The sequence below is a fragment of the Peromyscus leucopus genome, chromosome 5 (assembly GCF_004664715.2).
Source record: "Peromyscus leucopus breed LL Stock chromosome 5, UCI_PerLeu_2.1, whole genome shotgun sequence".
Classification (NCBI taxonomy): domain Eukaryota; kingdom Metazoa; phylum Chordata; class Mammalia; order Rodentia; family Cricetidae; genus Peromyscus; species Peromyscus leucopus.
This window is the reverse complement of record NC_051067.1, coordinates 120,710,127-120,782,215: the sequence shown is the minus strand read 5'-3', so window position 1 is coordinate 120,782,215 and position 72,089 is coordinate 120,710,127.

Below are 72,089 nucleotides of genomic sequence, written 5' to 3'. Positions count from 1 at the left end.
CCACCATCCCCTGCATCCCCCCCAGCCTCCACCCCCACCTCCAGATTCACTCCTCCTCCATTTACCTTTAGAAAAGAGCAGGGATATCAACCAAGCATGGCATAACAAGTTACTATAAGACTAGGCACAAATCCTCATCAAGGCTGGAAGAGGCAACCCTGTAGGAGAAAAAGAGTCCTAATAAAAATAGTGTGTGAGTGTGTGTGTGTGTGTGTGTGTGTGTGTGTGTGTGTGTGTGTAGCCTATGGAGGTCAGAAGAGGCCATCAGATGCCTTGGAGCTGGAGTTCCAGATGGTTGTAACCTGACCAATACGGGTACTGTTAACTGAACTTGGATCTTCTGTGAGAGCAAATACACTTATCCTCTAAGCCATCTGTCCAGCACAAGAACAAGGCTTTCAGTTTTAATGAAGTCCAAATTAATGTATCATTTCACAGATGTGTTTTTGGTGTTACATCTAAACATGTTCACCAAAACAAAGTCATAGAGATTATATAGTTTTTTTTCTACAAGTTTTATAGTTTTTCATCTTACATATATATTCTTTAATGTAAGTAGATTTCATCACATATAGTTTTTAGGCAAACTGATATTGGGCTCAGCACCATTTATTAAATTTCCTGTACCCTCATAATCACTCATCCAGTTACAATTTCTGGGCTCCCTGTTCCTTCTGTCAGTCTGTGTATACTCTTTTAAGTTGCTAACTGTCTCGATTACTATAGACATATAAGTTTTAGAATCAAGTCTTGAGTCCCCAGGTTTATTCTGCTGCTTGAGTGCTGATTTTTCTGGGTGTTGTTGTTTTTAGCCTTTCCACATAAACTTTAAATCACTTATCCCCAGTGCCTTGCTCATCCATCATCAGGGAAGCTTCCCTCATGCAGCAGATAGGAGGAGGTACAAACACCCGCAGCCAGACAATATTCAGGGACTGAGAGAACTTGGGACATTCAGCACTAAATAGGATGTAAATAGGAATACTCCATCAAATCCCTTACTGCAGGGATCAGGGGACCCTGTGGAAGAGGAAGTGGAAAGAGTGAGCCAGAGTGGCTGTGGACGGAGGACACAAAGGAAACAAGGCTCTCTAAATCAACATGGTCAAGGCACATATGAACTGACAGAGACTGAGGCAGCATGCACAGAGCCTGCCCAGGTCTGCACCAAATGGATCCTAGAGCTGAAAGGAGAAGTGGACACACACCCCCTTCCCTAACACAGAAGCTATCTCCAAATGATAACCACTTGAAAATGAGAATTTAGTTTTCTCCAAGAGGTTCTCACTGGGGAAACAAACTATTCTTATGGGCAGGCCACATGCCCAGCCCCTGGCCGATAGACAACAAAATCAATGGCATCTCTGGGAGTTCTTTGTCTCATAATGTAATGTGAGGACTTTTTTTCACTCTTTTAAAATATTTTCTCTCTTTCTCCCTCCCTTCCTGTCTTTCCCCCTTGCGTATATATTAGGACCTCTGCTTTTGTGTTTTTATGGGATTCCCAAGGGTGCAGAGGAGCGGGTCTTTGTCTATGTCTGTTTCCCTGGAATCCTTTCCTTACGTTGGTTTGTCCTATTTCACTGTGCTTATTTTTGTTTTAACTTATTATGCACTTTCATTTTATGATTATCTCCCAGAAGCCCATTTGTGTTCTAATGAGAGACAGAAAGGGGTGGATCTGGATGGGAGGGGAGGTAGGGAGAAACTGAGAGGAGTAGAGGGAGGGGAACCATGAGCAGAGTATATTATGGAAGTACCTATTTTCAATAAAAGAAAAGTCAAGTCACTATCACTATCCACAAAGCAGTCTGCTGAGATGTTGGCTGATACAGCACTTACTCTATAGATAGCTGTTCCTACCTGGATGTTCTAGCCCATGAATGTATGGTCTGATGGCTATTCACACCTGGGTATTCCAGTCCATGAATGTGTGGTCTGATGGCTACTCATACCTGGGTATTCCAGTCCATGAATGTATGGTCTGAATGCTACTCATACCTGGGTGTTCTAGCCCATTAATGTATGGTCTGATGGCTATTCATACCTGGGTATTACAGTCCATGAATGTATGGTCTGATGGCTACTCATACCTGGGTGTTCTAGCCCATTAATGTATGGTCTGATGGCTACTCATACCTGGGTGTTCTAGCCCATTAATGCATGGTCTGATGACTATTCATACCTGGGTATTCTAGCCCATTAATGTATGGTCTGATGACTGTTCATACCTGGGTATTCTAGCCCATGAATGTATGGTCGGATGGCTACTCATACATGCACCATCTGGCCCATAAGTGCATGATGTGTTTGCATCCACTTACAGCTCCTTTGGCATCTGTTGTTTTTGCATATGAAGCTTATACTTATCTTACCTACTTTAAGATAATCTGTAACCATTACTCATGGTCTGATATTCTGTTAACTAGCTATAGTCATTGAGGTCTGGCTATTCTTTTCTTGGCAGGTTCTTGGGATTTTTTTTTTATATAGAAGAAAATAATCTGTGAATAAAGTTTTACTTCATACTTTTTAATGTGTATACAGTCTGTTTCCTTTTCTTGTCTCATTGCAGTGGCCATGACTTAAAATAATGTTGAATAAGGATGTTAAGAAATGATATCCTAGCCGGGCGGTGGTGGCGCACGCCTTTAATCCCAGCACTCGGGAGGCAGAGCCAGGTGGATCTCTGTGAGTTCGAGGCCAGTCTGGGCTACCAAGTGAGTTCCAGGAAAGGCGCAAAGCTACACAGAGAAACCCTGTCTCGAAAAAAAAAAAAAAAGAAATGATATCCTTACTTTGTTCCTGATGTTTGGAGGATAGTGTCTGGTTTCTCGCAATCAAGCATACACTGCATTCTGTTTTTATTTCTGCTGTTGTGACAAAAATATCCTGACCAAAAGCCACTGTAATGGGGAGGAATTTGTCTTACAATTCCAAGTTAGTCCATTATCTGGGGAAATCAAGGTGGAAACTTAATCACATCCACAGTCAAGAGCAGAGAGAATAAATGCCTATGTACCAGCTTGTTTGCTCTCAGCTAGTAGTCTCCTCTTTTATACCGGTAGGGACACTATTCCTATAGAATGGTAACACCCAAAATAGGCTGGGTCATTTTACATTAATGAACAAGACAATCCCCCACAGACAGACATACAGCCCAACCTGACCTGGATAATTCTTCAATTGAGGCTCTTTTCCCAGGTGATTCTAGAGTGTGTCAAGTTGACAGTGTGTGTGTGTGTGTGTGTGTGTGTGTGTGTGTGTGTGTGGTGTGGTGTGGTGTGTGATGGATTTTGTGAAATGCTTTTCTACATGTCATTTAATTTTAGCAATTTTTCTTCTTTAGCTTACTTGTGTGATAGAACACAGTAATTTTTGCATGTTGAACCAGCCTTGCCTACTTAAAGTAAGTTTCATTTGGTTGTGGCATAAGCACATTATAGATAGTTGGATTCCATTTGTAAATCTTTTGCTGGAAATTTCAACATCTCTGTCCTTAAGAGATACTGAGGTTTGCAGAGTGTGGCAACATGACTCTGGTACTACTGTAATGCTGACACCATAGAATGTGCTAGAAGTATTCTGTCTGTTTCACTTTTCTAGAAGTTCTCAAGTGTTGAATTACCCAAACCCTACTGTAGGATCTACTTCTGAGAAATACAACCCCAAACTTGATTGCCTTATCTGTAAACTGGAAACAATAACAGCCTTCCTCACAGAGTTCTTCTAAAAGCACCAGGTTAAGGGGGCAGATGCTCGGGTACCCACCTGGACCCCCTTGTTAGCTGAACACACCCATTCCCTAACTTATATGAGTCTGGATACTGACGGCTTACTTAGCAGTTCCTGTATACAGCATCCTGCCCTTGGAGAAGAGGAACTGCCCCATCTGGGCACCCCCCAGGAGCCAATGTTAACAAACACATTGCCAACTCTGCTATCTACAGTGGAGGATGACCTCCTGGATACTTCATGTCTCACACCCATGGATCTGGCCAACACTAGATATCCCTGCTCAGTATCCCAAGCTTTTCTTAAGAGGAACAGCTCAATAAATCACATGCATTTATATCCCTAGGACCACTGGGAAGCCCACCCTAGGGCAGCTGGCAGCTTGCATAGCCCTGGCAGAGAACGAGATTCTGACATTGACTCCTGTACTGGATAATGATGGAGGACTCTCTTGAGAGCTAAGCAGCACCTGGAGGTCCCCACTGTGTGGAGGAATGCAACTTCAGAGACTTTACCTGGGGTGAGCAGAACCGCAGAAGGAAAGGTGCTTCTTCCTGCTTCCTGCAATGACTCTGTGTGAGAGGTGTGAGGTGAGGGAGCTAGGCACCTTTAGGACTGCAGATCTGAGTGCTTGTGTTGAAAACAAATTTGATTGATGTTCTGAAGAAAGACATGACAGAAAGAAAATGAAATTTTGAATTTTACGGGAAAAAATAACCTGAAATGTAAGAGCTGGCATGTTTGGGATTCCTATGCTATCCCATGGTGCTCTACGTAATTATGTCATTGAAAAATGTTTCCCCACATGACCTGGCCTATATGTATATGACATCAGAACTTTTGGCTATCAGACCTAACATATTACAGCAAGAAGATTGGCCACATTGGTTATTCAGCCTTGTATACATAAACAAAGAGGAGACTAAGGAATCTTTGGCTTGGTTGTTCTGTGGATTTTGTCAGAGATGGTTCCTCTGTCATGAAGTTTACAGCTTTTCCCAATTCAATTAATTGGAACTCAGAAATGTGAGCACTGTGAAATAAAAGCCTCAGACATCTGGGGCTCTATGCACCATCTAGTGTAAAGGCATACCCAGTAACTCACAGCTTGTGGATGGTAGCTTTTAAGAGCCTTTATGTCTAGAACTACTGCTCAGAGAGAGGGAGGCATTTTGTTGATAGCTAGAGGACAAGGCAGGTTTAAGGGATTTTTTTTTTCTTAAAATGCAATTTATTGAGGCATCTCCTGTGCATTCCATTCCATGAAATCCATTTATTGGCATTTACAGACAGCCCATACTTGAGGAACAGAGTATACACAGGTACTGTCTGTCTTCACAGCACAGGGTCTAACTCCAGAGTCAGACTGGAGACCAGGCAGAAGACTGTCACAAAGACAAGGCTGCCCCAATAGAACCTTATGTCAAGGCCAAGGCGCCCATGTACTCTTTCCTAGGACTCTCCATTAGTCATCCCAACCAGAGGGAGGACATCATGTTTGCAGCCACTTCGTTTGTGAGTGTGTGTGAACAGGCGCACAGGTGGGTGGAGACCGGGAAAATCTTTGGTTGTTCTCAGATACCATTTGTTTTGTTTTGTGAGACAGGGCCGCTTATGGGCCTGGAACTCATGTAGAAACCTAGGCTGGCTGGCCAGTGAATCCCAGGACTCCACCTGTCTCCTTCTCCTCCGAACTGGGATTACAAGCATGTACCACCATGCTCAGCATCTTTTTTTCTACGTTGATTCTGACGGTCAAATTTCAGTGCTTTCAAAAGAAGCACTTTTCTGACTGAGCCATCTACTTAGTCTGGAGCTACTTCCAAATGAAAATGCATGGGCATATTGAATAAAAGGCAATCTGAAAATGATGAATTTATGCCTGAGAGAAGATGGGATGTGATCAAGAGTAAGGCTATTAAGTGCTTTCTCAGTAGCACCAAGGACAAGAGCACCAGACAAAGCAGGCAGCAACACATCCTAACAGTGTGAAGGATGCTGATGATGCTAAGACCCCACAGGTATCAACAACAACATCAACACTGGTGTAAGTGCCTGACACCACAACCACCCTTGTTCATACTATTTGATTTAATTTCCTACTGATATGATGATTAGTGTATACACATTTAATATGCAAACTGACAAATGATAGAACGTTTAGTTCTATATATTTCATGTTACTCAGTACTTAAGTTGATGATATTTCAACCTTTTCACAAACATAATTTTGTATCACTTAATACTGAAATTAGCATAATTATTCAAGGACATCTATTAATATACCCATTTGTATACCTTTTATTTCACATATAGATACTCAAGTTTCTATTACCATTTCACCTTGGAATGTGAGGGCAGTATGGGTTGGCACCCAGAGGCACACACCCAGAAGCAGCAGAGCTGGGCTAAACACAGCCTCCCCATCTTTAACACAAAGTGTCCCCTCCATCTGCAGTAGCTGATGTGTAGAAGTCACTGTCGTGTGTCAAGGTCAAGGCCTACACTAATGTGTATACTTCTCATTTGATCTCAGAACGACCAGATGAGGTGGGTTCTATTTTCAATCTTCATTTAGCTGATTTCAAAAATGGCACCCAGGCAGATTATGGCAATTAGGAGAGACATCTGCTGAGAGTCGAGTTTGACTAAAAATACAGGGTCTGGGCCGTCACTACCATGAAATCCTCTCAGAGCCAATGATGCAAGGAGATGAGCCGTGACTGAGGACATGGTCTAGGCTCAGGAAGGAAAAGAGTTGGGGGAGACTGGCTAGAAGACGACCCTGGAGAAGCAGCTACTTTCCTTGGATTCTATTTTTTCAAGATTTATTCTACTAGCTGAGTATAGTGGTGCACACCTTTAATCCCACCCAGCACTAGGGATGCAGAGGCTGGGGGATTCCTGTGAGCCAAAGGCTAACCTGATCTATATATCCAGTTACATGGCTGGCTACATAGTGAGACGCTGTCTCAAAAAAATATTTATTTTATTTTCAGTGTTGTGGGAGGAGAGTTGCGTATACATGCGCAGGGACCTGCAAAGGTCAGAAGACACTGGATCCCTGGAGGCTGATGTGAGTTGTCTGACGTGGGTGCTAGGAACCAAACTCAGGTCCTCTGACAGAAGCAAATGCTCTGGAACCATCTCTCCAGCCCCCTTCCTGGTGCTTTTGAAGATTTTTTTTTTTTAGTTTATGTGTAGGTATATTTATTTGTGTGTGATACATGTATACCATGTGTACAGAGACCAGAAGTGGGCATCAGAGCCCAGGATGCTGGAGTTACAGGCAGATTGTGAGCTGTCTAAAGTGGGTTCCAGTTCCCTGGAAGAGCGGGAAGTGCTCTTGACTTCTGAGGCCATCTCTCCCGTCCCTTCCCTGGGTTCATCAATCATGAGAAATGAGACAGATGCACTGATAGGTGAACACCCACATTCTTAGCAATCAGGCATTTTTAAACATGATGTATCAGAGCTCTGGGGTTGTAAGTGATAGGAAGTGATTCCACCTCCTGCAGCAAACCAGCACAAAGATGTCCGGACTGGAGATGTCTGCTTCATGTGAGGAAAGAGGGCATGATGTTTCATAGGCTAAGCATTCAGACAGCCTACAAAGTCTAGAAGATTCTAAAGACTTAAAAGGTGAAATTACAAACTGCCCAAGCAAGAAAGGAAATAGGAGAAGCCAGCCATGTAGCCACGTAAAATCCCAGTCCCTTATCAAGTCTTTTATTTTTTTTTTAACTTCTATTGATTCTCTGTGGTTTTCACATCATGCATGCCGATCCCATCCATCTCCCTACCCCACCCCCCACATCTGCCCTTGCAACCTCACCCCAAAAGCCAAACAAAATTTAAAACAAAAAAACAAACAAACCACACAAAGCAGAACAAGAAAGAAGAGAGAAAAGAAGAAAAGAATCTCCTTGTGGAAGCTGTGGTGTGGCCCAGGGAGTCACAGGCACATTTAACCCTTCCGTCCTTTGTCTTCATTGCAAGTGTTGGCTGCTGGGAGTCATCAGTCTGGTTGGAGGCCTCTGTCTTCTGTCACATCATGGACAATGGCCTCTCACCGGGGCTCCCCTCTGGACTTCCCAACATTGTCCTGTGTCATGGAAATCCTGTTGTGCTCTCTGGTGCTCACATCCCACTCACTCACACCACCAGGGCCAGCTCCACTGTTTTGAGGGCCCCCCCTCTCTCTGGATTGCTGTAGGGGGTATATGGGGAGGGGAATCAAAGCTGTCCTATTCTCACACCCTCAGGGCTGGCTCACCTGCACCCCTGACAACAGGGTTAGCTCTAGTGTGGTGCCCTGATGGGTTGCAGAATTCACTCTCCTATGTGCTGCAGCTGGTGAGGGTCAGGGCTAATTGGAATTCTCCCAATTCAGCTGCAGTATCCTGGTAGGGGGCAGGGCCATCCATCCCAGTGCCAGGGAGGGGCATGGCCAGCTCATCCCAGCCCTCTGTTTACAACACTTGCGATTCCCATGATCCCTTGTGGTAACCCAGGCCACAAACATCAGCAAAAACCCCAGCTGCAGTAGGACCACAGACTCAGACACAGCCCTCAGCAGCAGCTTGGACCTGGACATTGCCATGGCCCTGGTGGCAGCACAGGCCATTCAGATCAGCTTGGCCCTGGTGGTGGCACAGCCCTCGGACATCCACATAGCCACAGGTTGTGCCCTAGCCCTCTGGCATCCCTGTGGCCTTTGGTGGCAACATGGGCCATGGACCCAAACATGGTCCTAATAAGCAGCCTAGGTTCCGATGTCACTATGACCCCAGGTGGCAGTGCAGGCCACCAAGTTTGCAATGGCCCTCACAGCAGTGTGTCCCTTGGACTCCAACATGTTCCCAAGTGGCAGCCTTGACCCCCAGTATCAGCATGACCCTCAATGGTATTAGGGGCCATGGACATCAATGCAGACCCACCCTGGCTATTGTAGGGCAGTGGACCAGACCCAGACATGGCCCACAGCAGTCCTAGCCCTGGTGACAACATGGTCCCAGGTGCTAGCCACTTAAGTTGGCATGGTCCTTTGGACACCTACATGGCCATAGGCTGTATCCTAGACCCTGGGCATCCATGTGGCTTTTGATAGTAACAAGGGCCACTTGACATCAACACAGCCCCCAGTTATGGTAGGACCAGCAGCAGCCCAGGCTTGGATGTCCCTATGGCACAGCTGGGAGCTCAGACCACTCAGACTAGCATGACCCAGAGGCACTGTGGCCCTCGGACACCAACATAGCTCCAGGTGGTAGCCCAGACTACAGGCCTCCTCCTGGCCTTTAGTGATGACAGGAGCCATAGATCTCTTCTTCGACCTCCTTATCTGCTTTAGGGCCCTGGACCAAGACTTAGCTCTTGACTCTAGTTCAGGCCCAGACATCACCTTGGACTGGGGTGGCAAGCAGCAGGTCATTCATGTCAGCCTGTTCCTTAACACCTTCACCTTTTCAGATCCACATCTCTCCCCAGCCCATGAACCTCTCCACCTCTCTCTCTTCCATCTCCCCACCCTATACTCTATTATTTACCATAATAGTGCCTAAACATCTGGTGCCTCTGGTGCCTGGTAGGCTCCTAGTTGGTGCAGAGCCATTTCTGGAATCCTCTCTTAGGCCAGGGCTAGAAACCCTGGGCTATGTTTGGGTGAATCCTGTCTGCCTTAGCCACTTGGCATGAGGCTGAGCTGTTCCTTTATCAGGGCTTAGAAGATCCAGTTACAAAGACAGAGAGCAGCATGTGACTAAAGGCCTGTGAGAACATTTCAGGGAAGAGCAAAGACCAAAAAAGATATAGGCAGCAGCCAAAGATAACCAAGACTTGGGAACATGTCCTGAGAAAAACTGAGCAGGAGATTGAAATGTTGCTGTTAAGTTTGGACACTGGAGTCTGATGGAACTTACAATTTTAGCTCTCCTGACCTCCCTCTTTCAAGCCTTCAGTCTGTCAGCATCTTTTGAATGTGTTCAGCCATGACCAAGACCTCTTCTCCATCACTCCAACTCCAGCCATTCCAATCACCCTTTCCCTGTTTTATTTTCCCCACAGTATTATCTTCTAATGGACACAATGTGTTTTTTCATATTGCATGTCTTATTTATCATCTGACCCAACCACCTATGAATACTAGGCAAATGGACACCTCTTTAAAGGAGACACACAAATACAAAAATAGCATGTGTTCAATATGTATTATATATGTGTTCAATATACAATATATATATACATGCACTTACATATGTTATGTGTGTGTGTTCAATATCATTAATTATCCAGGAAGTGAAGATTAAAATCAGCTTGAGTTCACACTTGTCAGCTGGAGAGATGCTCAGCAGTTAAGGCTTTATCCCAGAGATATAGGGATGGTTCAACACACAAAAATCTGTCAACATAATCTACCATATAAACAAACTGAAAAGAAAAAAAAAAACATGATCATCTCAATAGATGCTGAAAAAGCCTTTGACAAAATCCAACACCCCTTCATATAAAATTCTTTCAGAGATCAGGGATACAAAAGGAACATACTTAAACATGTAATAAAAGCAATACCGTAGGTGGAGTTTCCCTGCCCCGACAGCCTGCTCCCAAATAACTGGTAGCCACTTCCCAAGTAACTGACTCAGAGACTTAATATAAATTATAAATGTTACCTAATGACAGGGACATCAGGCTGCCTGGACAGCCACCCAAAGTTCCCCTGTAATGTTGGGGCATCCATCCCTGGCATACAGGCCTAGAATATCTGACAGACTTTTTTGAGAAGCAGGGAATTTTGAGGAACTGTCCTACCTTGTTTTAGCAAAGTTTGGTAGTTGCTTTTTTTTTTTCTTTTTGTTTGTTTGTTTGTTTTTTTCATCCTGCTGGTCCAGTTTGGACAGTAGCTGTCACCAATTGAGGCAAGGGAGTTTCTTTGCCTACAAGGCTAGTTTTTGCCATAAAGAAAACAAACTCCATATGGAGATTCTTTAATGCCCATCATCTTCTCTGAAGTAGATTGGTGCTACTGGAGCAGACATGTCTCACTGTCATGAAAAGCTTTAGGTTATTAAACATATTAAATGCCATATTCTGTAGGTTTTTAAAGTGTTTGAAGACCACCTATCTAAATATATCTGTTTATGACCTTGAAAACATATCTAACTTGACTGTAAGTTTGACTATTATAGATGACTATTAATCTGTATTTTTAATTATATATTACATTTTTAATGAGTTGCATAAGCATAATACCCCAAACAAGAGTAAAAACTTATATACAGTATAACAAAATTAACTTTAAATTTGTATCAATATACAAAAATCCATAGCAATGTAAAAATATTTAAGACTAGTAGTTTCTTTTTTGGTTTAAAAGTAAATTTAATAATCTATCCTTTTATCCTATCACTTCCACCTTTTTCCTTCAGAAAGAGATCTTTGAATTTAAATCCTGACTATGATGGATAACAATTTGTAACCAACCTCCCTTTAATGATAATAAACACCCATAACCCATTTTTTTGGAAATGTGGGCATAGTTCTCTAGATTACTTTCTGTTGATTGGGGGTGCTGGTAATCTTTAGATCCTAAGAAAATTTAAGACAATGGTCAAGTCTTGGCTGGAGTAGTCTGTGGGGCTGGAACATCTCAGCCAGCAGCCTTGAAGCTGTGTTGGATGTTGGATTACCTGAACCGTCCATTTTCATTGGTATGTGGTCCCTTTGGTCTGAAAATACATAAACTTTTAAAGGTAACATACACATCTGCATTAATACAAGTATAGACTGTGCATTGTATATGAGTCAGTCAAAGATAATTTTTGTTACGTGCTTGAGTAGGTAAAATGTACATCATGTGTCTTGTAGTTCTTTTAGGCTTATTTCTTTATGTTTGTATTCAGGATTTTCAGGGGGATCTTCCTTGATCAAACCCGATTTTCTTTAACCTACAGTGAATCCACAGCTTCTCAATTCCCGTGGATATAAAAGTATAACCTCTCCTCCACAGCAATATACATTTTGACTTAAATGTTTGAAGTCAAGATATTTTTAAAATGTATAGGTTGGCTTAATCTAACAGCTTTAATCCAGCATCTCTTAGCAGCCATTGCTTCTTCAGCAGCCAACAAATTCAAAGACAACACAATAATCCAACTCTCTGTGTATTTTCCATCTTTACACGGCTTTTTTTTTTTATGACTTTACTCCCTTTTTAAGAACTTTATTATTTTAAAACTATGTTTTAAATCTAGCATTGTATAGATGCTTTCTCTTCTCTCTCCTAAGCCTTTGTACAGTTTTAAACACACTGTCAGCCGTTTAGAGGTTCCTTCATCTGAATTTGTCTTTACTGCATATCTCTATGTTTTTCTGACCACAAGAGTCCTTAAGCTGCTAAATGGCATGGCTGGGACCAAAGAAGCGGCTGTGGCAGCTGGCTCCACCCCATTCCTGGGTTCCCTAAGAGCCCAGCTTCATAGTGGAGGCACCTGCAGGAGCCACATTTATGGCCCAAAATCTGGGGGGTTTTTGGATCCTTGCTGCCATCAAGTAGTGTGCCAACATAAACCCCATTTAAGTGTTTGGCAGCAGGGCTCTTGGAAGAGCTGCATGGTTTTTGCTGCTAATGCTGAGTCAGGAGGCTGTCTCTTAAAGGAGCTGTCGGCAAACAGCCTGCTAGTTCCCAACACCTGTGCTGGGCAGCTCACAGCCCCCTGGAACTCTCTCTCCAGATGCTATGATGCCATCTTCTGGCTTCATGGCATATTTTCATACATGCAAATTAAAATAAGTAACAAACGTCGGTGTAGGAAAAAAATGGAACCTTTACACACTGGTGGGGATGTAAGTTAGTGTAGCTTTTAGAGGACAGAGTATGAGGTTTCCTAAAAACAAAAACAAAACAAATCAAAACAAAACAAAAACCTACCCTAAAATCAGATCTCCCAAATGATCTGGTTACTACAAGTGACTTACATATCCAAAGTAAATTAAGTCAGGATGCTAAAACAAGATGTGCACTTCATGGAGTGGTCCTCGGATCTTGAAGATATGAAAGGGGCGCTATCACCCTGCCTAAACCTGGAGGGTACTGTATTAAGTGGAATAACCAAGCAGAAATGGGAAAATGCCACCTGGTTCCATCTACACGAGGAATCTCAAAACCAATCTCAACAGAGGAAGAGAGTCCAGCGATGGTTACTGTGTGATGTAGGCTAGGAGTGGTTAGGACAGTGGGTGAGAGCATGGGCAGGAGATGCTGAGTAAGTGATACAAAATCTCCAGAAGGCAAGCCGAGTCCTAGAAAAGATCTGTTCAAAATGTACTGTATACTTGAAAATCGCCATGAGAATAGAATTTTTAGTGTTCTTGTCACAAATAATTGATAAATGAAGTTAATCCCTATGTTAAATAGCTTGGTTTAGCCATTACACAATGTCTATATGTTTCAAAACATTGTGTAGTCATCAAATTTATTTTTTTTATTTGGAAAAGGGGTATAGCTCAGGATAGCCCAGAAATCACAATCCTCCTTCTTAGTCTCCCAGGTGCTAGGCTTATGTGCAAGAACTACCATGCACAACTCTTTTATTTGCCAATTTAAAAAATAGATAACTCAAATGCTTGTGGAGGGAATAAATGAAGTCCCTGTGTATCTCCGCCTCAGCCCTCAAGTAGGGGCAACATTTTGCTGTGCTTGGGAGAATCAAATGAGATAATGCATGCTAAAAATCACTTAGCACAATACCTCGAAAGCCCTAATTACATTAAGTAGAGTCCCTTTTTCAGCTTCTAATTATCTCATTTAATCCCTATATTAGCTGAAAAGAAGTACTGTTTTACAGTTGAGAAGCATGTGACCCTTAGAGAGAGAGCTAGTTGATAGTATGATATAGTACCACTGAGTCTGCATGCCACAGGAGTAGCATGTGAGACTCAGGTATCACACTGTTCCAGTGTTTTGCAGCTAAGGAGAGTTAGCTATAGAAGAATTACCACAGAGATTGAATGAAAAATAAAGAGGATGATCAAACCTATGTTCTATGAATATTTCTTATTAGGAATAAAATACACAGTCACTAAAAATTGTGTTAGATTCGCTAGTATCCATTACACTGCATAATGTTGATATCTTGTTAGTATGAGGGTGTCTACATGGGGTACTTGGAAGAAGAACACATGTTGTATTCATTTTAAAAGGGCACATAATAGGCTCTTTGCACACCTTGAATGCATGGTGGTGTGATGTGGATTTCCTTACTGTCGAGCTTCCTCTGAAAGAAGGATCAGCAACTCTCTTTGCTGTAAAGGACCAGATAATTAATACTTGTAACTTTACAGGCAAGAGGGTCTCTGCCCCTCTATGCTGCCATTACAGGTATTTAGTGTGAAAGTAACAGCAGATAACACAAAACAAACAGGCATGGCTGTGTTTCAATAAAACTTTATTTACAAAAACAAACTGCAGGCCCCACGGGACAACAGGCTAAGGAATGTCACCCCCTGGTTAACATGGCTGAATGACTACACCCCTAGGTGTGCCATGGACTGAATGGGCAAGCACCCCTTTTGCAGTGATAGGATAGGTTGACCATGTCTATAAGTGAAACCAAAGCAAGGAAAAATATTCAAAATGTGGAGGGAAAGGCAAGACTGGAAATTGTGCTAAGGCAGCTCCTTAATTAGATTAACTAGAATTAGTATCATGCAAGTTAATGACTAACTGCTCATTTTTATATTTACAAAACTGACAAGAAGCTCAGCTACATCCCACCAGCAAGCAGAGGGCAAGGCACCTTTGACAGTCATTGCTCATCAACAGTCTGGGGCTGTCACATGCCTATCTCTCGTTTATTCACTCATTCATTCCTTCCCTTGTTTACACATTTAGTGTTCAACACTAACCCTCAGATGTTTACTAGAGTCTCTACATATCACAGGAGCAATTGTGACAGCTAATGAAGTAATTTCTGCCAACAGGACACACAGTCTATCAGACAGGACAGATGTTTCTTTATTCAGTCATTCATTTATTTGTTTTGTCAATAAGTAGGTATGACAGCCACTGACATGCCAAGATTAGAATGTGACATGGAGCTGACAGAGGCAAAGGAACCCTGGTCTCAGACTTCCAGGACCTCAGTCTGTAATCTTGGAGACACACATGGAAACAATAAATTATGGCATAGCACAGTATGCACTGTTGCAGAAATATACACCAAATGCTGTGAAGCTGGAAAGAACTCCCGCTCTCCCCGGGGAGTTCATGAACTAATGTTCAGGCTGTCTCCAGACAAGGTTTCCTACCCAGTGTTGATTTGTTCTTTAACTTTGCTGAAGGAATTTGAGTCTGCTTACAAACAACTAGGAATACACATGCTTCGCCTTTCATCCCGTTTGATAAAGTCATCTACTCCATTATTGGCAAATTCTTCAAACTATCTTCTTTTGCTAATATAAGTAGTGCTTACAGATTTAACTAATTACCCTTAATTAAGTTAAACTGCAATTATGAATGCAGTCCCTGCTGGATTTGCTCTAGAAATGTCTCTGATAAAGGTTAAGGGTGTGCAGTATATTTAGAAATTGGTTAGCTGGCTGGGGTGGCACACAGTTTAATCGTAGCACTCTAGAGGCAGAGGCAGGCAGATCTCTATGAGCTCATGGCCAGCTTGATCTACAGAGTGAGTTCCAGGTCAGCCAGTGCTACACAGTGAGACCCTGTCTCAATAACAACAACAAAAGGACAAGAGGGCTTGGTGGGACTTCTTTGGGGAAATGGAAAACCACTCTGGGTTGGGTGAATTAGCTTGCGGTGAGAAGGTTGTCTAGACAGCTCTCAGCAGGTGCTGACACTGGGAACAAGTCTAGGAGAGCAGGGGAAGCCATGCTCCCCTCCAAATTATGAAGATGGAGGGGAAAGAGTGTCTGCATCCTCCACACCTGTTAGTCATTAGGTAGGACTGTGCCAGGGTGGAGACGAGGGGGCTAATTCCAAGATTCTTTTTGTGCACATAGCAGATGGGTTCTGGAGACCCGTGGGTGATGCCCTGCGACAGAGATGCAGTTAAGGTCGTTGAAAGTCAGTTGGAGACACAGAAATGAACCCCATAGACACTTAGGTAGAGCAGCAGCAGCAGTTGCTAGGTACATGATGTATGAGCTTTTAGAAAATTTCAGACACCTTCAAGAGCAGAGGAAACATTCAAAAAAGTAAGGCTTGGAGCTGTACTTCTGCCCCACAAAAACTTGTTCGAGCCATACTGCACCCAGTGCTTTGCCAGGCACCTTGAATGTTTTCTACGGTTATCATTTTTATTTCTTGCAAAGTTTTCACTGTGGCCATTTGATAGTTTTCCTGGTTGGGGTTATTGCATGTGTGTGTGTCCAGATTTCTACATGGGTGCTGAGGACCCTCATGCTTGGGAAGCAAGCATTTTAACCACTGAACCTTCTCTCCAGCCCTCTGCTTGGGGTTATTACATGCCATACCCAATCAAAGAATAACGTCTCTGACCCACTGAGTCTGAAGAGTCCATACAGGACTGCAGGCCAGTTCACCAGGCTGAGTAAGTGCCCATTCTACATAGCCTCCTGATAAGAGTTACCAATCCACCCTCCACATGGGTTTGCCTTCGTGGCTCCTGGGAACGTCCCTGCAAGCTGTGTGCATGAACATCTTGTTGGGCTGGCATTCTACCACTGTGCCTCTCATGATGTCGTTTTATGCTATTGATCTTGCCTGTTAACATTATTAAAAGCTCACACATTTCTCCTCATATTTTATTATAATCCGTGCAGCTTTCTGGAGGCTCTATCTCCTAGGAGATGAGCAGTTGGGTCCATGTACTCCCTGTTATCTCTCTGGGATTCTTGGCTAATTAGTGGTTTTGCAACATTGAGCTGTGTCCTCCTTCCACTCGGCTGCCTGCATGTGACCATCAGCACTGACCAATCTGGCTTGACCTTTGAACATTATCTGATCTGATATTTTTAGAATTAATTCACTTATGTATATGTGGCTAGTTTATTATTTCTTAATTGTCCATATTCAAGCAAGTATAGGTTTTTATTTTATACAAAATAATAATAACAATAATAATAACATTATTATTATTATCTGGGCTAGTAAGAGACTCAGTGGGTAAAGGCGCTTGCAGTCAAGCCTGATAACTTTCTTCCATCCCTGGGAGCCACATGTTAGGAGAGAACTGATCTGGCCTCCACTGTGGCAAAGACACACACACACACACACACACACACACACACACACACACACACGCACTTACTTATATGGAGATGTAGTACAATCTCATATGAGGAGATCCTGGAGCTAGATGGCCTGAATTCAGATTTAGGGCTCCCCCACTCAGAAGCTGTGTGGCCTTGAGAAGGTCACTTAATCTCTCTGACAATTTGCAAAACGGGATTAAAAGAACACTGCTGGGCTTGGTGCATGTTGCTGGATTATTAGGCCAGGGGTTTTCAGTGTGGTGCCTGCACCATAGGCGGGCATTTACTATTTTCTGTGAAGATCATGGGGCCCCAGCTCCCCCTGTTTGTTAACATCCCTGGGATCTCTGAGCATGCCCTATCATTCTTAACTTTTCAGTATAAAAACTGCGTACTCTATGGCCACTTTCACTGTTAACTCATAGCTTTTCATAGACATCACTTGTCCCAATTAAATGCAATTATTGCTACTCTTTCCCAATTACTGATGCTCAAACTGTTGCCACTTAGCCAGTAGGAGTTCTTTAAGCTGATTTTCTGTGTCCGTGCAGTGAATTCCTGAAGCAGTCTTGCTTCCTGGAGACACAAGGGCATTGTGGGGCTGGGATACAGCTCTAGTAACACACATGGCCAGCATGTGCCAGAGCCCGAGTTCAATCCCCTGGTATACAGGGAAGATTATGAACCTATGTTGTCTTCTCCCATCCCCAAATGCATGAGATGGCATCCCAGGTTTCAGGAGTGTGGGGTTAGCAACTGAAATCTAGGCTCTGAGCTGGTGCTGAGCAATGTGTCCATCACTACTGCTAATGAGCCATTGGCCAGCGATGATAGAGATGACTTATTTTGAAATCATAAATTCATGCTTATCTTTCTCAACCTGACAAGTTTGTTTATGATAGTTCATTTGCCAGCTAGTGTGGGAGTTCCTCGATGGCATGTTTTTTTTTGTTGTTGTTGCTATTTTTTTTTTTTGTCTTACCTTGATAGCAAAAAGAAGGATGGAGATGAGAAAATACGGATGTTCAGGGGAGCAGAGAGCACAGGAGAGCGCAGAGGGCAGCCAGGAGCACTTGCTTGATAGGAGGAGGATGGGGACACTGTGGGGATCCAATGACTGCCTGAGCTTCAGATTGCAGACCCTCTGACCTCCCTGCCCAAGGCACTCTTGCCTCACTACCCTCTCATGGCACCAGCCTAGTCTCCCTGGAATATGTTTCAGTGTGATCTGGGGGCTGCCCAATTGATATCTGGGACCTCTGGTGGACTACACACTCCAAAGGGCACAGATTTCTTAGTTGGGGTGGAGCTAATAAATTACAAAACCAAGGTGGTTTAAGATTTATTTTATTTTATTTATGTGTATATGTGTGCATGTGCATACACACACACACACACACACACACACACACACACACACACGCACGCACGCACGCACGCACGCACACATGCACACTGCCCTTGGAGGCCATAGGAGAGTGTCAGACACCCCAGAGCTGTTTGTCAGTTGCCCACCATGGGTTCCGGGACTCCAATGCAGGACCTCTACAAGAACATTAAGCACTGAACTATCTCTCCAGTCACGTGCTATTTTTTTTTTTTTTTTTAAGATTCATTTCATTTTTTTACCAAAGAAGTTTAACACCAGAAGCATGTTTTTTTTTTTTTTTCTTGTTACTCAGTACAAATGCCATTGGATATGTGACAGCAGTGTTCCCTGCAGTGACTTGGGGACTCAGGGCTCCATTTAATGACTCCACCATCTGGGAGGGCCTAGGGGTTATGATCTGAACTTGATCTTCAGCTGAGGAAAGAGGACAGATGAAGGAGCACGTATGGAAGACAAACAGGCGAGCACTGGCTATGCTCATCATGTCACTAGCCTATGACAGTAGCCTGAACAGGACGCCACCTCAAGGTAAAGGAAGCTGGGAGATGTAATCTAGGTGGGTACCCAGGAAGGAGAGCGTGAAGGATGCCTACAGAGCTGAGCCTGGTTCTGGTCTTTGTAACATCCCGAGAGCCATCTCAGTTCTACAACCAAAGGCTCAGGCCCTTGACAGACATTTGTTAATTGAACAAGTAGCAAATGACACAAGACTGAGAAACAAGGTAACTGAGGCCAGGCTGTTGGATGTCTTCAGTCTCCTGAGGTTGAACAAGGCTTTCCTCACAGAGGCCCAGGGAGATGTCAGGAACGTGCAACACTGCTCTGGCTGAGACAAACACAGCTCAATGCCTCTCCTGAAAAGACAACAAACAGGAACAGAGGAAGGCCTTGTCCAACCACCTACTACATGTGGCTTAGTTCTGAGCACAGCCTTGCCTTAAAAGAATTCCATCAAGGAGGAAGCATTTGAAGGTCAGCTGAGAGAAGGGAGGGAGAAGCTAGGAATTATCTGCTCAGAAAGCAGCTGGAGCAAACAAAGAAAAAAATGGATTGTTTTCCCAAGAGAAGGGGAGATGGAGTGGGAGGGTGAGGAGATGACCAAGGCAGGTATCTAGAAGTCTCAAACCAAAGGAAACTCTCTCTAGGAAGGCCTATGGCAGGAGAGCCAGTCTTACCAGCCGATACAGCCTGGGTCTTATATTTGTCCTTTCATGACTGACTAATTTGACTTGGCATAACCCCTTTGAGGTTTATTTATGCTACAGCATGGTTCAATATTGTTCCTTTTTTAGGGCCATTGTCTGTATATTCCACTTTATTTATCCACTCATCTATCGATGGGCCTGTCCACAGCTTCCATTTCTTGACATATACTTAACACCACTGGACTGCTCGCTCATGAATGACTGATGGTACAATGAAAAGGATGAGGTGATGTGCTCCCTGGGAGCCATGGGATATCAGAATCCTAAAGTCATAGGTAGAGGTGTGATGTTCCTAAGCTCCATCCTTAGGGCTCCCTTCCACTGGGCAGCTGTGGTTTTGAACGAACGCTTGTACCAACCTCGAAGTCCTCAAGTGTCTGAAGGTCCCTTTGTCTAAGAAGTATGTAACACAGGGCCCTGGTGAGTCCCCAGTTCCCAGTGTCAAACCGCCCCAAGCAGGGTAGCTTGCTGAGAATTCCCAGGAGAGTCTTTTCCAAGCCTTCGTCTTTCTCCTCTGAGATACTTCCAATCTGTGATGAGGAACACAGTGTGTGATTTTTTTTTTTTTTTTTTTTTTGAGTTCTGGTGTTGAGATCAAACAGACCCAGGTTTGCAAACTTCACAATCTGTGCGTGTCTGGGGAAGACGGTTAATTTGTTTGAGCCTCAGTTGCTTTGGCAAGAGGAGGAGACCAGTTAAGTTCTTGCCTGCATCTCTTTCTCCTGGGTCCTTCTCTACACCTCTGCACACTATTGTCCACGGAGGAAAGGGGTCTGTGTGGCTCCTTGCTGCTCATCTTGGGTTTCTTTGCACCTTTTGGTCCTTTTTAACTCATTTTCAAAACAAACTCTCTTCCAATTATGGCAATTTGGGTTATACTCTGCTCCATTTTGGCAGGAAGGCCATTATGAGCTTTCAGTGAGATAAGAGATGGGAACATTTGACTCAGGCCAGGACATATCATAAATGGCTGGCAAATCAGGGCCCCCGAGGGGGCGATCTACTTTGGGCAGGGCTGTTTCCCTAAGCCTCTGTGACAAACAACACCTGAAATGTTTTCTCCTTTTTAAATTTGCAGCTTGCTTGGATCCTAGAACAATTTCTTTCTTTCTTATTTTTAAATAGCAATGTTCTGGTGTCTAGAGAGAGCTGTTCGGCCGCCGAGCATACATATGGCATTAAAATATGTTGTGAGTTGGACAACCATCGCAGAAGTTCCAGGCCTGCCTCTACCCTCAGAATGCAAGCTATTATTTGTGTCCCTGTCTCATAAATTTGGATGCTCTGTCCATGCTGGCCTTTTTCTCTCTGGGCTTCTTGACTGGATAGTTAGAATGGATGAGCCCAATTTTTATTGTTGTTGACAGGAGGACCACAGGGCTGCAGCCTCTGCAGATAGAGTTGGACAAGATTCAAATGAGGTAAGGGACTGATCACTCTGCCCATGGGAACATGGGGATCTGGGGCAGCTTTGCCATAGGTGAAAGGTGAGACCAAACATAGAATGTGTGAGAATGCGATGAGTCACTGGGGTGACTGGTTCATTTATCCATCACTGTATGACTTATGTGTATTGAGGCCACAGAATATCCCTGAGGCTTGGGCATGCAGACCTCTTCTACACCATCATCTCCTCTACGCAAAACAATAAAAGTTAAAGTTAATGTTCATGTTCCAATCCACTTTCTGATATAGATTAAATACTATGAGATGGGTGTTCCTATTGGCCCTATGGTAAGAATATGAAGACCCAGACTTTGGAAGGGTACCACGTACCCATGATGCACTGGAATGAGCTGAGATTCACTCACAGAGATCCTAAAGTCAGCCACAGCCTGGCTGTCTAGCCTGAGTGTAAGAAATAATTTTTGAACTCTCACTCTCTGCCCTCTGTAACAAAGGGATCAATGGTCCCTTCCCTGCTCAGTTCACAGCCAATGCCAAAGTTGTCAACTAGCACTATGTAATTCAGGAGGGAGGTGTTCTCTGTTTGGCATTCCTGAGTTTGAGCTCCATTCTACCTAATGGCAGCAATGTCCCTCGAACAAACTGTGCCTTATCAACAAACCAAGGAAGAGCACTGTTTAAGGACTCAACAACAAATACAAAGGACTGTATATTAGTTACTTTTCTCCTGGCTGTGACCCAATTCCCAACAGGATGAAACTCATGGAGGGACTGTTTTATTTGGCTCAAGGTTCAGAGGTCCATTGTGGTGGGGAAAGCATGGTGTTGGGGGCTGCTGGTTCACATCTCAGTAGAAGCAGAAGGCTGCAAACACTAGGCTTAACAGTTTTGATCCAGTCCAGGACACAGCCCCCATGACCATCTCTATCTAGGGCAGGTCTTCCCTCCTCTGTTAACCCCTCTGGAATGGTCCTCACAAGGCAGATTCATCCTTAACCATGTCTCACCAGTGCCCTAGGTGTTTCTTAATCCAATCAAACTGGTGATCAAAATTAGTCATCACATGCTTCAAAGCAGAGACATCCTCCAATGATGGGCTTGAGATGATACCTCTGGGGTTCCAGAAAAGAGCATCCAAATGTCTATTGCTAATTATTTAATGTACCACACAAGCCTGAGGAAGTTAAATTTGTTTGGTATATAAATGTATGCATAAACACTTAACCCATATTTGCCCTGTTTGGTCCTTCTTCTCCATTCTTCAGTGTAGACTGTCTGGTGTGGCAGTTTTGTGTGCCCACTAAATGAATTCAGGGATTGCAACACACAGTTTTGTGACTTAAAAACATTCCTGATTCGAAGTAACAATGCAGGACCTGAGAGGTGGTGCAGTGGTGGGCAGCACCCCTTGTCCCAGCCTGATGATCCTGAGCGCAGATTCACCAGATCCACGTGAAAGCCGAATGTAAAAGCAGGTGCCCATCATCCGGCCATCCTACCCTGAGGCAGGAGGCAGAGATCTTAGAGTCTCCTGGACGGTCGAGGGCCAGCTAACTGGGAGCATGTAGCACAGCAGCAATGACCAGAGAGACCTGCCTGAATCGAGTGCTCAGAGATGCCTTCTGGCCTTTACATGCATACCGTGGCATACATATGTGCGCATGTCATACATACACACAGAGAAAAAGAGAAAGAGAGAGAGAGAGAGAGAGAGAGACACACAGAGAGAGAAACAGACAGACAGACAGACTCTGCCATTCCAGCAAGTAGATACAGAAACTGTAGCACTCGTCTGTCTTCCTCATCTTTCAAGTTCTTCACAGTCCAAGAAAGGATGGCATCGAGCTGACAGAACAGTGTTCACCGCCCACCCAAGAAAATTATGCTGAGAGTTTAAAATAGAGATTCACACCCACTATCCTTAATGACACATTTTTCTCTGAGTGCAACATGCCTGGAGATAGCCACTAATGATAGTACAAGTCTGCCACAATTAGCAGGGCATTAAATATTATGGATTCCAACTTAATTTCACCCTTTTAGAACTTCACAGACTGTGCATGTGTGTGTCTTACGGGGTCCAGGACAAGTGGCATTTGACAATGTGTAAGTAACCAATGTAGCGCGTGCTTTTCAGTTGTCTTTGTGGAGAAGGGTGTGTGGTTTTAAAAGTGTGGGGCGGCCGAGCTAATGTAAAGAAAGTCATCGACTCCATAGCTGTGTTCTAGCACGTGCCCGACAAGCAGCAACTGTGGACACTGACACCCCCCCCCCCTATTTACTTAGCGCTTATTATTTTTCCACAAAGTTTGAAACACTTTTATTACAAAGAATTTCAAATACGCAAACAGAAGTTGTATGACCCATGTGAACCCTTATCTAGCTTCAATAATCACTCTTTTCCTTCTTTTGAGACACTGTCTCACGTAACCTAGGTTAGCTTTGAACTCCCTATGAAGCAGAGGTGATTGTGAACTTTTGATCCTCTGCTTCCACCTCCAGACTGCTGGGATTACAGGCCTGTTCTCCCACACCAGTGCCACGGATGGAACCCGGGACCTCATGCATGCTAGGCAAACACTTTCCCCACCGAGCTACATCCCCAGCCAGTAACGATCATTCTGACAATCTTGTTTTCTCTCTCCCCTCATTTAGTTTCCTGGACTAATTTTTTTTTTAAACCCTATGTACTTCATCTCTAAAGAGCCTGATACAGATCTCCAACTCATGAAGGCTTTTTAAAAACTGCTTTACTGATATCACAGAAAACAATGTCTTCCCATTGTCTCTCACATTCATCATGATTATCAACATCTCCTCAAAATACAAAGATGGCCAGTCCTTTCAGGCATGCTCCATTTTCTTCACACCCTGGAAGAATCCAAACACACACCATCCCTGGAGAGAGCCAAAGTGTCTAAAACTGCTGCCCTGACCACTGATCCCCACATTGCTGCCCTGGCCACTGATCCCCCATTGCTGCCCTGGCCACTGATCTCCACATTGCTGCCCTGGCCACTCACCTCCCCCCATTGCTGCCCTGACTATTCATCCCCACCACCCCATTTCTGCCCTGGACACTCATTCCCCCATCGCCCTTAACACTTGAAACAATTTCCTTCTATGATTTCTGAACTAACTGGCTCCCCGGGTGCCACCAACATCCTGGCACTTGCTGTTACCCCTGCCTGCCTGCCTGCAGGTCTTAGACCCAGGGAAGACTTGAGAAGAGTCATCACAGACTCCTATCTAAAACCCCACCATCTACTGTGTTCTTCCCCTAAATTGTGTCCCTGTGCTTCAGAACACTCGTCACAAGGCCTGGGTCTGTCCCTTGCTGCTTGCTTATTCTTTGTGTTGAGCTGGGGCAATCTGCTCTGCTCTAGTCCCCTGCCTCAGGCGGAACTCAGTGCTGGGCAGGAGGTAACAGCCAGCACCCATTAGTCTGAAAGGAGTAGGGAGCTGTGATCTCACCCTCCTCCCTTCCTGTCACCCCCCAGATTCTCTCTTTCCACTTCTGAGGTCTTTCCCAGTTCATCCACCCACTTGTCTTTCCGCATCCCCTAAGACTTCCACATCTCGCCTAAGACAGGTGAGAGCTCCTCCTGGGAACCTGCCTCTGCTTGCTCTACATTGGCCTCCCTCACCAAGCTCAGCCCCTCACTCGTCTATAACCTGCCTTCAATCCACTCTGCACCTTGAGAACCAAAACCGGCTCCTACTCGTCCTTGTGTCAAGGACACAGTTCTGGGACATCACCAAGCAGGTATCAGGACTGATTGGGTGAATGAATCATTCACACGTGGGGGATAGAATGGCGCCTAAAAGTCTAGGAAACAGAGGGCAAGTGATGAATCTGGGTCAAGGGGGCCTGAGACATGACAGGAGGCATTATAAGGAAATGTCTGGCCAAGCCAATGATAGCTAATACCTGGAACAAGAAGGGGCCCTTTCCCCCTCCCCCTGCTTTTCTTTTGGAGGGTCTGCCAGGTGTGAGTTCAGGAAAGGATAAAGTTAAGTCACCAGAACACAAATTTCACCAGGACAGAGCTTCCAGGGAAGGGATTTTTTTTTTCCCTGCACCATTTACTACTGTGTCTACAGCACCTGGAACAAAGCAGGTGCTTAATGAACTTGGAGTCAGCCAAAGATAGAATAGGAATATGAAGTGCATATGAACAGAGGCAGGAGTGTACCTGTTTTCTTCATTCCCTGGGCAATTACATAGCATCTAAGAAAAGACACAACACTACCAACCAACCTTGGGGCCACCAGCACCAAGCTCAGCTCACTGGGACCTGGGTCTGCAGTGCTTGGCAGAGCCTGCCACATACGTGTGCTGAGAACATCATTGATGGTTTGTGGTTGTGTTTGTGAAATGGACTTCATATTGCTTGACTTGAAGTTAGTTAAGATTCTCTACGTTCTTCATGTCTTCAGTGAAAGTTCTGTATTAGTTCCATCTTTAAGGATTTTTCTCAGCCCTGTTTTGAAACGTTGAATGGATTCCAACCCTATCAATCAAGGTCAGATTTGTCAGGAGAGCATCTGTGTGCGAATATGAGTGTGTTTGCATTCCATTGAGCTTTCTATTTTTACTCTATGATAGTACATGCCAGGCTGTCTCCAAATCACAGAACTGTAAGTAGCGCACCAGCATCTTATGATCTATTAATAGGTTCTCTATGGGGTGGAAGGAGAGGCTCTGAAGACACAGAGACTTGGCTAATTCTGTACTACACAGTTCTTCAATGCAGGGGTGCTCTCAGTCTTTGTTACGTAATGTGCAGACGGTATTCTCCCAAGATGTGGTGTCAAAAGATGTAGCCCTCAAGTGCACACACTTAGTTATAGACTTTCATTTTTTTTTTTTTGGTTGTTCAGGTGTCCCCCCAACTCCCCGGGACATCTTTCAGTAATCTATAAGTTTCCTGGCCTAAGAACAAGTTCAGAAATTCTGTTTTCCAAAATAACAAATCATGAAGAATTTTGCTTTTCTTCATCCTTAGTTAACCAAAATGTCTACTTTACCCATGAAGCGGAAGCCATGTTCTTATTCCTCACCCTAAGAGCAGAAGCACGGGAACCAGAAACCAGGGCTCAGATGTGAACTTTCTTGGAACAGATTCACGTGACTGTCTGAAAACTCGTCAGCTCTGAGTCCCAGCCGTCTTCCGCAAGAACAATGAAGTAACTGAGAGATCACTTAGCTGGGACAGCAGCCGGCATCTGAAAGGAAGGTCTGGCCCAGGGTAGGTGATGCCTCATCCATGGAGTATCAGGCTAATGACCCTGGGGGTGAAGTCGCAAACAAACCAGAAGCACCCACCCTAACTTTGGAAGGCGAGTTTGCTGGTGCACACCTGTAATTGCTGTACTCAGGAAATGGAGGCAGAAGGATCAAGAGTTCAAGGCCAGCCTGGTCTACAAAAGAAGACTCATGGGGGTCAGGGCTAAGAGGAGAAAGAGAAGGTGCAGGAGAGGAAGGGGAGGAGAGAATAGGGGAATGGAGGAGAGAGGAGGAAAAGGAAGAAACAAAGAAGGAAGAGGAGGGCACTGTTTTAGGAGACACTGGCCAGGACGGGTAGGTTCCCCAGGTCCCAAGGTATAGCCACGGCTGGCACCAGGACTCCAAGCAACTGCAGGTGCTCTTCCTGGCCTCTGTTGCCAAGTTGTGTGGGAGGAGAGGGAACTATGAAGCCTCCTGTTACCAAGCAGGAGAGGATGCCTGGACACTGCCCACTCCCCGGGACAACAGAAGCAGAGAACTGAATATCTGCGCAGCCACATGTGGAGTGCCTCTGGAGCACACACCAGCCAGTCCAAAGTCACAGTGTGAGACCACTAAGGGCACATCGGGCACTTATCTGATGATAGAAATGGATGCCGTGGATAGCTGTGAGCCATGACGCCCAGCAGGAGCCTGGGTCTCTGTTTATCTTAAAGAAACTCGGGCAACTTTTTTGTTTTGCTTTGAGACAGTCTCACTCTGCAGCCCAGGCTGGCCTGGGACTCATGGTGATCCTCCTCAGGCAACTTTTGGAGCAAGGTGCTTCGGCCCCTGAAAGCACCTGGTGAGTGCCTGGGCCTTCTCCATCACACGCCTCCTGGGAAGTCAGAGGGGTTGCCATCTAATTGTGCTTGAGTTTTCTCCCTTTGCTCTCTTCCCTCCCACGCGGCTTTCTCCTGGGCATTAGGCATTTAATTGTGCATGTCACTATTCATTGTGCCCGGGGTTTTACAGGGCTGCGGGCCCTGGCTTCTCCACTCTGCCGGCTTAATGCGCACCAACTCTTGTCCCGCCTGTTTCCTGACTCATTGTTCAACCTGTTCTCATAATTATCTCATGTTTCCGACTCAGGAGGGAGATCCTAGCGAGCTCAAGAAGACGGTGAAATATTTACTTTGCGCCAAATGAAGAACACAATTCAATTCCTTTGAATATCAATTAGAGGCATATGGTGGGAGTTGAGCTCACTAATAAAGTTAAAAGAAATACCACAGTGAGGGAGACAGTCTCTCCCTTGTAGGCACAGGCAGGAGGGCACACTGTTAACACTGGCTGTGATTTCCCGAACAGATTGTCTGAACACCTGCAGTTCAAGGGCCCTCTGACTCCTAAGGATTCTTCTTAGTATCTCCTTAGACAAGATTGTCATAATTCAGTAAGCAACCCTGGCAAGCAAATCTTACCCAGGGCTGCCTACAGCACGGTGTTGAGAATTCCAAGGCAGTGTTTAGTGACAATCTCAGCCACCAGTTGAGAGGAAGCCAGAAGAGTGTGCCCCTTGGGCATATTTGCTAATTAAAAGGACCCTATCTAAAACTGAAGGCGTGTCCCTGAGCAGTCATGTGGTTTCCTCAGCCTTGGTTTCCCAACATGTACAATCAAGATGATGGCAGTATATCCCTGAAGAGGTCATGATGAGGATCATCCCAGTGAAGCATGTACAATGATTTTGAGAATCATAGACATTAAAGTAATGTGAAAGGGTGTTGCTTAGACCAACAGACACTCCCACAATGCTGTACATGGGTGCAGAGGCTCACATGTGGCTTTCAGACACTCCCACAATGCTGTATATGTGTGCACAGGCTCACATGTGGCTTTCACACACTCCCACGATGCTGTACATGGGTGCAGAGGCTCATGTGTGATTTTCAGGTGCTACAAGGGAAGCTTTATGAACTTGAGGACTTTGACATTTGGTACCTGGTGGAATTTTTTGTGGGGTTTGACTTGTGAATTAGAGGGTGTTTATAAACACGCTGGGGCTCAACCCACTTGATACCAGTAACAACATGCCCTCCAACAATGAGAGCTGCTGAAGCTGTCTCTAGAATATGTTGCCAAGGGCAGAGTGCTCCTGCTGTGTCCAGGTCTGTAGTTTGCTCTCTAGCTGCAGTGTGGATTCTCCTGGGAACTTTGAAAATGTTACATGCACCAGGCACTGAGCCCCAACCAAAAGAGTGCATTCAGTCGGCTAGGATTAGGTGGGTGCTCTACTGTCCTTTCTGTGGCTGTGATAAATACCCTGACCAAAAGGAACCAAGAGGAGCAAGGATTATATTATCTCACAATTCCAGGTTACAGTCCACCACAGCAGGAATGTCAAGGTGGTGGGAACTTGGGGCACCTCATCACATCACATTCCCAGCCAGAGTAGAGACAAATGAATGTGCACATACTCACCACTCGCCTCCCTTCCACAAGTCCCATCCAGTCCAGGACCCCACCCCAGGGAATGGTACCACCCCCAGTGGGGTAGGCCTTCCCACATCAATCAAGACAATCACTGATGCTCACCCTACAGGCCAACCTAACTGAGACAATCCCCCATTGAAACTCTCCTCCTAGGACCCTATACTATGTTGAGCCAACAGTTAAATGTTGTTAATTGTTAAATGTTAAAAACCAGCCATCACAATGAGGTATAATGACTATCTTCAGGTGCTTCTAGAGTTGGGAACTCTGAAGAAAAAAAGGTCTCTTCTGTGATGAGTCACAACCACTCCACTGGCTCTCTGGATTTGGTTACAGGCTGGTACAAGAAACGAAGCCACTTACTCCTCGGGCAAAACTGCCATGGGTTGTAAAAGGACCAAATCAGAGAGAGGTGTCCACACCTCGACCTGACATACACTTCCCCTCCCACATTCCTTCACATGAATTCCATTTTTTTTTTTTTTAACAAATCTGTGAACACTTTATCCTTTAACAGACAATAGAGGGAGTGTGATGAAGGAGATAATTAAACATGATGGATATCCAAGCACGTCCATCTCGGAGCCATTTTTCACAGACAATGGAAGCCCTAACATGGCTCTGATGAGAAGGAGCCAGACAGAAACACGGAGAGTAACATATGACTGGGTACAAATGGTAAAATTAAAGGCAACATTGTTGATGAGCTCGCTGGAGCCTGAAGTTCTGAAGCACAATATTAGCCTTGGTAGAAAATAACTTCATTGAAATATGTCCTTCGTGGTGCGCGGCTTTCCTGAGGCTCTGAAAGCATTCTGTCTCTCTCGGCATCTCGCTCTCTGTCACCAGGCTTTCTCAATAGAAGGAACAGAAAGGAGAGCTCAGGAGGGAAAGCAGAGGATAATTGAAGTCTTGCCTTGATCTATTGTTACAACTGAAGAGGCAGAGAGAGTAGAATACCGCAGCCGCGCTTCAGCCCACTCAGCTCCTGTGGCAGGCACAACAGTCAGTCAGCATGTACTTACCACGCACCCATTATCAATAAATCCCTGCATTCCGCTCCCGGGGCTGGGGGCAGAGAGATGGATAAAAAACAGATCCTGCCCGCTAGGTGTTTGCAGTCTTGTTAGGACACATAAAAACACAGTCAATAATACTGAATGGTCTCAGCTCAAGTCCAAATGAACAACACCAAGGGAGACACCAATTCTAGGGTTTTTGTGCAAAACCAACTGGAAATGGGACATACAGATCCAGCCATCAATTCAACCCTGTAAATGGATATACAGGGTGCTGGTTATGGCCTCCTGCCTGGTGGGTGAGAGCGGGGCCCTGGGGGAGAAGCACCAGGTGACAGATTAAGATGAAATATTGTCCCCTCTTTGGGCAGCTGTGTCCCGGTGCAAGAGACTGGTTGGCAGCAGAGGCCCAGGCAGAGTGGAGTTGCTGCGGCAGGGTTTGTGGGGAAGGGCCAGCTGTGTGTTGAGCAGCTACAGTAACACTATCCACCTTGCACAGAAACCGTCTCGGGGAAGAACTGGTCTCCAGTAGAGGAAAAGCAGCATCTGAGCATGCGGCAAGGCTGAGACAGGGATGCTATGGCCAGAAGAAGGCCTCACAGGTGAATCCCATGCACAACCCCTCTGCGGGCTCTTGAACTCACTTGGTATCTTCAAGGGATCTGGTGGCAGAGACTCATACCAGGCTTGAGGACAAGGACTGTCTCTGGGCAAGCGCAGTGAGAACTGAATGGAAACACCACAGATGTGACCTCCAGGACAGAAGCTGTAAACTGCACACGAGGTCAACAGTGCTGCCTCTTTTTTAACCACCGCTGCACAGGCTGAGCCACCTCTGCCGGCGCTGCCAAGGTCCTGATGCCACTCTCAGACAAGAAGGTTACCCTTGAAGTGTGGCACCCACTCTGAAAACGCGTTGAAGACCCATCCTGGGGGCTCATGCTAGATCACTACAGGCATAGGGTGGGGCTCGGAGTTGATGCAGTGAAGCTATCCACGCCCATCTCCAAGGACTGGTCTCCTTGCCTCTAGACATAGGTGTGGCCAACCTGTGGACCTGGAACAACTATGAATCTGATGTACCTAATGCAAAATCCCAAGCTGACTTAATTTTCGTAGATACTTGGTTTGTTTTGTAACTCGGTTGAATGGTTCTCAAGTGCGAGCTTTGTAGATGACATCTTCTGTGTCATGCTGTCAGAGGGTTGGACACAGGTTTTTACAGAGCGTGTGTTCCATGCAGCAGGAGAACAGGGTCTTTGAAGCTCTTGGATCATGAGACTGCTGTGCACCAATATCTTCCAGTGGCTTCCCTAGCCCCTATGAGGAAATTCCCACTTCTCCCCACGCTCATTGGTCTTACAGGACCCACCTACCTGCCCCCTGCCCTCCTTCTGCAATTTGCTTTGTCTTGCTCACTTCACTCCGGGGATCACAGCACTGTGCCAGGCTTAGAACATTCCCAACTTCACACTTGTTACCAAGAGTCTCTTCTTTCATATAGTCCATTGTTATTTCAACCTCTTTGTTCTGATCTCTGGCCTAATAAATCTTGACCAAGCTTTTCCCTTGCCATATTCCCCAGAGAATCCATCATTACTTTCTATATCTTTTTCTTTTATTAATGTCCTTCCAAAGCACTTATCTCCCAATATCATACTGTGTATTTTTACAGTCTGCACTGCACAGTAGGCTATAGACTGGCGGAAGACACTCTCTACACAGTGCCTAGAAAGGGGCCTGCCATGTACCCTGCACATCAGAAATATGTATTAAGTGAAAGAGCAGACAACGCCTCCCTCCCACCTTCTGAAGCCCTGGCTTTGGAAACTACCTATGTGCTAGATTTTTCCCTAACTATGAAGGCCTCTTTGGCTGGTCACCACCATTCTTCCGTCCTCATGCCCCATCTTTACCATGAGTGGCTTACTTAGTACTGATTTTTCTTTTGCTTCTCTTCACCCATCTGAGTATCTGCATCAGGAGGCCAGGTCAAGCCTGGTTTGTTCTCTGCTACAATCTCAACACCTGCTAAAGAACAGGCATTCAGTAAGCATTTACAGACCTGATCCCAATAGACCAGGATGCTGGTGCACCCACATTTGGCTGGCTAATATTTTGTACCTTGGGGCCAGGTCTTTTATCAACCATTCTTCACTAAAGGTGTGCTGTATTAAACACACACACACACACACACACACACACACACACTTCCCATCCACTGAAACCCTGACTCTGCCATTTAGCACAACACTGTTCCTTCCAGTGTGCATGAAAACCTCCCATAGCTTGCTCATAGCATCTGTGGTGGATTGAATGAGAATGACCCCCACAGGCGCATGTTTGAATGCTTGGTTACCAGCTGGTGGAACTGTTTGGGAAGGATTAGAAGATGTGGCCTTTTTGGAAGAGGTGTGTCATGAGGGCCGTGGGTTGGGCTTGGAGGTTCCAAAAGACTACATCATTCCCAGTATGCCCATCTCTGCCTCCTGCTTACGGATCAACATGGGAGCTCTCAGCTACTGCTCCAGTGCCATGCCTGACTGCCTGCTGTTATGATCCCCACCATAATGATCAAGGACTCACCCTCTGAAACTACAAGTCCCAAATAAACTCTTTCTTCTATAAGCTGCCTTAGTCATGGTGTCTGATCATAGCAATAGAAAAGAATCTATGACAGCATTTCAAGGCAAGAATGGGTCAATAGACAAGCTGTGTTACACCCCTCTTCTTTCCTCTCTCTCTCCTTGCTAGCCATTGTGCAAAATCTAGAGCTAAGCCTCAGTTCCCTCTTCTACACACTCATCTTTCCCTCCCCTGACCCAGCTAGACCAAGGTTCAAATCCCACCTTCTCTACAAATTTGCTTTATAAATCTGAGCAATGGTGATTCCACCGGTCTCCCAATAATGTTGCCATCCTTTATCAGAAACAGAGTTAATGGTCCTCTAGGGCTGGGCAGGAACTAACATAAAGCTACCAGGAGATCAGGAGAGAGCTAGAATTCAATAGCAAATATAATTCCATCATGTCAAATTTAGAGGGGGCAATGAAACCCAGGGAATTGTTGCATGGGGGTGCCTTTTACTGTTGTGCTGTGAATGAAATCCAGGACCTCAGACATGGTTAGACAAGCCCTCATAAGTCTTTGCTTAGCCAAAGGAGGGGGGAAGTCAGTGTGTTTCAAAATGAGTCCCTAATTAGAGGCCAGGTAGGCGAGTGTCACAAGTTTAACAGTCTTTTTTAAGTCTTCATGGCCCATGTCCTTGAAGGCACGGTGAACAGAGCTCAAGTATCTGGTGTCAGGAACCTCAGCAGGCCAACTGGGGCCACTAGCAGACTCAGCGCAGCCAGGCATCCCTCCCTGCTGCACCTCCACCCTGCCAACCCAGCTGGCACTTGGGTGTCTACCTCAGGCTCATTTAAATAATGGAGCAAAGTGTAAAGATGAGAGTCGGTAATAAAAAGCTTGGGAAAGTATGCAGTTAGGAACTGTGAACTCACTCGGAGGAGCCTGGGAGAACAAAGATAATCAGGAGCATTATGAGCAGCCCCAGGTGTGTTCTGGGGCTGGGAGAGCACATGCATCCTGGGAGGGGGTGGTGGATCTCTGCCTCTCTCCTGGGAGACTTTATCCCCACCACCTCCTGCTGCTGCTCCAGAGGAGCCTGGCAGATGGAGCTCAAGCATTTTCAAGAGTGGAAGGAAAAGGAATTTCCTATCCTGGCTGCTTCCAAACTTTCTCCTTTAATGGTTGTTGGTCCTGATGCTGCAGCCATGGAGAGATTCTAAAATCACGTCCCATGTCTTCCACACTGTACCCCAACCTTAAACAGCTTTCGGCTGGCTCAGATAAAAGCCAGTGTGTCCTACCTTTCCATGCCTCAGTCCTCTCTCTCTTCTCACTTCTCTGCTTCTCACAGACACATGACCTTGCCTACTCAGCCCCCCCCCCCTTTGTCTAGCCCTCCTTCCTGGAACTCTTTGAGCCTTAGCCCCCAAGTTTAGGTTTCATGGGGATTTTCTGTCTCTGCAAATGCCCCTTGATTTTCCCTCTCAGGGCCTTGCCTTCTTAAGAACCTGTCACTGCTCATCTCACTCTTATTCCAAAGGTAATCTCTACTTACTTTATTATACCAGGTCACAGAACACTATTTTCATGAAGTATCTAATGTGCTTTGAGCATGTCCCCTAACACTGCACTAACCCCCTTTCTTACACAGACACACACACACACACACACACACACACACACACACACACACACACACCCCTGCCACCCCTGTGCCCTTTGCACACAGTTTCTCTTCTACTTTCATGTCATAGACACAGGTAAGATTGACCTGCAGATCGTAATGACGCATTTGTGCGAGAATGCACAAATGACAGAAAACATACATTGGTCTCTCTGCAACTGGCTTAATTCACTTAGTATGATTGTTTCCAGTTGCATCCATTTTCCTACAAATGACATAACTTCTTTGTGGATGAAAAATTCCATTGCACTCATGGTCCACATTTTCTCTACCCATTCCTCTGTGGATAGATACTTAAGTTGGTTCCCTAATTTAGCTATTGTGGACGAGGCTGCAGTGAACATGATGTGCAAGGGAGAACTCCACTTCAATCTCTTTCTCATGACTCCATGGGAAGCTCATGGAGAACAGGCCTTTGCTTTTGGTGTTCCCACATGGTCACGGTGTGCCCCCTGTGTCTTCCCAGCACTGCCAGCATTACCTGGCACATGGTGGTCTCTGATGGAGTGAATAGCTTCCGTGGAATAGAACTGGTCTGAGCTGGTTTTGATCTCCCCTTTCTTTTCCCTTTCTTCCCTTCTGGGGACTTGCTGGACACAGCAATTCCTAATGGCAAACTTGACAAGACTACTTACCCTCCCTCCTGGAACTCTTGGAGTCTTAGACCCCAAGTTTGAATACATGCAGTTTAATCTCAGTATAAAGCAAGTCAATGCCTTCCTCCCGGTGGTATCAGGGAGAAATGGACTAGGGACTAGAAACAGAGACACAGTGAGCTCTAGCCACACAAGAAGGAGCTATTGGGAGGAAGAATCTTACATCAAAGCAAGGCTGGCCCACCCCAGCTGGTGTACAGTCCTCTGAACTTGACTAGGCACCATGTGTCTTTGTGGATTCCAGCTGCTTGTGCTTGACAATGACCACACCCTGCAGCTCTGGCCCCCACGGAAACTCATCTCTTCAACAAGTGAGCCCTGCCTAAGCCTAGTCTGATATCTATCTACAGAGGCTTCTAGGCTGGATGGATTGGCATAGCCAGAGAGTTGGGATATTTCCCAAAGGGTAGAATTGTAATTAAGGGTAATAGAGGTGGACACCGGCCCCTTTACCATCATGGACACTATAAATAGAATTTATGAGGGTACAAGGAGCCTCTAGAACACTGCCTGTCCTGGCCCACCTTACCAGACTCATCCTGGATTCCTCTCCCCATCCCAGGGCTCCAGCCAACATTATTATCTCATGTCATTGCATTCTGTTCCAAAGGCAACTGGTGTGTGTGTGTGTGTGTGTGTGTGTGTGTGTGTGTGTGTGTGTGATTTTAACTATTAATCAATGAAAATCAACCTTGGGATTTTTCACCCTCTAAAGAAACCTGAGTCCACTCCACAGCCTCCATTCCTTGTCTCTTAGCACTGTTTGCAGACTTGCTTCTTTTCTGCCCAGACAACTCAGGGTCCCAACAGTGATACCAGGACCAGGTCTCCAGGTGTTCAGTCTCTGGCCACCTTCAGGAAGTAGCTCAAAAGCAGAGAGATGTGTGCTGCCCTCCCAGTCTGCAAACCACTGCCTCCCACCTACTCACCATCCATCTGAATTCCCCATGACCTTGCCAGGCTTCAAATAATGGTCCCTGGACTAAGTAGCTACCATGGGAACTCCTTAGAACTGCACAGCCTCATCCTCATCCTAGGCCTGCCGAATTGGAGCTTACACTTTACCAGGATGTTCCAGGTCTGCAGCATAGGCGGGGGAGTCTGGGGAGGGCCAGGCAGCACTCCCACAGCCTGCAGTTGGCTGATTTGTTCTGTTAGTAATCTCTTATCTCAAACTCAAATGAAGACAGAGAAATATGAAGGTAGAGACCTTGTCTGACCTGTTTATGATTTTATTTCCCATGCCCGGCACTATACCTGGTACTTGGCCTGTGTCAAACACAAATAAATTCAGTGGTGATTTTTTTTAAAAAGATGATTGAGTGGTTTTCCAAAGTATTCCCAATGATGAATGCTCTGTGAGCAGCAGCCATGTCTCTCTATCTCACTGTCCCCTTGCCTTCATCAAGTACTCTTCCATGTGGGATAATCTGTGCCTAGCACTGGGAATGGTCAGAGGGCACTGACTGGTCACAAAGACAAGGCTCACTCACAGGAAACAGTCCTCACACAGCATTGAGCTTCTTCTTAGTATATATCCTTACTCTCATAAGACAGCACAGCTGTCACCCTTCAGAGATGCTTCACTGTGCAGCAGATAATACAGAGTCACAGCTGTTTAAAGTACATAGTGACTGTCCCAAGTGGGACACCTATATCACATCCCTTCCCTTCCAAGGCTCAGCAAATGTCTCAGAAGAACGGAGATTGCTGCAAAACAGTGTCTTCTGGACATGGTAGGATTGATGGATGCTCTCAAGAACTCACAGCAACTGCAATTGCTTGCATAAGACCTATACAAGATCAAGCCAGCTGCCATTCCAACATGGAAAAGGGAGAGGCTCAGAGTACCCACTCCAGAATGAAAGCTATTGGCAGTGGGAGAGGCAGTCAGTTTTTCTTCAGCAGTGTGTCCATGCTCCAGTGAATAGCATCCTATACTCATGCCTGTATGGGTAGCACTGGTTAGATACAGTGGGTTAGAAGAGGGAGGAGAAGGAGAAGGGGAGAAGAAGGAGTGGTGAGGGAGAGGGAGAAGGAGGGGGCAGAAGGAGGAAGAGGAGAAGGAGAATGGGAGGAGCAGAAGAAGAAGGAGTGGGGAGGGAGATGGAAAGGGAGAAGGAGCAGGCAGAAGGAGGAAGAAGAGAAGGAGAAGGGAAAGGAGGAAGAGGAGGAGGAGGAAAAGAAGAAGGGCTGTGATTCAATGTTGGATGGAGGCACACAAGAGGAGTTGGAGGAGCAATGAGAAGACAAAAGAAAAAGAAAAAGAAACAACCCTACTCTCCTTTCCTTTTTATTTCCTTGGTGTCTACCCTCTGTCACCAAGACACTAAATGGCAGATGCATCTTCAGCATGGATGATCAAGGCTGTCCTTTTTTTCCCCCTCCATGAACTCCTGTTTTGCTAACAAGAAGCCTGGCCCCTCTCTCAAACCTGCCCCTGATGCAGTCTGTGCTTCCCCATAAGAAGGCAGCTTTTATCTAGTTCCTGCGAGTGTGGCATCCTGCCCCCACCTGCATCAGAAAGCACTCCTGATATGCTCCAGGGCCACATGCAATGGACCACACGAGACCCATGAACTTCCGCCGGCACAGCCCAAGTCTTCTCATCCGCTCACTTCCTACAGCAGGATGTCTGCCTATGATCTCTAGGGAACTGTACTTCTGGTTGAGCTTCAGATCATTATTTCTTGCTTTTCTTTAATTAAGAATCACCCCTGTGGTTTAATTTGCTCTTCCCTTTCCCTCCAAGGAGACTCCTCTACATCCTTAGAGGCTGAATTTATGGTTAAGAGAATTTACTTCAAGTCATCATATCAACAGCCAAGAAATGCAACTATGTGATTATTTGAATATGAGCAGAAAAGACATTTGAGAAACCATTGCGTCGACTTATAAAATGAAGCAAAAAGTAAGAATTGAGAATGTAGACCTCAGTGACTGGGAGCTCTTCCTGCTCTTCTAGAGAGGCTGAGTTTGGTTCCCAGCACCAACATCTGGTGACTCAACTGCCTGGAATTCTAGCACCAAAGGATCTAATGCCTTCCTTCTTCTGGCCTCTATGAGCACATACACATACTTGACTTGTCCCATGTGGGTGTGCATGAACACAAATGCATGTACACCACACACACACACACACACACACACACGCACACGCACACGCACATGCACACACACACGCACACGCACACGCACATGCACACACACACACACACTGCCTATCCTCTATGTTTAATATTGTGGCTGTTCTGTCTCTGACCCCAAATAAGTTTATTAGGGTGCACAATATTTTGGGGAACACAATACCATCACAAGTGGTTTTCAGCCTTTCTAATCCCGTGACACTTAAATACAATTCCTCATGTTGTGGTGACTCCCAACCATAAAATTACCTGTTGCTACTTCATAATTATAATTTTGCAGCTGTTATGAATAATAATGTAAATATCTGATATGCAGGATATCTAACATATAACCCGTAGGTTGAAAACCACTGTTCTAAGTGGTTCTCACCAAAGCAACAAGTTAAGAAAAATTAAATGATCCTAAGAATGAGGGAACAATGAGACAAAGCCTTGCTTTTGGGCAAATAATTGGTTTTGTATCTAGAATGTCCACACATAGTAGTTCTTAGTATTCTCTACTAAGAACTATGATAAAGTTCAAGGATATTAAAAAGGAAAATTGGATTCTGAATATTTAAATAAAAAGAACATAAACATGGAAACAGGAAAAGGTACAAATTGGAAGAAAGATAAAATATATCAGCTTTAACAAGAAATCCATGAGGTCTATAGGAATAAATTTATAAAATCTAATTAGATGACATGAAATAGATCTAATCAACTGAAAAGTGAAGCTAGGTTCTTCATTAGGGAAATGTAACATAAAAATGTCAAAATTATACATATAAATGTGCAGAATGTAACGGCACTCCTATTAAAACATGAATAGCATCTTTCTTGTTCTTTGAAAGTGAAATCATCTTCAGTTCATATGGATGAAGGATATAACGAATACTAACACTTTAGGTTTTTTGCAGTGGCTTAGTCAGTAACTCCAGCATCCATGTAAAACCCCAGGCACAGCAGCATACATCTACAGTCCCAGCTCTGGAGAGGCAGAAACTGGAGGATCCCCAGAGTACACTGGCCACTCAAGTCTAGCCAATTGGTGAGCTCTTGGTTCTGTGAAAGACCACCCAAATATAAGGTGGGGAAAACTGAGGCAGACACTTGACACAGAATTCTGGCTTCCATATACATGCATATATATGCATGTACACTTGAATGCACACACCCACATCAACCTATAGATACATCACCTCCACATACCCCTACACAAGGAATAATATATACACATATGCAGAGATTAAGACATGGGCTTTGTCTTACCAAACATCAAGAGATACCACAAAGTCATCTGAAAAAGGTCAATGTCATATTACCACTAGAACAGGAAGAGTCCGTTTCCTATGGCTTTTTTAAACACCCCCAGTGTTAGTTACCCTTACCTGTGCCCCCTCTGTCCTACCCTCCCATCCTCCTCTCCCCTTAAACCTTCCTATTTTTGCCCATATTTAAAGATATTTCTTCCCCCACTCAATGGTCCCCTTCTAATTCCTGGTTTCTACAAGTTCTCCATTTAAAACACACAAATGTAAATATTCAAAGCTAGGGTCTACAAATGAGAAAGAACATGTGTGGTTTGTTTTTCCTGTTGTTAATTACTTCCCTCCATATAAGCTTTTTCTGGATCCATCCATTTACCTGCAAATTTCATAATTTAATTTTTGCTTACAGCCAAATGAAATCTCCCTGTATATATGTACCACATTTTCATTATCCATTCATCAGTTGATGGACATCTAGGCCTTTTCCATTTCCTGGCTATTGTTAATAGAGCAGCAGTGAACATGGATGAACAAGTTTCTTATATGAAGTCCTTTAGGCATATGCCCAGGACAAAAATAGAAAAAACATAGTCAGTGGGAAAAAAATAGACCACCTTAAAATATATCCTAATAAATATAAGATTTTAAAACATGGCTGAAGACACATCTATACTCAATGAAAAAAAAGGATGGCTTATTTGGTAAATGGCCATGCACAAATGACTTTGAATTAAAAGGATATAGATAGTGAGTACAAGGTTAGGTTGAAGGAGTGACTACTCCTGGTGTCCTGTGGCACTGGAGGGTGACTGAAGACAATAATGGTGTATTGTGGTTTTAGAAATGACTTACAGAAACTTTCAATAGTCTCACTCCAAGAAATAGCAAATGTTTGAAGTGACTGACAGTCCGGTTACCCATTTCCATCATCACAGGATGTCTACCTGTATTGAAATAGCATGCTGGACTCCACGACAGGATGTGTACAATTACTGTGTGTCAATTAAACTACAAATGTGGTGTTAGGTTACTACTATCCCATGCCACATAAACAGTAAATTCATGTGGATTAAAGAACCATCTAAATATGATTATATGTGAAATCCACACACAAAAAGAATATCTGTCTAAAGTATATAGAGGGAAGATGTGCATTCCAAGAAGGGGAATGCTAATTTCAATGCATCTACATACATTTCTATAGAAACAAGTGCTAGCTCTACTCTAGGCAACTATATGCCATAACCTGTATCATTGCAGCTAAATGTTGTACTTCTCAAGTTAATAGAGGAACTACATTGGGAAAAGCATTTTCCATGCCCATAACAGGTAGTAAATTACTACGCACGCCACACAAAGAATTCTTACAAATGGAGAAACAGAAGCAATCCCATGGCAAAATGAACAAAGGCTATGAACAGGCAATCCGTCAAAGAACAAGGCTAATAGACAATAAATACATGAAAACAAACTGAGAGTCACTGGTAATCAGAGAAATGCAAATGAAAGCAAGGAGTTATGAGTTCACACTCACGTCCCAGCAAAAATTAAAAAGAGAGTTAAGACCCACGGCCACAGCAGATGATGGAAAAGCTCTCTCATGCTTATTAATGCAGGGAAGGGGAATTCTTCCTAAAAAGCCATATGGATGCATCTATTAAAATTAAAAACACACATATTCTCCAACCCAGAAGCTCTGATATTGTGATTCTGTCCTACAAAAAAAATAAATAAATAAAAGTTTCAGTGTCCAAAGATAGATGTTTATTACAGCATTCTTCAAAGACGAGGCAAACACTGAAACTAGCAAATGCCTATCAGTAGGGAAATATTGATTAAATTATCGTATGTCACAGCAGGGAATAACACAATGTGCCATGCAACCAAATAAACGACAAATGAGAATCAGAACAATGGCTGAGAATGAGAATTATGCAAAGAAGTATGCATACTACAACACCATGTTCTAATAAACAAAACGCTTTAAAGAAATTTTATATAAGGGCTGGCAAGATGCCTGGGGGGTGGGGGTGTGGAGAACACTTGCCGCCACGCCTGACAACCTAAGACATGTCTCCTGGGAACTGGATGGTAAAAAGCATGAACTAACTACTGCCCCTTGTCCTCCGACCTCCACCCTCTCACTGTGGCACGTTCGTACCCCTCACACACATACCCAATAAATAAATGTAATACGACCAGGTGGTGGCGGCGCATGCCTTTAATCCCAGCACTCGGGAAGCAGAGCCAGGCGGATCTCTGTGAGTTTGAGGCCAGCCTGGACTACCAAGTGAGTCCCAGGAAAGGCGCAAAGCTACACAGAGAAACCCTGTCTCGAAAAACCAAGAAAAAAAAAAAAAGTAATACAAATGCAACAATGAAGACATGACTATAACACACATATATATGAGAGAGACATACAAATACGTAAAATGGCAAATACACAAGACTACTAACAAAAGCTTGGAAGAGACATGGCGAACAAAGCAGCCTCAAATCTAAAAGTGCTACCAGCAAAAACACCATGTGGGATATGACTCCACTTTACAAAGCCAGCACTTGATCTAATTCCCTTCTTCCATCCACTTCTTCCAGCGCCATCCCTGACACAGTCCCATCCATGGTACAGCACTATTCAGTCAGCAAAGTCACCAGCTACCGCTCCATACACTTGGACATGAAGCCTTCATGCCCCTTGATGGAAAGAAGTGGGCATGAGTGCCAGAGAGATGGCTTAGTGGCTAAGAGTACTTGCTGCTCTTGTAAAGGATCTGAGTTCTGTTCCCAGCACCCATGTTATTGGGCACCTCACAGCTTCCTGAAATTCCAGCTCCTAGGGAGCCTTTTGGCCTCTGTGGGGGCACACACATGCACATGCACGTGCATGTGACCCCCTCCCCCTCCACAGAGATCCACAGAAATGAATCATTTCTTTAAAAGAGAGGGGAATATGGAAGTGTGTAGGGGTGATAGAGGGCATAGGTCAGGGAGGTCATAGAGTTTGTCCTCATGCCCACTGGACGAATCAGAGAATTCAGTCAACCACTGATCAGAACTATTCAAAACACTGCGTCCGCACTGTGTAAGGCTCCTTCATTGAAGTCACTCCCTTAAGAGCATCACAACTCTTCGTACAGTGTTCACACTGTATAGGAGTTGTGATTAACTCAAAGCTGACGTCAAGATTGTTCAAAGGTTAAATGTAAATGCTATACATTTTTATAAGGGACTTGAGAGTCCTCGGATTGTGGTGCCTAAGGAAGTCTTGTGGTAGAGACAGTCATGATTGTACCTACTGGCACACCCCTACTAATTCATAAAATTCAACTGGGAAATACTTGGGATTTGGTAAGCCTGATCCATTGTTTGGATGATTGTCTGGGCTTAAGGAAGCGATGGAGGGAGTGGGGCTGTAACTCAACTGTTAGACTGCTTACCTAGGATTCCCTGTTCCCTGGGTGATCCCAAGCACTGCATAAGATGAGAATGCCAGTCCATTCCTGTAACCTCAGCCATCTGGAGCTACAGGCAGAAGGATCATGAGTTCAAGGCCAACCTCTGCTACATAGAGAGGATGAAGAATATTAATAATGGAGATTATATTTAAAAGTGAATGTGTCTATAGCTGTGAGTGACACAAACTACTGGTCAGACTCTTGAAGTTATCAAAAAATGTTACCCAGTTTCACAGAGCTGTGCCTTAGAGTGCAGTTGGTGCACAGCGACATTCTGCCTTGTTTTCATTTTCAGTCTTGTCTTACTGAACGTGATAACATTACCTTATGTCTCCACTAGTAGAAATGAAAATATTAGCGAACACTTGTTCGTGACATATGCTTGCTTGTGAATTGTAACCATAGGTTGGCTCAATGCAGGAGACAGAAAAGTTAGCAAACATGTTCTGCAATAAATGAATTGTCCGTGTCCACTGACTTCACAATGAAGAACATTTATATTTATCACTATCTGCAAATTATTTGCTATGCATTATTTATACGGGCATCATCTCTTAATAAGCATATATAAAGCATATGCATATTTCTCCAGAGAACTGATTGTTAAATATTACTGACACACCACTGACTTATCATTGCCAACACTTGTGTATTATCAGAAACATAAACCAAAGAAAAAGGTGAAATAACTCACTGGCCACTCATCCAGGAGGCTCTCCCAGGTTCCTCCCATTGCTCAGTATTCTCCCAGCACCCTTCACATTGGGTCAACCTTTTGGCCCTATCCAGTCCTTCCTCGTAGACTGCCACCTCCCACAGAGTGGCTGCTTAGCAATGAGTAATCCAATGAATTGGGAAGGAGAGTGAGGGGAAGGCGTGGCACGGAGGCCCAGAGACCATATTTCATGCAGGAAAATGTTGGACAAAGCATCCTTTAACAGCTTGCCTGGAACTGCAGGCATCAGCAGGGACTGAACCTTTAACTGTTTGTTATTCTGTAGCCAAGCTTTCGGGCTGGATTCATTTCAACGGAATCCTGGGCTCCTGGGCTGTGGATGAAGTCGAGCATATCTGCAGCAACTTTCTATCTGCTTGCTTTTTAAAATTCACTTTTAGAGTCTCACAGTGACTCCATTTGGGAGTAGTCACACCTGTAATCCCAGCACTTAGGAGGATAAAGCAGGTAGACTGCCATTAGTGTGAGGCCAGCCTGGACTACATAGTGAGTTGCTGGCCAGAGCTAAGACAGCAAGACCTATCTCACAAAACCAAAAAAAAAAAAAAAAAAAAAAAAAAAAAAAAAAAAAAAAAAATTAAATGTTATGGCACAAATAAAGATATAGTCTCAGAATCTTGACAGGAAAAGGTCCTGGCCCCTGGTAGGATCTTATCTCTTGCTGATGGGTAAACTAAAAAAGTCAACGCGAGTGGAATGCTCATGCTGCCCTCTGAGTCTTGTGAAACAGCAATCTGGAGAGCATCGGCAGGGAGTTCAGATAGGCTGAGAAAATGCAATCTTAGCGCCCAAAGGAAGCATGCTCATTCCCCCACCCACAGCATTTATCAGCCTGGGGCTGCAGCATGGCACAGGTACTGTGAGCACACACCTTGGCTATGAGCCTTGCTGCCATGCACCGCTGGTTTGGGGCAGGGCAGTCAACCTTAGTGGACCTCAACTGTCTTATCTATAAAATGAGGGTCACAGAGAGCTATACCAATCACTCCTTGCAGGGATTCAAAGTAGGCTGTGTAGCCAGGCTGGCTTGCTAGTGCAGACCTGCAATCCCAGCCACTCAGAAGGTTGGGGCAGAAGGAATGCAAGTTCAAAGCCAATCTGGGAAACGTAGTGATACCTTATCTCAAATTAAAAAGTGAAAAAGAGGGCTCTTGCTTAGTATGTGGAAGGTGTCCCTGGGTTCTATTCCAAGGACCACAGAAGAGCCAGTGGGCCACGGAAGAAAATTGCGTGTGCATAGGACAACACAGCTTTATGTGTAATTGTCAAATTTGGGGAAACAGGGCTGGGGAGCCAGCTCAGTGAGTAGGAGCACACAAATTGTAACATATTCATAAAAGGGAATAGCACACAGCAACACAAAGGGAATACACTGTTGACATACACCACAACATGGTTATGTCTCAATATAATTTAGTTGAAAGAAGTCAAATTTAAATGTTGCAACAGCTATGTCATATACAGCTATGGATACCTATATATGATCAAACTAGCTAAAAATTCCATCACGAATTGGGAAGGGTATCCCAGAGTCTATAGCTGAGTATTTATGGGAATTTGATGGCTTCTGCGGAGAGAGACTCACCTTCCTTTAGGAATGTGGCCACTTGTGGTTTGCCTGTGTCCTAATGGATGTCCCCACACCCATACATACGTACATGCGCAGAGCTAGTTGTGGGAATTCAATCCAGTTAGCCAAAGGCTTCAGGGTAACAAGCCCCAGGACATGGTCTTGTCTGCTTAAGAGCTAAGGAGGAGGGGTCATGTGCTCTCTCGGGTGGTCGAAGCAGGAGCAAGCCTTGCAGTTGGTCCTCATCACCCTTGGGCAGAATAACAGGATACAAGCAGCTGGATGAGCAGTGGTGACTACCTTGTTCTGTATTCGTGAGTCTGTATTTCCATTGCACCCCTTAACAAATTATTAAACAGACTTTTGTGGGTTCACACTTCAGGACTCTGTGGATTAGAAATAAAATTTTGAAAGCGTTGCGCGGTGTGATTTAAAATACACAGCATTCCAGGAAATATAAGTATAGAAAGCAAAAATGGAAAGGAAGGAGAATCAAATGGAAACACGCACCAAGAAGCGATCGGGGCTATTGCATATGATTAACACTGCCACCAGGGTGAGAGTTCCATGGAGGCATCTGGATGTCAACCTGTATCACACTGTACACTTGCAGATGCAGAGTTTAGTAAATGCCTATTATCCCTCACAAAGTTGATAAAAACTTAGTCATCTAAGGCCAGCACAGTTTTCATCTCAACACCCAGACGGTTGCTCTCTTCTCTGACAAGCTCTGTCTTCCACCTAGAGAGAGCACTAACCAGTTCTTTTCACTATTCATTAGTCGAGAGCCTTGACCTTAGGTTCAGACAGATGTGTGCTGATGTTTGCTTTATTGCTTCCTAATCTGGACCAGCCTCAGGAGATATTCATGAGTAGCACCATGGGCTCATTCACAGGAGGAAGAGTAGACAAGGTGAGGAAGTTCATCACATACTCACTCAACACATGGTTCTTCCATGCCTGTGTCCTGCCTCCTATGGACAGAATTCTGGGTGGGGGGACTGTCTCAATAATCTCCACTCCTCTTCCTGAACTCTGCTCAGAGCAAGGCATGGAATGAAGGTGTGCCAGACACAGTTGCCAATAACCTCTGTTTCCAAACAAACCTACACCATCGCCAACCAAGGGGAAAATAAGCCTGATTCATGGTACTAAGCTTCCAAATTTGATGGACCTATCAGTGTGCAAAAGGCAGCTGTGAACTAGGGTAGGGTCCCAGTGTGAGGGCACAGGAAGTGTGTTCTGTGCCCGGAGAAGAATAGAGGAGTATTTGTTCTGTGGAAGCTTGCACCCCAAAGAAAAATAAAGGGGTGGGAAGTTTTGAACAGAATATATCAAGCTTTACTCCTTAATTTTTATGGAGCTTAATTCTTTCTCATCTTCCAGTGGTGTGAAGCCAGTCAAGGGCAGACAGGCAGAGGAACTGTCCTTCAGTGGTGTGAAGCCGGCCAAGGGCAGACAGGCAGAGGAAACATAATAATAGAGTTCCTGCCACATGAAGAGAAATATCAAGAGTGGAGCATAAGCACTGTGTCTAAAACTGAATTTTCACTCTAGGTTTGCTGGCTGGGTCTTCAACATAATATCTGAGCTCACAGAAAAACTGAGTAAAAGACTTCTCCTGTCATGTCAGAAGTCAGCACAGACAGCAGCAGGTCCGCAGGGTGACAGCCTTCTCTGAAACACCTGTGGAAGCTCTCACAGAGTCACAGGCTGACCATATCTCACATTGGTTCCCCAGCCAGCTCCTAACCATAGGTCCAAAAGACCATAGATCTGCTACCCATTACTTCTTGATCAGTCCTGAACAAAAGGGAGTCTTCTCCATGTTAACCTCCCCAGTGGCTGCAGGACATTAACCATGCCATGCCTTTGATGTATATTATGACTTTTAACATGCTCACTCATTAACTCACCCTTCAGAGAGGATTCACCCAAATTGTTCATGACCTTGAAGTATCTCATGGAAAATGAAAGTTACAAATGCCTTTAGCCAATTGTGGCTCAGGAAATCAGGAGCCTGAGCTGGTCTGGCTGTAGGTAAAACACAAGCCTCTCTCCACAAAGAGTACAATACACTCTGTATCCATGACAGCACCCTGTGGTTATCACAAGCCTTGAGATATTTGTTCACATCAATCACTGGCAAGCTGGAATTTCTAAACCTGTGTTTATACCTCTCTGTTTTTAGGTTGGGATTCAGGAATCCTATTTCTCCTGGCTACAGCTCAGCTTTACCAGAACAGCCAAAGCAAGGAGATTGAGGCTTTGGTGCCAACCAGGAAGACCCACTGCAAGTTTCAGCTGGGAATCTCTGAGCTAATGATAACAATGCCACCCAATGTCATGAGATTGCCCTAAGAATAAAATGAGACCATGCAGGCAAATCCACTGGAGCCCAGACTCTGACTCAAAGTAAAACTAAGACAGTCATTCCCATTCGTACCAAAGTTACATAAATACTGTCAGAAGAAGACAGAGCCACTCTGTAGCACAGGACGCGAGTGTGGTTTGAGAATCCATGTCAGTCACTGTCCTAGTAAAACACTCTGATCTAAGCATCTTGGGGAAGAAAGGGTTTATTTCATCTTACATGTCCAAGTGACAGTCCACTACTGAGGGAAGGACCTTAGGGAAGGAAGGTGGAGATGGGACTCGAGACAGGACCTGACATGGGAACTTAAGCACAGTGGAATGCTACCACCTCACTGCTCTCGGGCTCAAATTCAGCTGCCTTTCTTAAGCAGCCCACATCCACCAGCCTAAGGGGTGACACCACCCACAGTGGGTTGAGCCCTCCTACATCAATTAGCAATAAATAAAGTGCCCACAGACACACCCACAGCCAATCAGATGGAAGTAGTTCTTCATCTAGGTTCCCTCATCCCATGTTCGTCAAGCTAACAACCAAGACGAGCCACCACAATTGCCTCGGGAATGACTTCAGAGCTTTGTGCACAAAGCCACTGCCATTCAAAATTTTTAGTCATTTTAACTGCATTTTAGGTGGTAGGCATTACATGCCCCAGTGCAATTGTGAATTGAGTAATTTTCAGGTGACTTAGGGAGAAAAATCTTTTTGTCAGATTTCAAGGACATCTCATTTAAATCCAATCTATCATATTTGGGAGCCTCCATTATTTTCCTTAAGGCCACAGCCTCACTGTTCTCCATTCTACAGGGAAGTCTCTCCAGAGCTAGGGATGGAATTCTATTGTGGCTCCAAATTTAGACCCCAGGAGGCTAGAACTACCACTCCTTTGATCTTTGTTTACCACTTAGTCACAGAATGTCTTTCCTTCGATCTGCAAAGACACTCTGTCCACCCGGAGAAAATGGGTCCTAATAGTAGCCGTGGCTGAGCACTGTAAATGTCATGAGTCTCTCTTCCCTTTCATCTTTCTCTAAATATTGCCGTAAAGACTTTCTTGTTCCTACCTGGCACCAACGTCTGGTCCTGCCAGCTTCTGCTGCACGGCTTTTGTAGCAGTCTGATGGGGTGTGGTGGTATTGTGTTCCCCAAAATATTGTGTACTCTAATAAATTTATCTGGGGTCAGAGAACAGATAGCCACTAGATACAAAGGCTAGAAAATGGTGGCACTCACACCTTTAATCCTAGCATTCCAGAGATAGAAATCCCTCTGGATCTCTGTGAGTTCAAGGCCACATTGGAAATAGCCAAGCATGGTGACACACGCCTTTAATCCCAGAAAGCCAGCCTTTAATCCCAGGGAGTGGCGGTAGCAAAAAGATATATAAGGCGTGAGGACCAGAAACAAGAAGATTTTGGCTGGTTAAGCTTTTGGCTGGTTAAGCATTCAGGCTTTTGAGCAGTAATTCAGCTGAGACCCATTCCAGATGAGGACTCAGAGGCCTCTAGTCTGAGGAGACAAGACCAGATGAGGATCCGGCGAGGTGAGATAGCTGTGGCTTGTTCTGTCTCTCTGATCTACCAGCATGAACCCCAATAACTCGCCTCGGGTTTGATTTTATTAATAAGAACCTTTAAGATTCAAGCAACGATGGGGTGCTGTGTTTCCGGGAACCACCCTTCAGTCCCCATGCCCTTGGCCATGTAACTTGGCAGGGCCTCTCACTCTTGCTAGACCAGAGCATTCTTTATGACCCCCTAACACTGAGCTTGACTGTGCATGTGCTCTGACTAGTGGCCGGGAGCAAATGCAATGGAAGCTCTGGTCCCACAGCCACTGCTTCACGGGCCTATAGAGGAGAACAAAAAGTGTCCCAGGCATACAGACCACTTTTGATCACCTAAAAGCCAGACTGCCTCCAGACAGCTGAGTAAATGTAGAGCAGAGGAGCATGGCCAATCAGCGAAACTGCAATTGACCTCAGATATGCAGGGTGCTCCGAGTCCAACCAAGATGAGCTTAAAGCCCACAGACTTCTGGGTTAGCCAGACGTCTGGGGTAGCCATATGCTAGTGATGCTTCACAGTGGCATGGCACAGGCTCCTCCACGAACTTGCAAGGACTGTGTCCAGAAGACAGGAAGGAAGCAGCCGAGGAGCCTTCATCTGTGCCCACTCGGCACTCTTTGATTAAGCCTTAGGTAGTAAGGGAGGTGGTAAGGGACACTCACACACTCACAGCCTCATCCAAATGGCTGACCTTGAGGTCAAGTGTGCCATCACCTCAATCCAAGAGGAACTGAAGCTTGATGATTTTCTTGAACATAAAAAATTATCCAATTCCACAAACAGACACAATTACTGGCCACGGAGACAAGACTCAACTTGACACCAATTCACTCCAAATGGATGGCTTGTCTCCTCTCTGTCACCCAGAACAATTTTACCATCACAAGCTTGCTTTTGAAATATGAAATCTTGGGAGAATTACAACTTTCTCTGTAGCTTGGACTTTTTTTTTTCTTTTACAGAGAGCTATTTTAAATACCCCCCAAACTTGTGTGGGAGTGCCAATCGGCCACATTTAATTGGCCAGATTGCTAGCCTCAGAGATGCAGCACTCTTCAGAAAATTAAACATAGATGTGATTGTTACTCTGCTCTGTTATTGTGGCTACAGAATGGCAAACCAATCTGTTGAAACTGAAAAATCCAGTCACTCAATTATCTGTCAGGCTTACATAGCTAAATACCCACCAAACAGGGTTTTGTTTTCCTCCTTCACAGCAGTGGATTTTGATTGAAGATATTGCTAGCTGGCCATGGTGCATAGCCAGGACTCAAGGCCTTCCTAACAGCCTCTCAGTTCCTTAGGCAAAGGTTGATTCTGGAAAGACAGACTGACCATCGTGCACTCGTGTATTCACTTGGCCTACAAGTGTTTATCACGCATATTCTCTGTGGGGTGCTGAGGAGAAAGATAATAGAGAAAAGGTGTCCCACAACTAGGAAGATGAGGAGACTGAAGTGGAAGCCAGGAACAACTGGGACCTTCTCCTGGTCCCATTGGGGATATCTGTCAATACATTCAGGTACATTTGATATCTGATAGGAGGTTAGGTAATACTGAAATCTGGTGATCAGAGGTTAGGTACACTGCTAAAACACCTACAAGAACGTGGTGGCTGATTAGAACCTAGCCCAATCTCAACCATCAGTTGTGTTGATGCTGAAATTCTGAATACTGAATTTACTTCTTTAAGAGCAAAGGATTTTATCCATTGGCTCTGTCTTAACCATTCCTGATCTCTGCCTCAATACAGGGCTGAGCACAGGCAGGAAGGTACCCTATAAATGATGGGTGTGTGGATAGATAGGTTGGTGGGTGGATGAGTGGGTGAATGGGTATATAAATGGTTATATAAAAGTGAGTGGATAGATGGATGGACAGGTGAAGATAAGTGGGTAAGTAGATCCACTTAGGTGGGTGGATGGATATGTGAGTAGACAAGTAGTAGGTGGGTGCATGGGTGGATGAATGGATGGACAAATAAGTGAATGAATAGATTGGTGAATGGGTATATGAATGAGGAGGTAGGTGAGTGTGGAGATGGATAAGTGAGTGGGTAGATGGGTGGGTGGGTGAGTAGATAGGTGTGTGTGTCTGTATAGGTAGGAAAATGATTATGTGAGTTGGTAAGTGTATGGATGGGTGAGTGGATCTATAAATTGATGAATGGATTGATGGATAGGTGAGTGAGTGAGTGGTGGGTGGATGGGGATGGATGGATGGATAAATGGGTGTGTGGGTGGGTGGATAGGTGGGTGATAAGAGGGTAATTTGATGAGTGGATGAATGAATAGATGGACATATGGGTGAGTGCACAGATGTGTTAGTTAATGGATGGGTGAGTGGGTGGGTGAGTGGGGGGTGAGTATATATGTGTATGTATGGGTCTCTGGATATATGGCTCAGGGAATGAATAACTCTAGATAGATAGATAGATAGATAGATAGATAGATAGATAGATAGATAGATAGATAGGTAAATATATGGGTGGGTGAATGAACACATAAATGGATGAATGGATGGATAAATGATCGATGGATGGATGGATGGATGGATGGATGGATGGATGGATGGATGGGAGGGAGGGAGATGAATGAGTGGATGGATGGTTCCCACATTAGTAGATGATATCAATCAATGCATACAATAGATATAAGTTCCTTCAGACATGATAAACTTGTGGTTATACTATCTACTAGAGTCTAAGCGACTCTAAGACTATGCATCCATAGGACTATGCTTAGTAATAAATCTTATGTTCTGCAAAACCCAAAGCTTTCTTAGCTTTTTTCTTAGCTCTTCTTTTAACTCTGATAAGATGCACCGGGTTCTTTCTGCAAACCTCTCCAGCCTGAAATGAAGATAATCTGTCTTCTTTTATTTCTTAACCACTGGAAATGAGAGTAAATTCGTCATATCTCACATTCTGTAGATTCATTTAGTCAATTATTCTACTTTGGGTCTGAACTCATCCCTAGTAATGTACAATCTGTTTTAGATGTTAATTTTTAATGGTGTGATTTTGGCTTGTCCTTCAAATGAGTTGAGCAGAAACACTGATTTATTTTTATCCCTTTCATCAATGCCAGGGAACAGAATAAATTACTCAGGAATATGTTCTCTTGTCTTTGCTTTCCCCTCCCATAAGAGATTATGAAGATGAATGTCCAAGGATTGATCTTCTCTTTAAAAGCCTAGCTGTGCAGAGCAGCTGTGAACAGGAATCATGTGGGTGCCATGTCAAGAGACACCTCAAGGCTAGCAGGAACCTTCCCTGCCTTTTGGGAAGCCACAATTCAGAGAGACTGAACCTCAGAGCTGGCAGGTACACTGGTATTGAGAAGCTAAGGTATGATGATGTTTTAGTCATGCTTTCAGTCAAAACACCTGCCTTAAACAGCTTCGTGGAGGAAGGACTCATTTTGGCCCCTGGTCTCAGAGGATTCTACCCACTTACCCATCCATCCATATACTCATCTATCTATCTATCTATCTATCTATCTATCTATCTATCTACCTACCTATCTATCTATCTATCTATCTATCTATCTATCTATCTATCATCTATCTATCTATCTATCTATCTATCTATCTATCTATCTATCTATCCACTCATCCATCCATTCATCTATCCACCCATTCATCCATCCACCCATCTATGCATCCATCCACCCATCCATTCATCCACCCACCCACTCATATACAGATCTAGTTACCCACCCATCTAGTCACGCATCCATACATCTATCCACTCACTTACCTATGTATATACCCATTCACCCACCCATCATGGTAGGGAGGATGTGATGAAGCAAAGCAATCTACATCAAGGCAGTTAGAAAGAAAAGAAAGCAGGAGAACAGAGAGGGCCCAGGATAGGAAACTATCCCTAAGGACATGACCCAGTCACCTACTCTTTCCAGGTTAGTCTCTCAAAGAGCTTGGAACTCCCCAGATAGTATGAGAAGCTGAGATTTAACCCTTTAATACCTGTGCCATTTGAAGGAGCATTTCACCCAAACCATAACAGAAACTAAAAACCAATGACCTACAAAATATGGTCCTGAGCGTAGAGGCAGAGAGCAGGCCTTAGCTCTGGGTGCCAACTTGTGGCCAGTGGCCTTATGTGTCCCAGCATACCTACAAATGCAACCTAATACAAAACCATACACTTACTTAAAACATTGAGTATTTGTTGTTTTCAATTTCTGCTTGTAACTCAACTGCATGGTTCTGGAGCTTGAACTTGGTGGGTGACAACATCATGCCACAATATTACAAAAATAAATGCCTATGTAATCCCGTAGTTCATGGGCTGTGTGTCAGACACCCTTGCCTGGGACGAATGTACTTCTCTGATCCTTCTTGAATTTGGCTTCTCGTTAAAAATCTCCCAAGGAGAATCACACACTTGAGGCAACTTTGGAGAGCCTCTCCTCCTGAAGACTCGGATGAGGTGTGTGTGTGTGTTGCTAACAAGGTCCTCTCCAGCCGAGCTCAGCTGTCCAATCACCCGCTGGCCCCTGAGCCCGCTGTACTTCATGAGTAGTCGGTTTGGAAGCTCACCAGACACCTGTCATCATCACTGTGCTGAGGAGTCGGATAGACTTGGCCAAAGTTAAAGGAGGCAAAAAGAAAGGTTCCTTTGTTTGCTCAACAAACACCCACTGAGGTGGGCACAGTGCCAGGCAGGGATGATCCCAGGCAGCCGGCAGATGCAGTCATTGCTTTTCTGTTACTCACTGTCCACTGCAGGAGAGAGGTAGAGGTGTGCTTTGGTTTTGAGCCTCCCTTATTGTCTGTAATTCCTTAAGACTCAAAGAGAGAGGCAGACTTCTTTAACTATGTCTTTCGGTTCTTCTCTTTTTGGATGTTTTTATGTGTCTACCTCTTCTCCACATTTCTGGTATTAGCTTTGAAAAGGCATAAGAAAGAATTCTGCAGCCAGGTAGTTGCCAGTGGACATCCATGGTCACTGTATATCAAGGACAGAGTTCTCAGATATGCTCCTATTCCTTTTCTTACTCTCATCCCTCATGTTACACATGGATGCAGGAGTCCCAGGCATCATTTCTATATCTCACTGAAAGCAAACGCTGATACCCACTCTGATGAAATCTGACCTCTGTTAAAGGATGGAAAACCTTGACTTTCTGTATTTTCACTCACATCTAATTGGTCAGAATCCTCACCCATGGTTACCTCCTCCTGGGAGGAGGCATAAAAGAGAGGGGCCTGAGAAACAGTCCGCCTAGAACACATCATGAAGGAAGCATACGCTTTTTCAGAAGACTCCCACTTTTCCTGCGCACACCCCAGCTACTAAGCAAAGCACTTTCTGAAATCAGGAGCTAGGGAAACAGCAAGCACCTGGTATGCTCACCATCTTAATCATCAGAATGAGTCACGGTTCCTACTTTATGGGATAAATTTAGTTACGAACAAAGAAACTAGCAGAGAGAGAGAGAGAGAGAGAGAGAGAGAGAGAGAAAACTGACTAGCCCAAGATCAACTCATGCCCCTGAGCGTGAGTGTGTGCAGTAAAACTCACTGAATCATGTGCACACAAACCACACACTGGGGGCAAAGAGACAGGAGTCATGAAAGTGAAATGGTCTGCCGGGGTTGGTTGGTGCACGCTTGTAATCTCTGTGCTGGGAAAGAAGAGAGGAGCATGCTAGGGCTCACGGACCAGGGAGAGACCCATTTTCCAAAAGAAGATGGGAAGGGACTTAGGGCTTCTATTGCTGTGAAGGACACCATGACCTCGGCAACTCTTATAAAGGAAACTTTAATTAGAGTGGCTCGCTTACAGTTCAGAGGTTCAGTGCATTATTATCATGGTGGGATATGGCTGCACTCGGCAGTCATGGTGCTGGAGAAGGAACTGAGAGTCCTACATCTTGATCCACAGACAGTAGAAGGAGACTGTGTGCCACACTAGGTTTATTTTGAGCATAGGAGCCTTCAAAGCCTGCCCCCACAGTGACATACTTCCTCCAAACAGGTCACACTTCAATAAGGCCACACTTCTTAATAGTGCCACTCCTTATAAGCTTATGGGGGTCAATTACATTAAAACTACCACAGGACATATCTGAGGATATTTTGTGGACTCTAGGGTCATGAACACACACACACACACACACACACACACACACACACACACACACACACACACACAAACCACCCATCCCCAACACTGAGAAATGGGTTCTCATTTCTAGAGCAAGTACACTCTGGTTCTAGAATTCCGAGTTAGCCCTAGAAAGGACTCCGTCACCTCCAGAAGCCAACACACACTGCATGCCATCCCCTAGCTGAAGTTGTATATGAGTAATATTCCCTCTTGTGTTTGAATCATTGGCCAGACATGCACATGGACAAGTGGTCACAGAAAGGACAGCTCACTTTGAGAGAGGGACATCCAAGATGTATGTGAACTCAAGAGATTTCCTTCACCCTGTTTTTTCAGGTGGAGCTTAGGGTAAAAATCAAGGAGAAAGGAGTCTATTGGGCTGTATGAACCCAGAAGATAAGGGTGAGGGACAGAAGGAAGGAAGGAAGGAAGGAAGGAAGGAAGGAAGGAAGGAAGGAAGGAAGGAAGCCAGTAGGAAAAGCTTACTGTGTAGCATAGTTCTGCAGGGGCCAGAGACTCAGAGTACCATCATGGACCTGTGTCAGCTGAACTGTAGTCCCCAAAGGTGCCACATCAGAATCTCCACAACCTGTGACTAGTCATGTGACACATGTGACTGACTGAGGTAAGCACCTGGCAATGAGGACAGTGCCACTGGCCATACCAGTGACTGGTGGCATCACAGAATACCTATAAAGGGGAGAATGAAGAAGATGAGGACAAAGAACAATTAAAGTAAGAGACTGAGCCCTATAAGGAGGAGACCGTAAGCCAAGGAATGAAGGCAGCATCTAGAGAAGTTAATAAAAGCCCAAGAAATGGATTCTTCCCCTCAGTTGGGTAATATCATCCTAATTTCTGAAAAAAAAATTCCTCTTCCAAATCTAGCTGGGCCCTTGAGTGGGCTGGCTCTCCCCTGTACTTATTTCAGAAGAAATAATGGCCTGGAATGGGCTCTTCAGGGTGCAGAATTCCCTTTCTACCCAGTTCATCCAGGATCAGACACAGTCCCAAGCTTGACCAATCATTAAACTATGTCTCTTGGCCACAACAATTGGATTAGAGCAGAAAATGACTGTTGTACATGGGTACTAGCTGTAAAGCACAGGGTCTCACACTTGCAAGGCTATCTCCACAATGCTCTCCCCACCTACCTTCCTGGTATCTTGGATGCTTCTAGAGACAGAAGCGTAGAAGAACTTGAGAATGGTTGGGACTCTCTGGAGAACTCTGCTTATTTGTACCCACTGTAGACCTAACTATGCCCAGGCCCATTAACCATGCTGAATGTTCGTCGAACAGCCTGGCCTCGACCTGGTCAACCTGGGGAGTTCTACCCAGCACAGACCCTCCTACAGAATAGGAAGGTGGCATAAAAATAATTTCTTAGGGCATGAAGAGTGCCTCTGCAGACCAGAGACCAGGCTGGCTGCACTGTGCAGCTTCAGGTACTCAATACCTGATGCACACGGCTGATCAGGCCTTCCCAAAAGAAAAAAAACTGCAACTATTGTCAGGGACAGGTCTAGGTCAGCCGACTCCAACCTACAGTCCACTCACAAAATGAAGGCATCTTATGACAACCATGGCTCCTGTGGCCGGGACATGATGCCCCTCTCTGGAGTGGAGAAAAGGCTATTTCCAAGGCAGGGATTGCATCAAATATGAAATGTAACAAAGGGAGGCCCTGGAGCTCCATTGCTTTGAAGGGTCTGTCAGTGTTTTCATTACAGCCCATTTTCCTCGGCGATTCATCTTCTTCGTTCAGGAAGCTGGGCTGACAGCTGGGGCTCGGCACCCACAGGCCCAGTCCCAGAACTGTGCTGAGAGTTTAATGTAGTCGGAATTGTTCGGTCACCATTCCATGTTGGAGACTTGCGGACTGTGAATTAGATCCAAGTTTGAGACTTCTGACATTTTTGTGGCAGCTCTTGTTCTGAGCATCCTTAGTGGCTCTCCAGCAAATGGCAAGTTTCTGACTGTATACACTATGAAAAGCAAGAGAGAGCCTGCTCTGATTCTTCAAAGGGGGTGATGCTGGGTGGGGGGTTGATAGTCAAGTCACATGAATAATGTTCACAGGTCTTATCAAATTAGAATGTGTCTTATGAGCTCCAATAACCATTTAGAAACTGTCCCCTGTCTTCTGACCATGGTCCTCACATGACCCCCATTCCCAACTTCAGATGTAAGCACTGTGTGATCCTGGACAGGTGTAATGGGATTTGCAATACCCTGAGATGTTTGTCTACCTAGGAAATGGAAAGAGTCTCAGAGGCTACATCTTGTTACAGGAAAGCTAGAGACTAAACATCACACTCAGAAGGAACTAAAAAATCAGCTCACATGTTGGTTGGCACATAGACTCTGTGTGTATGCACATGTTCAAGAGGGTGAATACACAGATGTTGCTCTCAGGTGATTCCGCTAGGGTGCCTGGCCAACAGGCTTTATTAGTCCAGGCTTTGGTATGGGCACTAGGAGTCTAGTGCTGCCTGGATAACCTGTGGTCATCTCAATCCAGATTAACAGAGTCTTAATGTAGTTACATCTGCAGTGAGAATTGTGCTGTACAAAGTAACACATTCACGGGGTCCAGAGATTGGACTGTGGGCATTGTGGGGTCCCTCATTCAGCCTGCTGCATGGCCCCTCAGTCATTCATGTGGTTCTTCTCTGAGGTGGTCCCGAAAGGTGGCAGGTAAACATTCAAAGGTGTAGCATGAATCTTAAAAGTTCTTATAAATAAAATCAAACCCGAGGCCAGTTATTGGGGTCAATGCTGGTAGATCAGAGAGACAGAACAAACCACAGCTATCTCACCTCGCCGGATCCTCATCTGGTCTTGTCTCCTCAGACTGGAGGCCTCTGAGTCCTCATCCAGAATGGGTCTCAGCTGAACTGTGTTGCTCCATAGCCTGAATGCTTAACCAGCCAAAATCTTCTAGCCAAATGCCTCTAGTTTCTCGTCCTCACGCCTTATATATCTTCCTGCTTTCTACCACCACTCCCTGGGATTAAAGGCTGACTTTCTGGGATTAAAGGCGTGTCACCATGCTTGGCTATTTCCAATGTGGCCTTGAACTCACAGAGATCCAGAGGGATTTCTATCTCTGAAATGCTAGGATTAAAGGTGTGAGTGCCACCATTTTCTAGCCTTTGTATCTAGTGGCTGTCTGTTCTCTGACCCCAGATAAATTTATTAGAGTACACAATATTTTGAAAAACACAATACCACCACACAAAGGCTGCCTTTTAGTCTCATGGCCAAGGACACAGACGCTTTCTGAAGACAGACATGGGAACACAGCCATTGCATATCCTCAGGAATCTCAGGTCTACCCTGGCTCAGGTCTCCCTCCCTCCCTCTGCTGGGACTCCTACATTTGGCCAGCTCTGGCCCCACCTTGGGCTCTCTTGTGGTGGTAATCTAATTGTACTGAAATATTATTTTGATTGTATGTTAATAAATAAAGTTGTCTGGGGGTCAGAGCTATTAGAGCCATAGCAAGAGTGTGGCGGTGGTGGCACACGCCTTTAATCCCATAAGATCTCTGTGTGTTCAGGGTCAGAGCTATTAGAGCCATAGCAAGAGTGTGGCGGTGGTGGCACACGCCTTTAATCCCATAAGATCTCTGTGTGTTCAGGGTCAGAGCTATTAGAGCCATAGCAAGAGTGTGGCGGTGGTGGCACACGCCTTTAATCCCATAAGATCTCTGTGTGTTCAGGGATACAGTCAGCATTGGAGACATATACCTTTAAGACCTAGGGGGCTGTACATTCAGACAGTGACGAGGCAGTCATGTGTTTGGGTTTACAACCAATGAGAAGGCAGAACAACATACTTTAAAAAAACGAACCGACAGGAGGTAGGTCTCTTTTCGCGAAACTGGGACAGCAGAAGGAAGGGTGAGATTTAGCTCTGAGCTCTGACCTCTTGGCTTTCTCTTTTACATTGTTTCTGTGTTTCTTATTTAATAAGACGGTTGGTTACATCAACATCTGGCGCCCAACGTGACAAGAATCCATTAAAAACTGCTTGGCTTGGCGGCAGGTCCGCTTTCCCGCAAGGGCGGCAGGCGGCCTGCGGCGGCGGCGGCAGCGGCGGCGGCACGTGGCGGCCGGCGGCGATCGGCTTCTTAGTCCTTAGCCTGGGTCTAGTTCTGCTTGACCTCAGGCTGGACTATCGGTGAGCTGCTTGCTTAAATCCTGCTTGCTTAAAGCCGGTGCTACAAACAACTCAGAGTTGCCCTGCCGAACAGGGCCCTGCCTGTAAAGCCAACGCACGTGGTCGGAGCTTAAGGAAGCCAGACCCAAGCCTTGATTCGGCACAAGAGGGAACACGTGGCTGCATTTAAACTTTAGCCAGCTACGCTTTCTTGCTCTCTCTCTCTCTCTCTCTCTCTCTCTCTCTCTCTCTCTCTCTTTTTATCTTTGGATTTACACCTGGGACACTAGGTGGCTGTTTTGAAAATCCCCTCGGATTTCTACTGTTCTACGCAGATTTGGTAAGTCATAATATATCAGATATTTTAAAGGAAACTATCTAAAAGAGAATTTTTTTCCACGTTTAAAAAAAAAAAATGGGTTTTATGTGTACCTTGGAAGAAAATTGGTTTTTGTTCGAAATTTTAGGCAGTCTGGCAATGGAGCAACTATATAATATTAGTATTTGTGGAATTATGCACCTTATCACTATAATAATCCACATTTTAATATTTAAAAAGATAGTCAATTTAAGTGCCAGGATAACAGCTTTAGAAGAACTTGTTAAACCTGTAAAAATTCAGACAGAAGAAATTAACAGTGAAGTTGTTTCAAGTCGGGATCATAAGGTTGCAGAAAGAAAGCCTGTTTTCACACAGTCACCCTTAATTTATCCTGTAACCGTACAGCAGATGCCTGATCAAATGGCTACACAAAATACTTGGGCTCCAATTGAAATGTTGGATTTAAAAAGGTTTAAGGAGGCAATAGTATCTTATGGCATACATTCCCCATATGTAAAACAAATGTTAAACTCTTGGTCAACATATAATAGGATAGTACCACAGGATTGGCGGGACCTTGCACAAGGTGTTCTGGAACCCAGCCAGAGACTTCAATTTCTGACTTGGTTTAAGGAGGAGGCTAAAAACATAGAAAAACAATGGAGGGATAAAGGAATACAAGTTTGCCAGGATCAGCTTATGGGCGAAGGCCAATATGCTTCAGCACAAACACAATGTTTATATGATGTCCAAACCCTAATTTTATGTCGAACGGCAGCCTTGAATGCATGGGACAAAGTTGAGGAACCAGGAAAAAAATCTGAGTCATTTACAAAGGTGAAGCAAGGCCCAAAAGAGTCTTTTACAGATTTTTTACAAAGACTGGCTTCAGCAGTAAAGAGAATGGTCTCGGATTCAGAAGCTAGTAAGGCAATAATTGAATCTTTGGCCTTTGAGAATGCGAATGCAGCATGCAAAACAATAATCAGGCCATTAAGGGCAAGATCTGCACCTATGGAAGATTGGATTAGAGAAACAATTAATGTTGAAGCTGATGAGCATGATGATACATGGGTAGGAGAAGTAATTTCAAAAGGTTTGAGGAGTGTTAGATGTTTTGGATGTGGAAAGCAAGGACATTTGAAAAGGGACTGTAGACAGGTCATTCCCAGAAACAATGTTTCTTCAAGGAACAATGGCAACAGACGGCCCCTTCCTTCTGGAGTATGCAGAAGGTGTGGTAAGGGAAAACACTGGACCAATGAATGTAGATCAACAAAGGACAGACAGGGTAATCCTTTGCCTCAGTCTTCGGGAAACTCCCAGAGGGGCCTCAGGCAGGCCCCAGTGCAAATCCAGTTCAAACCTTTCCTGCAGCCATAGAGGAAATGCCTGCTCTGGAGAGCGATTAAATAACCAAATGCCTATTGGAATAAATCATGCTGGTCAGGAAGATGAAACAGAGAGAATAGAAAATTCAGGAGAAAACATAAAGAAAATTTTTTGGCAAACTTCTATTAATGAACAAAGACCAAAATTAACGATAAAAATAAATGGTGTTTTGTTGTCTGGTCTGGTAGACACAGGTGCGGACGTTACCATAATTGCACCAGAATTTTGGCATCCAACTTGGCCTCTTCAGGAGGTAAACGTTCAACTGTTAGGAATCGGGACATTATCTCAGGTGAAACAGAGTGCAAGATGGCTCGAATGTATAGGTCCAGAAGGACAGAGAGGAAAATTAAAACCATATGTGGCCAACATAACTATGAACCTGTGGGGTCGAGACTTGTTGCAACAATGGAATACTCAGATTAACATCCTCCAATCTCAGAAACAAATCATAAACTAGCACATGTTACTGAGAGAAATATTAGAAGATATTGTTCTAATGAGTGGTCACCAGCCATCCATATTATACAAGAACAGGGCACAATAACTGATGATCTTCCAAAGACACCAACAGCTCTACCTTTAAAATGGTTAACAGACAAGCCTGTATGGGTCCAGCAATGGCCTTTAACAACAGAGAAACTCCAGGCTTTAGAAGAGCTGGTAGAAGAACAGTTAAATGCTCAGCATATTGAAGAATCAACCAGCCCTTGGAATTCTCCTGTATTTGTTATTAAAAAGAAATCTGGTAAATGGAGAATGGTAACAGACCTTAGAGCAATTAACAAAGTAATTCAGCCAATGGGCTCTCTACAATCTGGGATGCCTTTGCCTACTCTGTTACCAAAAGGATGGCCTCTCATAGTTATTGATTTAAAAGACTGTTTCTTTTCAATACCCTTACAAGAAAAAGACAAAGAAAGATTTGCTTTTACAGTGCCTACTTATAATAATTCTCAACCGGTTAAAAGATTTCAATGGAGGGTCCTCCCACAGGGAATGCTGAATAGCCCAACTCTGTGCCAATATTTTGTACAACAGCCATTGGAAGTGATACGTAAAAAATTTCCTAAATCTATAATTTATCATTATATGGACGATATTTTACTAGCTGACTCAAATGCAGATACTTTAGAAATAATATTTGAAGAAGTAAAGAAAATTTTGCCTTACTGGGGATTACAAATTGCTCCTGAAAAGATACAAAGAGGAGATTCTATTAATTATTTAGGATATAAAATAGAGCTACAAAAAATTAGACCCCAAAAGGTGCAAATTCGGAGAGATAGACTACAAACTCTTAATGACTTTCAAAGATTATTTGGAGACATTTCTCATCTACGAACTATTGTTGGGGTGAAAAATGATGAACTGACTAATTTGTTCAAAACCTTAGAAGGAGACAAGGACTTAAATAGTCCAAGAGAATTATCACCTGAAGCTGAGAAAGAATTAGCCTTGGTAGAAAAGAAAGTGCATGAAGGACACGTGAATCGTATTGATCCAAAGCTGGATTGCATTTTAGTTATCTTACCTTCTAGGCGTTCTCCTACTGGAATATTAATGCAGAGGGAAGATATTATATTGGAATGGATATTTTTACCAAATAAACCAAATAAAAAATTAAAAACTTATGTGGAAAAAATCTCTGACTTGATTTACAAAGGAAAATTGAGACTTCGTCAATTAGCAGGATTAGACCCAGCAGAAATTGTCGTACCATTAACTAAGGAGGACATTGAAAAATTATGGACAGAAAGTGAACCTTGGCAAAGAGCTTGCAGTAATTTTTTGGGAGAAATTAACAGCAAATATCCCAAAAGCAATAGAATTGATCTTATAAAGAGAGCTGAATGGATCTTGCCTCAAATTGTACGGCAAAAACCCATATCTGGAGTTCGTACATTTTATACAGATGCCAACAAAGAAGGAAAGGCTGGTTACAAATCAGAAAATTTAAGTAAAGTGGTTCAAAGTTCGTATAATTCAGTTCAAAAATCAGAATTGTATGCTATTCTGTTGGTATTAATGGATTTTTCAGAACCTCTCAACATAGTAACTGACTCTCAGTATGCTGAAAGAGTGGTGTTACATATTGAGACTGCAGAATTTATCCCTGATGCTTCAGAATTAACTTCACTATTTATTCAATTACAAGATACAATCAGGAAAAGGGATCATCCTTTATATATAACTCACATTCGATCCCATACTGGTCTGCCAGGCCCTCTGGCACAAGGCAATGATGAGATTGATAAATTATTGATAGGAAATGTGCTGGAAGCCTCAGAATTTCATAAAAAACATCACGTCAATAGTAAAGGTTTAAAAAAGGATTTTTCCATAACCTGGCAACAAGCCAAAGAAATAGTAAAGAAATGTCCTACTTGTTCCGTCTACAATCAAATGCCATTACCAGCAGGATGTAACCCAAAGGGTACTCAGAGAAATGAAATCTGGCAGATGGACGTGTTTCACTTTGCAGAATTTGGAAAATTGAAATATGTACACCACACCATTGATACTTTTTCAGGATTTCAATGGGCAACTGCTTTGAGTTCTGAAAAGGCTGATTCTGCAATCACTCATTTGCTAGAAGTTATGGCCATCATGGGTATACCTGCACAAATCAAAACTGACAATGCTCCATCATATGTCTCTGTTAAAATGAAACAGTTTTTTGCTTATTACAATATAAAGCATATTACAGGCATACCACATAATCCTACAGGTCAAGCAGTTATAGAAAGATCAAACAGAACTCTAAAGGATATGCTAAATAAACAGAAATGGGTAACAAAAACCCCCAGAAATAGACTGCATAATGCTCTTCTAACTTTGAATTTTCTGAATGCCAATGAGAAAGGAACAACAGCTGCAGAGAGACATTGGATAATAGAAAAAACTACAGAATTAAATCAGCCTATATACTTTAAGGATGTGCTGACCTCAGAATGGAAACCAGGGTATGTATTACATTGGGGACGTGGTTTTGCTTTTGTTTCCACAGGAGAAGATAAGCTGTGGGTACCATCAAAATTGATAAAGGTTCGATTTGAACAAGAGAGACCTCTTAATTGAGGAGGTGATAGTTCATCAACCAGCATGAACATCCAATTTAAACTAACTTGTATCAATAACACATGCCTTTTCATTTAATCAGATAATAACTTGCGAAAAAGGAACATCCCCAAAATTAGTCTTGGGGAAAGGTTTTTGTTTTTGTCTTTTAGGAAAATGAAGGTTAAGGAATCTGAAGAACACTGGACAAATGAGACAACTGAAGAAAAGTGACAAATCATCTATCCCAAGAAACAGAATGAAACGGTGTATGGGTATAAATTATCTAAAAAATTTTATGTCTTCCTAAATGTTTGTTTCTGCTTTTCTCTAAAGATTTAACACTATTGGTCTTCTAACAGTCCCAGTTCAATTAAAATTTAAAGCTGACTTTGGAGTTGGAGAATGGCTCTCTCCTTCTTTAAACTCAAGCATGTTGTTAAAAGGTAAATGCAAACTCCCTGTATCATGCCAGAATAAGAGCCATCTTCTGCTATGGTACAGGACAAAAGCAAAATTAATTAAGGGACTATTCTATTACTAATCTCAACTCTTTGATTCTATTCTGATTCTTTAAACTTTTCTCAAAGTATAAATTTTATATCAAAATTTACAAGATTAATATATATATACATTTTAAACTTGTTAAGATATGAATGGTCACATAGAGTACTAACTAATTCTAGAAAAAAGGCTAGCTGCATATATATGTTTTTGTGCTCGAGTCTCTTACCAGTTTTCTGCAGGAAATCACGGCCAGGCCTAACATCAACTGAAGTCTCCAGAAAGAAGATGGGGCCCCACAACAACAACAATTCCACGTGGACAATAATAATATCATTAAGCTGACAAACATCATCCATAGATCAGCTTTGAACTACAAGGTGCTCAGAGCAAATTTGAGATGACTAGCTGAGATGATCCAGTCTCAAAGACTACTTGAATAAGGACTTGAGATAAACCCTGAACTTTGGCATTATATACAGACTGGATAATGAAGGATATAGTTACCTCTCCTAGAATTTGACAATTAACCTAAAATTTTTCTTTCAGGATAAAGAAAACTTCGCCCATACCCAGCAGGAAGCAATTTTAAGAATACGACGCCCACATTCCCAAAGAGGTGGTGTGGGGCGGGTGGTTTTTTGGTCTTTTTAATGGGTTTTGGGTCTGGGATAATTTTCAGTATTTAGGGGGGTTGGTTACAAGTTATTGTCAAGGGTTAGGAAAAAGGCTAAGCAAAGGAGATTAGATTTAAGGTTCTTGTTTTTAAAAAAAAAAAAAAAGAAAGAAAGAAAGAAAAAGAAAGAAAAGAAAAAGACAATTACTAATTTTAAATACTTTACATTGGATTGGATTGTTTTATATTGTATACAAATTTGAAATTGATATTGTTAGAAAATGTTATATGTATATTTCTAATTGTATTTATTCCATCCATTTAACAATGTAATGCAAATTTCTGATCCTTGAATGTTATTATTATCAACTATTAGGATATAAAGAAATGAAAGCTAGTAGTTAGACATTATCATAGAACTTGTAGTCATATTAGATATGTTTTAAAAATTGAGCAGAGATGTTTTAGACAGGTCATCTTCAAACCTTCAGAGATCTACAGAATATGGCATTTAAAATGTTTTAATAACTTAGAAAATTTTTCTTTTTTGAGACATGTCGGCTCCTGGCAGTACCAATCTACTTTAGAGAAAATATGGGCATTGAAGAAACTGCATATGGAGTCAACTTTCATTCTGGCAAAAGTTAGCCACTGGACAACAAAGTATCCTCGAATCAACAGGACAAAATGGACAGACAGATCACGAAACAAGGGACTACTGATTCTTGCCAAAACAAGTGTGGTTATGGCTTTATCAAAAGGCATCTTCTGAAGTCAGGACAATATGGCCCCATCCCTGAAGTGGCCTTCGCATCCGGAAAAGGTACAGTGCCCTTTTCTTTGAAGGCAGCTTAACAGGCAGAGGTCCGATGGATTCTGTTGTACAATGGAACAGCAGCTGAAAGCTCATGCCTCTCAAAAGTAGACTGGCATTTAATAGAGGGATGTGGAGAAGAAGGGGATGCTGAGATGAAGCCATATATACACAGCCAAGAAGAATGGACAGCTGAATTAAAAAACTGTTAACAATTTCCAGAATTTAAAATCCTGAATCATGACAGGACACTAGTGGAATTCAGGTGTTTCTGGTACGTGGACTACTCTCACCCAATGTGAGGTTGAACTGTTGACCTTGTGTACATCCTACTTCACAAATGAGTCTGTCAGATACACTAAGCCTATAGGCTGAAGATGATGCCCCAACACTGCGGAGAAACCTCAGGTGACTGCCCAGGCAGCTGGCTGTTTCTGTCAACTCACAAAATTTTTTGGAAGTTGCTTGCATGCACTTCCTGTTTTTATTTTTGTTAGCTAATATTATTCCCTTCTTGGGTCTCTGAGGGAGTTGAAGATTAGTTAGTTATGGTTGAAGATTAGTTAGTTATAGTTGAAAATTAATTAGGATAGAAAGTGCATTAGATACATCTTGGATTTACCAAAATAGGATAGATAATGGAATTATTTTCTCTGATTTGTCAAATACCTGTTTAGGTATTTATTACTTGTATATATTGTATATAGTTATTGTACTTTTGTATATAGTTTTTCTTTTGTTAGTTATAACCTTTTGCTTTCTTTTTCTTTTTATTAAAATAGAAAAGGGGAAATGTGGTGGTAATCTAATTGTACTGAAATATTATTTTGATTGTATGTTAATAAATAAAGTTGTCTGGGGGTCAGAGCTATTAGAGCCATAGCAAGAGTGTGGCGGTGGTGGCACACGCCTTTAATCCCATAAGATCTCTGTGTGTTCAGGGTCAGAGCTATTAGAGCCATAGCAAGAGTGTGGCGGTGGTGGCACACGCCTTTAATCCCATAAGATCTCTGTGTGTTCAGGGTCAGAGCTATTAGAGCCATAGCAAGAGTGTGGCGGTGGTGGCACACGCCTTTAATCCCATAAGATCTCTGTGTGTTCAGGGATACAGTCAGCATTGGAGACATATACCTTTAAGACCTAGGGGGCTGTACATTCAGACAGTGACGAGGCAGTCATGTGTTTGGGTTTACAACCAATGAGAAGGCAGAACAACATACTTTAAAAAAACGAACCGACAGGAGGTAGGTCTCTTTTCGCGAAGCTGGGACAGCAGAAGGAAGGGTGAGATTTAGCTCTGAGCTCTGACCTCTTGGCTTTCTCTTTTACATTGTTTCTGTGTTTCTTATTTAATAAGACGGTTGGTTACATCAACACTCTATGTCACACTCAATAACTGGGTCGGCTTTTGTCTTCCTTTCCCATGAATCCTAACATTCTGATTTTATATTTATGACCAACTATTTAAAATACCTCTTGAGTGTCTGACCACAGCTCAATTGCCCATTATTGCTCTAATCACTGGTCGCTTTGTATTCAGAAGCTGCACAGAGCAGGAAACACGATGCTTGCTCTCTGCATTGAACCTTTGCGTTTGGAGAGGCGTTTCTCCCCCTGCTGCAAATATGTGACACAGAAGCATATTTCTATCCATCTGCAGCCATGCAATATTGCAGGTAACTGTGAACAACACAGCAATAAAACCGCAAAGGGGCCACTGCCTCCCACGCATGTGGGCGCCCAGTTAGCTGTGCTGATGGCAGAAGACCCTCTGGGGCCTCTGCTGATTCACCAAGTGGTACCTGCCACCTGGAGATACCCACAAAGGTCAAAAGGATGTGGAGAGTGTTGCAGCAATTTCCGAAAGTCCCTGCCTAAAAAGCCAAGTCGAAACCCAGCCCTTCTTGGCTCTGCATAGCCCTGTTTGCATTGTGCATCCACAGGACAGGTGAAGAACACCACTCTCTCCATCATAGTGGACGATTCTTGTCATCAGGAAGGGCCACCTTGTCACCCATGTGATTCGGAGGTAAGAGGACAATCAATAAGTAGACATCTTATGCCCTTTGTTTAGGGGGTATGAACCACAGAGAAACTGTTGTCAAGGACACCCAATCAACACCGGCCCCCACCCCTACGTCCCATTCAAATTCCTTCCATCCATCTATCCCCCCTTTTATCTTAACCCTTTCCCTTTCTTCTTTCTCCCTTCTTTCTCATTCTCATGAGTCTCTAGGCTTTGAGGTTGGGAACAGAACTGTAGCTGGCCATGTAGTTAGTCATCTACTCAGAAGTAAACTACTCCTAGGTCTAGCCTTGGCTGGGGGCAGAATTTTAGTTTTCTCAGCTCTCTGAGCCTTTACATGGAAGTCCTGTGAACAGGTTCTACTATGTGATGCTGAAGCTTTTGTTTTCTCCAGTCCTGCCCAGCCTCACAGACCCTGCAGTCACTTATTAAATAATCACTCAGAAGCTTATATTAATTAAAACTGCTCGGCCATCAGCTCAGGCCTACCACTGACTAGCTCTTACATTTAAACTCAGCCCATTTCTGTTCATCTATATGTTGCCACATGTTCTGTGGCTTTACCTGTGTGCCATTACATGCTGCTCTCTGGATGGTGGACTGGCATCTCTGACTCAGCCTTCCTCTTCCCAGAATTCTCCTCTCTGCTTATCCTGCCTATACTATACTTCTTGCCTGGCTACTGGCCAATTAGCATTTTATTTATCAACCAAATCATAGCAACACACATTCACAGCATACAGAATGAAATTCCCATTACTCTAGAGCAGTGGTTCTCAACCTGTGGGTCACATCCCCTTTGGAAGTCACATATCAGATGTCCCTGCCTATCAGATTTTACATTAAGATTCACAACGGCAGCAAAATTACAGTTATGAAGTAGCATTGAAATAATGTTATGGTTGGAGGTCACGACAACATGAGGAACCACGTTAAATGGTTGCAGCATTAAGTCAATGAAAACCACTGCTCTCCAGGCTTGTCAGTTGCTTCCTACTCAAGTACTCCAGGGGAAATGCCTGCCCCTCTCTGCCCTGTGTCTACAGCTCCTAACTGCTCCATCGCTTCCACAGCCCTGGTTCCTCGGCCCCTGCACATCCTTGAAGCCCGTGTCCCTAAAGTTTCTCACTGCTCTCTCTGCTCTGCTTAGACAAGCCTCCTTACAGGCAGGGAGCCAGTCCTGTGTCCACACACATACAGCCATGCTCCTCCCCAAATACAGATTTGCCCAGGCCCAGTTCTGTGGGGCCCTGTTTGTCCTTGTCTGACTTCCACAACGGGAATGCAGTAATTATAAGCCTGGATCTCACTGTCAGAGCAGAATTCAAATCTTATCTGCTGCTCCTTTGGCTGTATGACTTTGAGGAAGTTACTAAGCCTCTCTGACTCCAGCAGCCTCCTATGTCGAATGGAGAGAACGGTATCAACTTTGTATGCTTGTGGGGAGAATGTTAATAATGTTAAATCCTAAGTGGAGAGACTGAAACTACAGCGGCAGCTAACAACCAATTCAGCAGGTGATACTGCACACCTGCCAGGGAGTCACTTAGGCACTGTACTACACACACACACACACACACACACACACACACACACACACACACACAAGGGGGGGGCAAGGTTCAGCTGTCAGCCAATGAATTAATTCAGAAAACTCAATTTGATACTGCCTGACCAGGACAGCCATGGACAAGATGTGGCCCCTGACCTCAAGGACTCTGTGTCCGTGGAGGGAGTTAGGTAGCAGATGTGAAAATTGTCAGACATCTGCTCTGCATAACCTGTGGTTAGAGCTCCTACGATCCTTTGTTACTAAAATGCTGTGTGTGTGGATTTTGTTTAAAACTAATAAAAGAGGCCCATGGAACAGGATCAGGAGGGTACATCACCCCCACCCCAGGCCCCACTGCATCCTTGCATCTTTTCCCCATTGGGGAGTGCCTAAGTCAAAGCCTAAGTTGACCTCTGGTACTGATACCTCAGTGGAGGCTGAGAACGGCTTTCCAGAGAAATGGTTCTTCTACAGCCCTTCATGATTTCTTCATCACAGCCATGCCCTCAAGGTGCCCCCAGGCTCTAACAATGCCCTCTGGACTGGGATGGCCAGCCCCTCCTGCCCCTAGCACTTCCTGTCAGGTGGAATGCGGAGTTTGAGGGAAGGTGTCTGAAGCAGGCACTCTGTGTCCAGGCTCCAGGAAAGGAAGACAACCATAGGAACCTTCTGGGTGGCAGAGTAGTTATTACACCGACCCCATCAGCATCCCAGACACACTGTCCTTTGTGGTGGGGGGCAGCCTTGCACATTGCAGATGCTGAGAAGCATCTTGTGCCCCCCACACACAAGATGTCACTGCCATACACACCCTCCCCAGTTATGATGGCTCAACATCTCTCCTTATCACCCCATGTGACAAAACTATCCCTGAGGAAGAACACTGGTCTAAGTCCAGCACTTCCTGGAGAGAAAGCCCAATGCCTAGAGACTTGGGGCAAATCCAGGGAATCTAACACACAATTGACAGGGTAAGAAGAATGAGGACAAGCCCTGGTCCTAGAGTCAGAAGATAGGAGGAAGGGTCTCCTGAACAGCCATACTCTCACAGTGACTCAGTATGACTCCATAGATAAAGGAATACATCTCTGCCTGTTCGAATGGGGCTTCAAATGCCATCCAGAACATCTGATTACAGAATAGTGTGTGGTTTCAAACCAGTCTCCTGACATTTCTTAGCTACAGGCCTTGACTCTGGGCAATGAGAAAGTTGGTCTGGTCTGGGAATGGTATCACTTCCCTCACTCCTCATTACCAGGCCTATGACAGACATTACTAATCAATCATAGCACACTTCCTTCTGACAAACCTTTCAAATACTCCTTCATACATTTCTGGAAGCTGATGTGGCCCTACTAACTGACTGCTACTGTCATATTAACTATCCATAATACTAGTCTTTTAGCAGCAAGTTTCAGGCTGTGCTGGAGGCTTCCAGAGAGCCTCCCCAGGGATGCTCTGGAGAGAAGAGAACAAGGCAGGTAAGTCTTCAGCCTCTCAACCCTTCCTTCACCCAGATCTTTTATCTGCTCTCCATGACAGGCTTCCTGTCCCATTTCACTGGGGCAGAGACATCCCTTAGTGGAGCAGTCTCTGTGAGGATGTGCAGAAGGCATTAATAAAGTGCTACAAGTTGAGAGGCTTAAACAACAGGAAGGCATCCTGCCAATTCCAGAACCTGGAAGGGTGGGATCAAAGCACTGGCACCTTCTCCCATTCATGCACGGCCCTGCTTAGCATCCATGACCAGGGAAGACTGAATGCATGCATGGAGGCAGTTACACAGGCCTGTCCCCTTCCAGGTTGTCCCCATCCCAGGTCCCTCTTCCGGCCTCTTGGTTTGCTGGCCATTTCTGTCTGATGGGTACCTCAATCCACCTTTGTTTTCTCTCTTTCCACTACACTGTTTCTTACTCACAGATGGGTAGCCAACTCTCCCCATCTCTAAGGAAGACAGTGCCGTTAGATGATGGCCACCAATGACTTTGACTTACCTCTGTTAAGACTTATAAGGGTCACACTCTGTGGTGCTGGGACTAAGATTGCAACAGCCAAATTTGGGTAGGGGGCTACAAGTTTATCTATAACATTCTATAGCCCCCATCCCATTGTGTCTTCCTTCTATCCATCCTATGCCAGCACCCCTAAGATATTAACCTAAAGAGCATCAACCCACATCAAGAATGTCACCCAGATCAAGTAAATCAAATACAGGTGAAGTTCAACCTGAGGCAACATTTCTATCTATGAACCTTTGACCAAACCACACTGGTTATCTGCTTCTAAAATATCGTGTCAGGCAGGTGTAGGAGAGACATGGTGTATTGACAAGGGCTAGGTTTCCTCCCTATGGTTTGGAAACCTTGACATCTGCCTTCACTGGGCCTCCCTGTAACTGACTTCCTAATGAGGACTCTCAACCCTGCTTGATATAACCTCAAAATGACCCTTTCGGAAACCCAAGCTCATGGGTCAGTTTCACACTGACTAGCTAGGGGTCAAAGGTTCCCTGATGACAATAGATATTTTGACAATGAAACATGTCCAATCAAAGCACACAGCATAGTCCTCAGAACCCTAGCAACTAGCTTCTCCTTCCTCCCTCTTAGCTGGGAAAAAGCACAAAAGTTCAATTAGTCACACTTTTTTGTCTCTGGCTATATGGGGATCTGCTATCTGATGCAATATTCCCATTGTACATGGGTTTGGTTGGCACTGTCTCTAGGAGTTGTTACATGCATGCTGGTCTCCTCACAGATCCTATGGCTCTGGTGTTCACAATCTTAATAAGTC